Source organism: Podarcis gaigeae (genome assembly GCF_964106915.1).
Source record: "Podarcis gaigeae genome assembly, chromosome: 6".
NCBI lineage: Eukaryota > Metazoa > Chordata > Lepidosauria > Squamata > Lacertidae > Podarcis > Podarcis gaigeae.
Window position 1 is genome coordinate 31,371,652 of NC_139682.1, and position 70,775 is coordinate 31,442,426.

Below are 70,775 nucleotides of genomic sequence, written 5' to 3' on the forward strand. Positions count from 1 at the left end.
CTTTGTTTACTAAATACAAGTAAACTAAACTTACTAAATTATATCACTCTCTATGGTGGGAAACTAGGATCTGGCCAGTGGATCCCACCTGCAGAGGCCAAGTCTGACAGTCACCTTTCATACAATGGACATCACCACTTTCTGGAAAACCCAAAGCATTGCTGTTTTTGTGTTGCTACAAAAGAGAAGAAACTCTAGGAAAATGAGGGGGGAAGCAGGTTAGGTTAATAAACTGGCTGATGACTGAAAGCCTATATGATGTTGTTGCTTAGTTGTTTAGTCATGTCCGACTCTTCGTGACCCCATGGACTAAGGCATGCCAGGCACTTCTGTCTTCCACTGCCTCCCGCAGTTTGGTCAGACTTATACAGCCTATATAGGCTGTATAAATTAATGGCTTTTAAAACTAAACATCCTGGTCTGGAGTGTCACACACACACACACACACACACACAGACGACAGATTACATTTAAAACAAGTATATTCAGGCAGCTGAAATGCCACCTTCAGTTTTTAATCAGAAATGCAATCTAGCTTGCAGGCGAATAAATGTTATTGTTCAAACTGTTATCCTAAAATAGGAATCCTATAAGAGAAAGTGAAAGTATCTGACCTCTGTTTAACCATGTTCCTTCTTTTGCACAAATGAAACCTGTAAGAACAAGGATCAGGGACTTCTGTTTGACTCCTCCTGTCTTATAAAGGAAACTAGAGAGCTAGAGAGGTAAAGGATTCATGTTGCAGGAAGCTTTCGCTGGCAGATTGCTATTAGGACCACCTGTTTGCATACATGCCTCTCAAAGCCCCAAGATCTGGTAAGACCCCACTTGGGGCTAGGGGGGGGCCTCCCTTCACTTACCAAGATCCACTGAGTTAGGGAATGGAGAACAGGTCTTTTCTGTAGTAGCGGCCTGCTTGTGGAGTACCCTCCTCTTAACTCTGTATGTTAAAGAGGATTTTGGTATGTATTCTGTGGTACATGCTCTTTTCTTACAGGGTGCTGGGTAAGCCTGCTGGAATTAGCCATTTCCCCTGGCAAACTGAGTGTGTACCTAGAATACACCCAACACTCCCCAGCTGCTGTGAATTCCAATGGATTTCCTAGCAGTGATGAAAGGTCTGGTGGATGCCCACCATTACTGATCTTCTCACTGTGAAGCCTCCTGAAACTTTAAAGGAATTCCAATATTTCCCACCAACAGGGCTTGAAAATATATGAGATAACCTACTATCAGAAGACAAATAGGGAGAGTTAGGTTGGTGCCTATTGCAGCCAAAGTTGGTTGATAATTCTGATTGGTTAAGCAGAACAGCTGTGTGAGCCAATTTTGCAACAGCAGGAGGAGAGTGTGATTTGGGGAAGGATTGTAGCTCAGTGGTTAGTAGTTCAGTCTCCGGCATCAGCAGATACAGCTGGCAAACACTCTGGCCTGAAACCCTGGAGAGCAGCTGCCAGTCAGTGTAGATGGACAAATGATCTGACTGAGTATAAGGCAGCCTCCTATGTGCCTAATGCAGTCAACAGTGGCTGCCTGCCTGCAGGTGTGACCAACCACACAGTGGCCTCCTCTATGCTGCAGGAAACATTTCCTGCAGCTTAAACAATACCATTTGCTTTTAAAGCATGTGTCCTCAGTCTGATGTGGTTGGCATTGGGTTGTTAACTTCCCCTTCTATTTTTGCAATAGTTCCTGTTTGAAAGCACTATTTCAAAATGAGTCACTTACCACATGCAGCCATGGGAGGTGGCTTCAATCTTCATTAATATTCTGAGTGCAACCAAGGAAGAGGAAGAACAATAATTCAGTTTGCCTGGACTGTGTGATCTCCAACACTTGGGTAAGGTAAGCAGTTGGTAACACTAGCAAACTATCTTTCAGCAGCTACAGTTAGGATTCCCAATGTAGGGTCTGTGACACTATTCAATGCAATGAGTAGCATCAGACATAGTGCATGTATCTCTGTAACAGTGTGTTTCAGGAGTAATTGTGCTCTGCTTCACAAGCTGCTGTAAAATGTCAAATTATATTCCAAAGCAATGCTGCTTTGTCACTGCACAGAAGGGAGAGGCCCCATTAAACTAGCATTTGGACACACACAAATGTTGCTAATGCAGGAAATACCCCTTTAAAATCAATGGGACATTCTGGCGGTTTGTAAACTGAAAGTAAGTATTTGCATAAGAAGAGCAAATGTTCCTTTGCAGTATTTGTAAAATGCTCTGAGGGTTGTTTAAAAAAACCCCACACACAAACAGGCAGTGTATAAATTTTATGAAATTAATAAACTAAATACGTAACCGTGTACCAGTAATCTGACAAGTACTCTGCCTAATGCCTTAAATTATTTTTTAGTAGAAGTTGCTTATCTGTAGCCCATATTTCCACAGTGCTTGGAAATAATGAATAAAAGCTTGTATTGACAACCAGCACGAATCTCTTTCCACTGTCAGCATTATTATTATCATTATTAATTAAATTTATATACCGCCCTTCATCCAAAGATCACAGGGCAGCTCACAACATAAGAAATGAAAAATGAGAGCAAAAATATGCCATAAAGCAAACCAATAACTCCCCTCCCACAAACAATTTAAAAGGCCATAGGATGTTAATCAGCCAAAGGCCTGGCTATAGATAAACATTTTCACCTGGTGCCTAAAGATATGTAATGAAGGTTCCAGACGAGCCTCGTTCTCATGTTGCCACCCTCCAGATCTCTCATGGAGGAGGCACACAAAGAAGGGTCTCAGAGGATGATCATTTCTGCATCCTCCACCATTTAAGACACCCTCTAAAAGGATAGATGAGAATAGGACTTGCCTTGTAGCACTTTTCACAGTGCATTTGCTAGCTGTAGTGCTTTCCGATGAAATGTGCAAAAATCCATGTAAATGTGAATAAACAAATAGGAGATGTTAACTCTGATTTGTGTGAAATAATATGGAGCCTGGCCAGTGTAGGCTTTACGCTTACCTTACAGAGTGATTTAGACTAATCAAACAATGAAAGCTTCGTGTGGGAAAACAAACTCCTGCCTCCACTGAATCACCTCTTGGGGTAGTTGGCGGGGTGCAAGCAGGATTTCCTCCTCCCACACAATTCCTTCCCTAGTTTTTCCCCTCAGAAGTTGAGGACTGTCACGCAGAGCTGCCTTGGAGAGCAGTAATTGACTCTCATGGCTATGTTTTTTGCTTGAAAGATAGTAGCAACATGTCGCTTGACTTGATAAGAGACTTCAGGGACACGAGATACCGTAGCTGCAGACTTTGAAACAACAGCCTGTTCAGTCTTCGCTGCAGGTCCTTGTTTTTTGAAAACACTGTAGAGTCTGCTGAGGTCTCCTTGAACTTGTTGAAACATAACCTCAATTATGCTAAAAAGTTTGCCTGGTTAACAAAGGAGGGGAAAGAGCCAGTTTTTTCTTTAGCAGAAAGTGTCTGCATTAGTTTTTGTTTTTGAAATGCAAATACCCTTAGTGCAAGGTGGGGGGCCTAGTGATTATCTCAGCCAGGTGGGGAAGGGGACAATCTCCTGCTGAGGTCCTGAAGAAGATCCCTCCTCGGAAGCTGTTATTTGCAGTGGTGCCAAGCGCAGCAACCTCCTTTTCCAAGTGAGTCATAGTTGTGCTTGCAGCAACTTTCCACGCTGCAGCGATAAACTAGCAGGAAATGGGAAACAATTCCCTCGTTGCTGGAACCAGTGCTTCTCCCTCGATAGAGGAACTCCACTATCTCAGCTGAATTTGCAACAAAACTTCCGTTTGGGGCAGCCACCGGTGCCTGTGCGTGTTGACTCTCACAAGTAAATCCCAATGCGTTCAGTGGGGCTTGCTCTTCCCAGGTAAGTGTGCAGAGGGTTGTGTCTTTCTTTCATTTTTGTTAATGTTCCCCCCTTGCCTTCTTCCTTTCTCTTATTTGCCTGTTCATTGCTCACAAACTGGTCTTCATTCACTTCCTGCCATCCGGTTAGCATATCTTTAAAACACATTCGGAGTACATTTCCTCCCCTCAAATAATTTTGGGCACCGTAGTTTGTTCAGAGTGGCTGGGAATTGTTTGTGATGGATAAACTACAGTGCCCAGAATTCTTTGAGTAGGAAACGTGCTTCAAACGTGCATTAAAGGTGTAGCGTGTTTGCAGCTGTAATTTGTGGTATTATTCCTTCCACACACCCGTTCCCCCTTCAATTACAGCCAGATCCTAGGCACCTTTTATTCAGAATAATATATTGCTGAGTTTCATAGGACTCGCTCCTAAGCAATGTGCCTAGGATTGTGAAGTCATTAGATGAAAGTCGCAAAACATGTACAGAGTGTGTTTCCTTCAGTTCTGCATAATTGCATTTCAGATCCAACAGTGTTCTTGACTATTGACCCAGAGAAACTTATGCACTTGATTCTTTTGCTCTAACAACATATCAGTAGTTCCAAAGTATAGAGTTAAAGGGATGGGTAAGATAAAATGCCCGGGACGCAGGTGGCGCTGTGGGTTAAAGCCTCATTGCCTAGGACTTGCCGATCGAAAGGTCGGCAGTTCAAATGCCTGCGGCGGGGTGCGCTCCCGCTGCTTGGTCCCAGCGCCTGCCAACCTAGCAGTTCGAAAGCACCTCCGGGTGCAAGTAGATAAATAGGGACCGCTTACCAGCGGGAAGGTAAACGGCGTTTCCGTGTGCGGCTCTGGCTCGCCAGAGCAGCGATGTCACGCTGGCCACGTGACCCGGAAGTGTCTCCGGACAGCGCTGGCCCCTGGCCTCTTGAGTGAGATGGGCGCACAACCCCAGAGTCTGTCAAGACTGGCCCGTATGGGCAGGGGTACCTTTACCTTTACCTTTTTAAGATAAAATGCCCCTCTTTCCGGCATGGTGTGTTTCGTTTTTTTCTGGTGTCCCAGCTCAACATCTCACTTTGTGCGATGAGGCTGTGATTTAATTGTTGTAACCTGACACAAACCTTTACTCTGGAATAATCCCTACTGAGCATAGTGGGATTTATTTTGCACAGGATCAGTTTACACCATGTGAATTGTGTCCAATTAAGTTATACTCAAGAGCAGACCTACTGAAATCAATGTTAGCCATGACCATTATTTTTAATGCATCTGAGTAGGACTAACATTGCATACAACCCTGTGTAGGTGGCACAGTGCATTGTGTACCTTTGGAGGTGATGGGTACATTTTGTGTTTCTCGTTTACCATCGAAACCCTCCTCTCAAAATCATTAGGTCCAGAGTCCAAAATTATCTAGTGGCACCAGTGTGTATTTGCCTTGCAGGGATTTTTGTTAGCTTTCCATCTTCTTGATAACAGCACATATATTACTCAGAGCATTTTAAAGGAACATTTCTAGATAACCTTTCTGCATCACTATTTTAATATTTAGAAGTCGTTCCTAGAATCATAGAATCATAGAATCATAGAGTTGGAAGAGACCACAAGGGCCATCGAGTCCAACCCCCTGCCAAGCAGGAAACACCATCAGAGCACTCCTGACATATGGTTGTCAAGCCTCTGCTTAAAGACCTCCAAAGAAGGAGACTCCACCACACTCCTTGGCAGCAAATTCCACTGTCGAACAGCTCTTACTGTCAGGAAGTTCTTCCTAATGTTTAGGTGGAATCTTCTTTCTTGTAGTTTGGATCCATTGCTCCGTGTCCACTTCTCTGGAGCAGCAGAAAACAACCTTTCTCCCTCCTCTATGTGACATCCTTTTATATATTTGAACGTGGCTATCATATCACCCCTTAACCTCCTCTTCTCCAGGCTAAACATGCCCAGCTCCCTTAGCCGTTCCTCATAAGGCATCGTTTCCAGGCCTTTGACCATTTTGGTTGCCCTCATCTGGACACGTTCCAGTTTGTCAGTGTCCTTCTTGAACTGTGGTGCCCAGAACTGGACACAGTACTCCAGGTGAGGTCTGACCAGAGCAGAATACAGTGGCACTATTACTTCCCTTGATCTAGATGCTATACTCCTATTGATGCAGCCCAGAATTGCATTGGCTTTTTTAGCTGCCGCGTCACACTGTTGGCTCATGTCAAGTTTGTGGTCAACCAAGACTCCTAGATCCTTTACACATGTACTGCTCTCAAGCCAGGTGTCACCCATTTTGTATTTGTGCCTCTCATTTTTTTTTGCCCAAGTGCAATACTTTACATTTCTCCCTGTTAAAATTCATCTTGTTTGTTTTGGCCCAGTTCTCTAATCTGTCAAGGTCGTTTTGAAGTGTGATCCTGTCCTCTGGGGTGTTAGCCACCCCTCCCAGTTTGGTGTCATCTGCAAATTTGATCAGGATGCCCTTGAGTCCATCATCCAAGTTGTTGATAAAGTTGTTGAATAAGACCGGGCCCAAAACAGAACCCTGTGGCACCCCACTAGTCACTCTTCTCCAGGATGAAGAGGAACCATTGATGAGCACCCTTTGGGTTTGGTTAGTCAGCCAGTTACAAATCCACTGAGTGGTAGCATAGTCAAGACCGCATTTTACCAGCTTCTTTGCAAGAATATCATGGGGCACCTTGTCAAATGCCTTGCTGAAATCAAGGTAAGCTACATCCACTGCGTTCCCTTCATCTACCAGAGTTGTAATTCTGTCAAAAAACGAGATCAGGTTAGTCTGACATGACTTATTTTTCAGAAATCCATGCTGACTATTGGTGATCCTGAAATGAGAACATTTCACATTACTAAAGCTTTATGTTAGAATGCTTAGGGTATGTTTGCACAAGCCTGGATTTTATTTTCATGTTCTTCCAGTTTAGTTTGATTTCTCCTTTGACAGTACAGGCTGTAGCCTGTAAGCAAGCTAACCTTTAATCCTTGCTAATTTCACTGCTGCCACCAGGTGAAAATATCTCCCCATTCATGCATTTCCCCCTAACCCACCCCCATCCCCACTGAACAGCTATTTAACCACCTGGACTTCAGCTGACCCATCCCACTCTCAATACTGGGTAGTGTGTGATGGCAGTTGTGTGTGGAGTGAATAACAAGACCTCACACCAAGCTTTTCTAAAACACATTGTGTATTTACTTACAGGTTTAGCAAGGCAACACATTTTTTAGGAAATGGTTTCTTATAGGGGGAACCTCAATTTTTACATTTTTAGCAGTTGCCCATAAGAGTAGTTGATTTATCTATTTTGGTTTTTTAAATCTTTAAATACTTTATTGAAACAATACTTTAAAAACAAACAAACAATAAACAAACCACAAAACAAACCAGTCTGCTTCTCTGACCAAACCAGTACTTAAAATTTGTATCCTCAGTTCAGCTTCTGCATCCCTTTGTAGTTTTCTCTGGGCTCCTTTGCTGTGATTCCTAACTGTGGTTTCCTAACACTTCCCAGTGTTTCAGGTCTCTGAAATGGTTTCATCACTTTCTCCCTCTTGCAGCTTTTTACGTTTCTAACTCCACAACCTTTTGCTGAACTCCCATATTCTTTAGCTGGACTTGTAGACCATATTTTCACTCCCCCTTCCACCCTTTTAACTAGGCACAAAGAGAGTCTTGGTTAAGAACAAGGATTAACCTTTGACCTTCCTTTAAGGAAAAACTTTTGACCCTCCTTTGAACAACTTCCAGCACAAAACAGACCCTTCTGCTTTCTGTTAATATTTGACCCACTTACACGTGGCAGTTTCTAAAGCAAAAAAGCAAGTTTTTGACGAGTCTAGTTTTGAAACCAAAACCCCCCAAAATGACATGCTCTTTACAAGTCTTTTGCTTTATTGCTTTGGAATGGGTTATTTTTAGTCATCTCGGTTTTTAGCATGGATACACCAGTGGATACACTCCTTACTGGAGTGCTGGAGGAGAGGAATCTCCATCTAAAAATAGCTAGGGCCGTATAATATCATAAAAATCATCTGCAAACCCTGCAATAAGAGGGAAAGGAAAACACAGGTATTGATGGGAATGGGTGAATAAGTGAACAAGCTGTCTTTTTAACTGGCTGGGATGAGGGACAATACAGAAAGTATGAAGCAAATTATGGAAATGTCAGGATGTGTTTAATGAGATGCTAACTTGATTACTAACACAAATCTTGGATATGACCAGAAGTAGAAACTGGATGGGTTGCAGACAGTGCTTTACAGTTGGGTATAAATCACACTGGAAGTGGCTCACCCCGAGCCACAATTCTAGTTTCCTGGCCATGGTCTTGCTGCTGCTTACCAGAACATAGATGGGGAGGCAGGAGGGAGGTTGGGGCTGTGCAGATGCACCAGTGATTTTGGAAGTTGAGGGATAGCTCAGTCAGTAGAGCATGAGATTCTTAATCTCGGGGTTGTAGGTTTGAGCCCCATGTTGGCTAAAAGATTCCTGCATTGCAGGTGGTTGGACTAGGTGACCCTTGTGGTCCCTTCCAACTCTACAATTCTGTGATTCTGAAGCCAAACCAGCAGTTCTGTAGAGCACCTGAACAGCCTTGACCTGTTCACCAACTCAGCCCTTTTCAGTAAATGGCAGCAATGCTACTGCTGGGAAGGTAGTGTTGCAGTTCTGCCCCATCTGGTAAACTGCTACTGAATTGCATGCAGCATAACTGGAGGAAAGCTTGGGACCAACAGCATGGACATTTAGGAAAATATTACACCATTAAACTTATTAATGTACAGAACGATGTCTGAAAATAATAACTTTATCTTGCCACAAGCATTTCCCTCTGCCATCTGTAGTCCATACTAACGTCATATCACACTTTTTCTGTGCGTTTCAGCATTCGTTTGATGTGAGGCTTTAACTGGTTCACACCCACAGAACACTGGCTGGCTGAATAAATGGAGAATGAGTCGGACCTTGATTTTTCTGAGTTTTTAGCTGCTGGGCTGCGCATCTGTGTGGAGCAGTATCTACTCAAGAAGCGACCTGCCCATTATATGTGAACAGGAAACTTGCAGAGCAAAAAGTCTGACATAGGCAATAAAGTTAAACCACACTGCATGATGCTTTTGCCTCATAGAAAGTTTTTTAACTATGAAATCCAGCTGACTGAGTGAAGGATGCAGTTCAGGAAAAAGCTGTGGTGCATCCTGGCCCTCTGCCTTGCGTTTTTCCTTTGGAAGGTTTACAAGGCTGTGTATATGGACCCTTCGCCTTCCTCTGGAGAATGGCTGCTGATGGAGTCTCCCTGGGAGGGAAATATGTGCAGCCAGAACAGATGCACAGAGCATAGCAAGTTGGACTGGTTTTGTGATCACTTTGATGCCTCAGTAAACTGCCTGCTGACTCTTAGAAATCCAGAGGTCCCCTCGGAGGTTCTGCAGTGGTGGCTGGTGAGTGTTGCACCACATTAATGACAAACACGCAGAAAGGCTCCTCCCTGCTGTGTCCATTGAGCGAAATGAAACACAGAGCATCTCCTTACTTCTTTGAGTGCTCAGAGGTTCTAGCAGTGCACTGCATGCCTTTTTTTTGTTTGGTGTTTGTTTTGTTTTTAACTCCCAACTTCTCCAGGAGGTCCAGCATCAAGGCCAGCTGCTATAAATTACTTTGAGGTGGGTCCTTCTCCCGGAATGGTCCTGCAGTTCCCCTCTCATACAGGAATAGCAGCACCAAATGCAGAGCAGGAAGAGTTGGCAAATGTTTAACCTGCTCTGCATTTGTTCAGGCCACTAATCTTCACCTGTCTGTGCTGGAGGTCCAGCCCATTGAAATTAGGCAGGCTCCAACATCTACATTTCATCAGATCAGCACTGGGTTTTGGGTGGTGTGGGCAGTTCCCCCCCATAGGGCATTATGCTGAAGGGGCGCAAAATTGAGAAGATCCATAACTGAGATGATCCATTTGGGAGTGCCCAATTTTGGCCTCGCACCAGGCGTCATATTAAAAAATATTAATGAAGTCCAACCATCCAGTGGCGTAGCGTGGGTTATCAGCACCCGGGGCAAGGCAAGTAATTTGCGCCCCCTAACCCGTGGATTTCCCTAACCCTCAGATGTTGCGCCCGGTGCGGCCGGCCCCCTCTGCACCCCCCACGCTACGCCACTGCAACCATCAGATACCAAAGTCTCTCCTATTACTACAGGCTTTCTTAGAAGGACAGCACATGGCGTTTCCGTGCACTCTGGTTTCCGTCACGGTGTTCTGTTGTGACAAAAGTGGTTTAGTCCTGCTGGCCACATGACCTGGAAAGCTGTCTGTGGACAAACATCAGCTCCCTTGGCCTGAAAGTGAGATGAGCACCACAACTCCACAGTCACCTTTCACTGAACTTAACCGTCCAGGGGTCCTTTCCCTTTTACCTTAGAAGGATAAGTTGACTCATGGGTCAGTTTTTCTGGGAAACTATTTTCATTTATTGCAGTGTTGTACACTGCTATGATATTTGCTAATATTTAGCCAGGCAAACTGTCTCCCTGAGCAACTCTGGGAGGAAGGCACAGATATAAATTCAATAATTTTTTTAAATATAATTTTTATTAACAGGCCAATCAAATCACATTATTTCCAAATCACATTAGTTCCAAATTATACAGCCAGATTTTTAAATTTTTGTTGGGGGTACCCATACTTCAAGCTCCGAAAAGGGGTCCAAACATCACTTATATTGCTGCTTTAATTAGACAATTCTATCCAGTTCTATCCAGATAGTCTCTTTATTACTTTCCTCATCTTCTTGTTGTTATCATATGTTCCTTTCTTTGCGATCTCTGATAATCTTCACAAGCGGGTTGAAAACAAACATCCTCTGTGTGGGTTTTACACTCTCCAAAAATCATATCACATAAGGACAGACGCCATTTCCACACCTCCATAAATAACTTTCCCTCAGTCTGTCCGTTGATTTATCCAGGCTTGCCAAACATATCTCAGAGGGCTCTGCCAGGTCTAGATCACATTCCAATAACCATTCGCATTCCAATGACCCTGGTCCTCCTCCCCCCGTCCTTCTTAGGCAAGCCTGTCTTGGCGAGACGCCATTTGAAACTGCGTCATAAAACCTTCCTCCGTTCTCCGATGTTTACCAATCCTCTCTTTGATCAATGATTCACTCCACACAGTTCTTAAATTCCTGCTTGTGATTAATAAATTGCAATGATTCTTCTCTCTGGAGTGGAGGGTTATTAATACTCACATAAGGCCAAAAAAAAAAGAAAAGTTTTTTCCTCCACCCCCTTTCCATTTCACTCCAAACATACCAGTCTCTTAATGGTGATTCATCACTTGATTTATTTGTCCCGCCCGTCGCTCCGCTCACAGAGATCCATTAATCAGCAGTCTTTCTCCCAATCTTCGCTTGATGTATGTGCTTTAGCTTCTTTCCAATTATGTATTTCCAATTATATATTTCAAGCCAAAGCGAACCAGTGCGCTAATTGGAGACAGCATCAGGAAGAGCCGACTTCACACAAGGGCTTGTGCCAAGTATCCGCACCCCCTTCTTTCGAATCCGGGGGTGAATTATGGACACCGCTGGCAAGGCAGTCCCCCCCATCCCCTTGGGAGGGCTGGGAAGGCTGCATACTTCCCATAGGAGCCTCTTAATTACCTCATGTGGGTCGGAGAGATGTTATTGTCGGCCATCTTCCAATGCGCCCCCTGGTGGCCCCATAAAATTACTAAATAAAGTCACTATTTATTGCTTTATAACTATTTATTAAAGCAACCATTACTCATCATTTAGCCCATGGTCATAATATCCCTAACCAAAGGACGATCTGGCCAGCTGGTTTGACCAATCTTAAGCAGTCCTTCCAGCTCCATTAACTCTCTCTTGTATATATACCCAGGAGTCTCTCAATAATGAGGAAAGAGTCCTGGCTGCAGCACCAGGAAAGCCACTGGGTGGGAGATGTACAGAGGCCAACTGCTTTACCCAAAGAGAGCTCCTGTGCTTTCATAGTTGCGTGGCAGGGAGAAGCCACCCAGCAGAAACGTCTTCCATTTCTGAGATAAAAAAAGCAGCAGTAACAGCACATGAACAATGCTTTCCTGATTGACAGCACAGGAGCCACCTTTGCATGAGGCATTCTCGCTAAATATATTTGCCTTTGTTCTGTATCTCTATTCAGAATAGTTTGCAGTCAGTCAATTGTACCATCAAATATTTCTCTTTTGTGATCTGTTTAAGCAGGCAGTTCCATTTTTTATATATAAAAACGATGCTATTGGAAAGCAGGTTCTACGCCCCCTCCCTTAATGTCCTCTGTTAGTATTTATTAATAATAAAAGTAATTTTATCTCATCCTCCTCAAGGAGCCCAGGGTGGTCATAACAACATTCTGGGAGGAAATTACAATATATATATATATATATATATGCTTTCGTAGATTTTCACGGGTACAGGAATGCAGGTTTTGGTGTCCTCGGGTGTCTTCCCGTGTAAAAGTTGGGGTGTCTAGGCGACGTTTCGACGAGGTCTCACTCGTCATCTTCAGGCTGGTGCTTTCGGCTTCTTGTTACTGGAACAGAGCGGGATCTCAATGTTTGAGTTCCTATAAATACTGTAGAGGGGGTGTGGTGTCTAGCCTCCAATGTTCTGGGCAGAGAGGAAGTTCCCAGGCTAGTGTGCCTTTTCTTCTTTTGTTCCTTAATTACTTGAGAGATACCTTGAGTGATTTCTTGAGTGATATCCTGAGTATCACTTAGGTGGGTCATTAGGTGTGGATTAGTTGCTAAAGTCTTTGTGTCTTGACCTCTTGAACTTTGTGAAGAGTTTTCCTGAGAAGATGGCTGTATTGCACTTAGTTGTGCTTTGGCTTGGCTTCGTGTATAGGGGCGAGCTGTGGTTTTGTGGCTTGTGTCAGCCAGATCTGTGTAGGGATTGCAGGGGGGTGCAGCATCCGGAGGTGCCACCATGGATTGGCTACTGGATGGTGTCAGTAATTCATCTGTGGAGAGGGTCTGGGTTTGGGTCTGGTGTGGTTGATTGGTGTTGGCGTTCTGTGTGCCTCTGGATCTGGTGTCAGTTTTTGTGGGGAGGGCTAATTTCCAGATGTCTGGCAAGCGGGATGTGTCGTCACGCTTGTTCATGTTGTGAGGGTGTTTCTCTATCTCGATGGCTTCCATGATTATTCTCTTGTGGTGATGTTCCGTGTTAAAGAGCAATTTGGAATCTGCAAAATTAATTTCGTGTCCTGTTTCTTTCATGTGTTGGAAAAGAGAGGAAGTTTTTTCTTCTTTTTTGACGGCATTCTAAAAGCATGCTTTGTTCCATTAGAGGCTGCAAGGATATCAGGATGGAAGCCAACTCCAGAAGATAATAAAGCACTTGTTTGACATCCTTCACTCCCCTCCTGTTACAGCCCAGGATTTTAGCCAGTGTGGAACATGTGCTGTGGTGGGCAATTCAGGGAGGCTGAAGGGCTCTAAATATGGAAAAAAGATTGACTCTCACCACTTTGTGCTGAGGTAAGTGGAGTAAAGTATATACTGTACGCCCTACGTTGGGTTTCATAACATTAGTGTGAATAATGCTGAAAAGTATTTTTGTGTGGCTGCTATAATGTATTGTAGTATTATGGCTGATGAGAAACCATTCCTTTGCTAGGGAGATTATTTGTTAATAGGTCAGAGTGATTGGCTGATGAGAAATAATTGTTGGGGGTATGATCTCTTGATACTTTAAATCTCTCTCTCTCTCTGATGGTTAACACTGAAGACTCAGCCACAGCCACAGAATCATAGTTGGAAGAGACCATTTATCATTTACTAATTAATGTCTCTCTTAATGAAGCCATCACCTTCCATTAGGGTTAATAGGATTATTACCCAACAAAATATTGTTGAGCAGTATTTGTAATTCAAAAGGATTACTATGGTTGCTGCTATTCTAATCATCAGCATCATTTAGACCCTTCGAGTGCATAAGGCAGGGGTCAGCCGGTCCACCGTCCCTCAGACCATGTGGTGGGCTGGACTATGTTTTGGAAAAAAATAATGAATGAATTCCTATGCCCCACAAATAACCCAGAGATGCATTTTAAATAAAAGGACACATTCTACACATTCTACTGTAAAAACACGCTGATTTCTGGACCATCCACAGGCCGGATTGAGAAGGTGATTGGGCTGCATCCGGCCCCTGGGCCTTAGGTTGCCTACCCCTGGCATAAGGCATTACCATAAGCAAAGAAGAACAGTTCCTTGTGCCAGAATGGGGATTACAGTCTAAATTCTGAAATGGTGGGGAGATGCAAAGGCAGAAGCAGCTAGAGAAGTTGGGATGTGTGTAACAAAAGTTGCATATGCGAATAGTTGCTGGGAATAACAATCCCAACTCCAGATTTGAAAATAAAATCTGGTAACCTACAGTCCTGAAGAATGGCATCTGATTGATGTCCCTAGGCCTCAGCCCATCAAGTGTCAGATTCAGACTTTGACCGTTCCCATGTTTCTGGACTGGATATTTTGTGAAGCATCTGATCATGTTTCTTATGTCCTTTGAGGATGAACACAGCACAAACTGCAGGTTTTGAGGAAGATGTTGGTACAAGAACCACGCACCATTTCATGTACCCAGAGAGTGCTGTGAACCTGCATGCTGGCGTCCATCTTGTGCTCGTCCCCTTCAAACCTCTGGATCTCAAATGGCTAGCTAGTGCTTTTTCCTCAGGAGAAATTAAGCGGTGAGCACTTTGTCTAACTGGAGTACAAAACGCTAGGCAAGTACTACAGCGGGAACAAAACCTTAAGCATTCATTTATGGGGCAGGTTCCTTTGGGCACAACGTCTGCACTGTGAGAGGATATTCTGTACAGGTCTGCTTGAACCCCTTAAAAAGACAGCATTGAGCTGGAAAAGGTGCAGAAAAGAGAAATCAGAATATCAAGGGGCTGGAGCATGTCCTATGTGAGTAAATGTTACGATGTTTGTGGGGTTGCTGTTTTTTAGTTTAGAAGGGATTTACCAGTATAAGGAAGACATCATAGATAAAATATAGATGAAGTAGAGAGAGAGAGCGCTTTATTTCTTCCTCTCCCATGGTATTAGAATCTGGGGTCACCAATGAAGCGAAATGGTGGGAGTTTCAGGACAGACAAAATGAAGTACTTCTCCAAACAGTGCATGATGAGGATTTCATTCCTCACGATAAACATCCCTTGCTATGAGCAGAGTTGGTTTCTTTGCGCCTTTACATTCAGTCAGTAGGGAAATCTTGAAGTGACCCTTAAAAGCTTCAGTGAGACTACAAATTTGTCCACTATGGGCTTAGGTCAGTGCTGCAAATGTAGGGAAATATGCTTGTAATAACAGGAGCGCACCCGGTCAATCATTATTCAGGGAGTTGCGTGACTCTCCAGGAATGGGTTTTATGTATACTGAACACTGGAGGGAGAAAAATAGGAAGTTTGATGGTAAGAGTAATAAAATGATGAATGCTATTCTTCCATTTCTTTCATAGTACATACCAAAGAGTCAAGCCCTTCATTGAAGCTGACAAAAGTAAGGTAAGTTGTGAATGCAGGCAATACATTGATTCAGATCTGTCATTGCTTCTTTATTCTGTGAATTTAAGGACTGATATGTGCAACTGCAGTGTTTTGGTTGTTTTTACAAAAATTGTCAGTGTGGACCCCACAGTCTTATTCCAGGACCCTAGAATAGAGGTAGAGGAGCTTTAATCTCCTCCTGCCCCAACTATGCTCCCAATCCATATCCTCCCCTGCAATTTTATGGGGGGTGGAAGGGATAGCATTGAAGCAAATGGAAGATTTCACTGCAGTGCAAATTGAACGGAGGCCTTTTCATTATCAAGTGAGGATGGGTAGTGGGTATAAAGCCATCCAACCCCTATGCTAAAATCCTGATCCAGACTGGGGGCCCCACACTGGCAATTTCTGTAAACAAAAGAAGACAAAAAAACAAAAAACCAACTTGGCACTTAAAAGCATAACTACAGAGCTTACATAAAATGTAATTTTAATGGGCCAGCTTTTAGGGGCGAGGAAAAGGTCATGGAGTAGAACAACGGAAGTCTTGAGGTTTCCGTCTGAAAATGAACAGCTTCATTAATTTCAACAATCCAAGAGTAAAATTCTGTTTTACCTTCTGAAATAAATCGTTAGGCTAGAGGTTTTCAACCTTTTTGGGTCCATGGCTCCCTTGACCAACTGCATTCTTTCTGCGGCACCCCGTGGGGCTCAGAGGCCCAGTTATGTCACCCCTTGCCTACATAGCTGGCAGCCCCTCACCCTTTTTTGAACACCCTCCCTTGTGGAGTGTTCTCTCAGCTTCCTCTCTTCTCCTTGGGAGTCCTCTGAGCAGCTGCAGCTGCCCCCCCCCCCGGTCTCTGAGCTGCCCCCCACAAAGAGAGCGGTGCCTCCTCCCACTGCCCCACAGGGCCTGGGAAGTACCCCCTGACCAGCTCCAGAGGCACCATTTGCCTGAGCTCATAGCCGGGGCTGCTGCAACAAACGGGTGTTGCAAGCCTTTGGGAGGCAGAGACGCGACAAGGCATCAGAGGAAAAGGAGGGAAGGAAAGAGGGGCAGAGGGCAGTGTTGCCCACAACACCACTGACCATCATTCAAGGCACCCCAGGCTGCCACGGCACACTGCTTGAAAACCACTGCATTAGGCCTTTGAGTCTAATGAAACACTGTACTGGAAAACTTGTATTTGTATTATTTACATCCTTTCCTCCCTCCAAGGAGCTTCAGATGGCACATGGTTCCCCTGCTCCGCACACTGTCATCACGTGACCCCTGTGACCTCGCACACATTCTCGACCGTGTGAGGATTTGAACCCTGTTCTTCCAGGTCCTAGTTCAACACTCCTGAGCCCTACAGCACAAGTTCAGAAATGAAAAACTAATACATATTGGGTTTAGGTTACTCATGACTGGAGCGACTAATGTTTAAAAAGGCAAGGGCTGTTGTGATTGCTTTTACTTAAGTTTTAAGGAAATATTTATTGAAGGTAATTTTGTACTTTTATATGAACTGATGTTTCATGTGTTTATGTGAACTTGGGAGATTTAATTTTATCAAGCAGCATGAATTTGCTTTAAGTAAAGACCAACACCTTTGCTTTTAATATGTTGAGCATAAGAGTCACAAACCATCTCATTCTCATTAGCGATGCTTGTGGCAGGTGGGACAATTTGAGGAAGAGGAGGCTATGACCATAGGCGAGAGCTTCTCAGTCCAAATGTTTTTCTTCTCAGGTCTTAATACTGAACCCTGCCTTCCTAAAATATATTCACGATAAATGGATGAAGCGCTTTGGAAGGTATCCATCCACTGGATTCGCCGCGCTGCTTTTTGCTATCCATACTTGCAAACAGGTATGTACAGTGATCTCCAGATGTCTACAGATACAGGCTGCTGTTGCTATTGGGGTGTAGTGCATTTGATTGTGCGGCAACTTGCCTCTTTGGGCCATGTTAAAAAAGCAACTTTTCTCACAACTGATTTGGTGACAGAATGGTAGTTCAGAAAGTACATGGGCAGAGTCCCTCAGAAAACAAGATAGTCCTCTCCCATGTTTTGAAACACTGAAGTTGACTGAAGAGATTGCATGTGGCTGGTATTGAAACTGTGCTGGATGTCTTATGTCTTGATCACTAAGTTGCAATATAAGGATATATTTTTTAAAAAAACACACCCTAAAAATTACTCAAATTATACAGAAACAAGCAGGCCCTGATAATAAGCTGAATATGCTACAAGCTGGCAGTGTGACGTTCCATTTTTGTTTCATTGTCTTTGCATAAAAATCCATCTCCTCTTAAAGAATGAACTAACTAAAATTCCACAAAGCCCCAAATTAAATTAGGAGTGACGCTGGAGGAAGGGTATCTATTAAGCAGCTATTACAGTAAATTCTGTTTGTTAATGTAGTAGGGTATGTTTCACATTTAAAAATCTTAGCAGTGACGAGGTTAATTTCAGCAATCTTTATATAATGGAGTCTGCTTCCGTGAAATGTGGCCACTCCTTACAGGGTTAGATTATTGATTATTAAATTTAAGACAGCTTTATTGAGAGATAACAAAACAAGCAGGAGAAGTTAATATATTATGAAACAGAAGGGGGTGTGGAGGAAAGTCATGGGGAGCAGGGTGGGGGCACTGTATTTATCTTTTTTATTGAGACAATGTTATTGTGGATGAACAATTTTTTTTTTTTGCAAAACTTACTTTTTTTGTTGTGTTTTAAAGAATCTTTTATTATTGATGGCTGCATGTAGCTGACCACCACTCAGTGGGAAAGGTCTGTTGCACTTGTGCCCAGCCTGCAGGCTTCTGAGAAACAGAATGCTAGATTAGGTAGCAGCTTTTGGGCTACATAGGCCTCATACTTTCATTTCTTTCCCCATAATGTTTTGTGTGGCAGGTCTCTGCATTTGGTTTCGGAGCAGACAGCAGAGGGAACTGGCACCACTACTGGGAAAAGAATCGGTACGCTGGAGCTTTCCGCAGGACTGGAGTCCACAATGGCACTTTTGAACTGGCACTCATTGAGAGACTAGCAGCTGAAGGCAGAATATCATTTTATAAATAGCTTGTCACTAATCCAAGAAAGGGGAACCCAAATCCTAGGACCAATGATGGTCTTTTGAGCCACAAGAGAAACAAGGTGGATGGATTAGAGATGGAAGCACAGTTCAGCAGCCCAGCGCTACTGCACCCGGCGCAGGTATGTATGTATATACACATACATACACAATGTAACACCACTTCTGAACACTTTCTTAGCAAGAGGGTCAACTTGAAATGTTTTTCTTTAAATTCGGACAACATCGGCTATCTCCGATAGCTGACTTTGTGCTTCTCTTTCATTGCATTTTATGGACAATATAGGTTGCTTTATTCTTGGACAGAGATTTCAAAAGGCTGATATTGACAGTCCCTCCCAGGCCTACATTTGTGCTAAAGCCACTGTTATTTAAGTGGTATGCTAAGTATAAGGTATCAGAGGAGCAGGGAAGCAAGCACAGATATTCTTGGCTGCAATGCTATTTGATACAGAGTGTTGAAATGTAAGTAAAAAGAAAGCAAATATTACACGACTTTATTAAAACTTCTTTCCTGAGAATTTGGTCCAAACAAACATCCTAAGGGGTAGCACTGCGTACAAATTAAATAGAAAATATTTGTTTTACACATGTAAAAGGTCTTGTGTTCCATAGTCTTCATTTCATGATCTAGAAGTTGAGAGATAGGCCAACATAGTACAACAAGTACTGAAATCTAGGGTATACAGCACTGCCACAAAAGATGGATGTTTAAAATTAATCCCCCATTTTACTTGTGAAGAGAGACTGATGATAGTTCCAGTCTTTGTACAAGTCCAGGGATCTTCTTGGCACCCTCAAAATGACCACTGACCATTTGTTTTTAATTCCTTCAAGTTCTTCAGAGGGGATTGCACCTGATCATCTATGTTGTTTTTCCAAGTTCTATTTTCTTTTGAATGACCCGAGCTGAATGATAGATCAAAGAATCAATGAGTCCTGCCACTGGAAGAAGGAGGAAAAGGAAGGTCAGGTTATATAGGTTCCATATTGACACTGCATGTAAAGGGGAAATAAAAAAGACGCCCCTCCCTCTTTCTTCCAAAAAGTTGCTTTTAGGTGTTCGGGGGGGGGGGGGCGTTCCTAAACTTGTCAAAGCAGTGAGGAAAGAGTGCACTGCCCGAAGAGCCATATCACACAACCAAAATACGCTGCTCACTAAATACTAGTAGGAGACACTGTTTGATAAGCACCCTTCAGTTGCATTTTTGCTCATTTTATATGTATAGAAAACAGATGTACTATTCATTGTACTACTAGTGATGATTCTGCCATCTTTGTAAAAACAAGTTTTGAAAATGCCTAGGATGTATTGATCAAAACATTTGCAAGCTAAGCTTTAGATCCAAGATGGATGAGGAGAACAATTAAAATATTCAAATTACCTGTAAATACCCCTCCAATGATGGCACAGACTCCTGTGAGAAAATGTGTAAAGGACCTATATGGGGTGAGGGGGGGAAAACGTTGATTACCATGTAATGTGTACATTATGTATGAACAAGTTAAAACTTGGGGGCAGGGGGATGAAACCCATGGATTACCGTATTTACTCATCTAACGCTCACCTTTTTTGGCCAAATCACATTACAAAAATTAAGGTGTGCGATGGATTCAATGGTGCATTAGACTCAAGTAAATACAGTAATTCAACCCCACTTGACCATGTCCAATGAACACTTAGGTTCAAAAGGCAGTCAAAATGTTAACTGCTTCAAATGGAAGCTTTTTGCAACTACTTCTACAATCTATTTGTATGCATCACGTGATGAATAAATGAAACGTAATTTTATAAGCAAGTTGTAAAATGGGTTCATGTGAAAACTTCTCACCTGTGTTTCTCTGTTAGTTTCACCATCATGGGAGAAAGCTCATAGAGCACAAATACTCCAGGGAGACCCTGGTCTCCAATTAGCCCGTTAGCTACTTTCTCATGTCGTGTTACTGAAAACTGATTTGATCTCACCACCTAGTAGAACATAAGTAGAACATAATGTTACTCTTTCTAAAGACACACAATTGACCAGATAGGATTTGGAGCTGGGTTGAATTTTGCCACAATGCATTCTTCCCCAGCAGGAAGCATTAAGTATACCTTAGTTTGGCCTCTCTCTCTACCCCCTCTGCCCAACACAAAGAAACCACCTACCCAAGTCCTACAATACACTCAAGATAATTCCCCCCATGACTCATAACTGTCCTGTCGTCACACTACATTCTCTAGCCTGAGGAAACTGGGTCCACAGCAATAAAGACTTCTCTCTTTCAGAAATCCCCATGTGGTTGTCATCCACACTTTTGCAAATCTGGAGCTTTGATTGTTCAGAGGCTTATTGGTAATAAGATATAGAAAACTCTTTGCAATTTCGTTTCCTCATGTCCCAACCCCTAATTACACTGCAATAACCTGGACAGCACTGTTCTATATTAAAATATAATGCTAGGTTTTGGTGTGTTTGTTTGTTTTTAAAAGAAAATGTGGGGATCTTACCTCACCATCGACCTTCATATACACTGTGGGGACCACTTTTACGAAGTACTGGAACATCATGGATGCTAAGTGCAAAAAACGGTGTTAATAGGAGCCATTCGGGGGAGAAAGTCCCCTTATACAGAACTTAATGAAATTGATATGGGACAAGAAGGAATTTGAATAGATAATTAGTAAGCAGCAATAACTTTGAAGTGGGAAGTTAGAATTCTATTGAGGTCCAAGCTACATAGTAATAATATCTGCTATAATGACTTTAGTCTACAATCTTACCTGCAGGGTCTTATGAAAGAGCAGGTGAGGGAGGGAGAGAAAAGAAACTCGAGATTTCATTCCCAGGGAAGAAAGGCAAGGCTAGTTCCCTCTCCATATTTATTTTGCTGTGGGGTGTGGGGAGAAGAGTCTCTGTCCCTATAACTCCATCTTTCTGAGCTGGGAATGGCTTAGAAAGTAAAGAAAGAGGGGGGATGGAGAAAAGAGCAGAGACAATTCTTTCATGCATGCACCCCTGCCTGTAACTTACAGTCAGCCAGGAGGAAGAGGAAGCTTGCTGGCATCTTTCCCATTTTACTGAGCCAGAAGCTAGCCAGTTAGTTGCCCAACTTTATATTAAAATAAATGCATATATACATAACTTGTGTGGCATTACGACAAATGTGATAGTCTTCACTTAGAAGGTTTTATTCCCTTCTCATGCAAACCTAAATTTAATATTGTTAATTAAAATATTTTATTTATTACAATTATTATTTATAACATAGGCTGTTAACTCTTCAGTGCATGTGAGTAGATACACCCAAGCACTGTGTCTGTGGTGAGAGCACGACTACAGCCCAAGAAGCAATGTTCAGTATGATTTGTGGGTGGCATTAGAGGCATGCATTTTTGTTTTTAATTTTTTATTATTTTAAATCTCCTATGGCCTATTGTTTAGAAAATAGATTACCAGGATCCTGCACACTGGACCAGCAAGTAGGTTGATGAACTAAACATGAGGGTCTGCTTGCTTACCCTGGTGTAGTGAGAGGGAGATAGAAACTAAAAAGAGCTAAAAGATGGTGACTGGATTAAGTGAGACAGTCCTAAGTTAGACAGTAGCCATCATATTTTGGCCAGTTCATTGTTTAGGTTATATTATAAGGGAAGGGAATTACTACTACTACTACTACTACTACTACTACTACTACCGTACTTTTTTGTCTATAAGACACCCCCTATTTGGGGGGACTCAAATTTAAGAAAATGGGGGGAGATGGCACAGAGTTATTGAGCTTTTGTTGCGAAGGATTGCCCAGGGTGGTTGAGCTTTTTAAAGGGGGGGACTGCCAAGAATCACTCACCCGCACACGTCACAAACTCCACCTCATGGCTGTCCCGTCAATGGCAGGAGCTGCCAATTGCCCGCCCAACTTCCCCAGTGCCAGCCAATCAACACCACCCATTGACACAGCAATCAATAACACACACAATAGCCGCTGACAGCTGCAGAAGCAATCAATCAAACGTCCACCCTATGCACTATAAGAAGACCTCCACTTTTTAGCATGATTTTTAAAGAAAAAAACAGCGGTACCTCGGGTTACATACGCTTCAGGTTACAGACTCCGCTAACCCAGAAATAGTGCTTCAGGTTAAGAACTTTGCTTCAGGATGAGAACAGAAATCGTGCTCCGGCGGCGCGGCAGCAGCAAGAGACCCCAATGGCTAAAATGGTGCTTCAGGTTAAGAACAGTTTCAGGTTAAGTACGGACCTCCAGAACGAATTAAGTACTTAACCCAAGGTACCACTGTAGTATTATACACAGAAAAGTATGGTATTATTATTATTATTATTATTATTAGCTATCTTATATTGCTTTTACAGCTGACCTACTGTATTTTACTGCACCTTTCTTTTTATTAATACAGTGGTACCTCGGGTTAAGCACTTAATTCGTTCCGGAGGTACGTTCTTAACCTGAAACTGTTCTTAACCTGAAGCACTACTTTAACCAATGGGGCCTCCCGCTGCCGCCACGCTACTGGAGCACGATTTCTGTTCTCATCCTGAAGCAAAGTTCTTAACCCGAGGTACTATTTCTGGGTTAGCGGAGTCTGTAACCTGAAGCGTATGTAACCTGAAGTATATGTAACCCGAGGTACCACTGTACAGTATTCATCACTTTGGGGGCAAAAGCTGTATATAAGCAAACTATAACTAAACTTATTTTCAGACCAGTACCTTGGTGTGCTGTGACAACTGTCCCATCAAGTGGGTTCACAATGCCAGGATAATCCCTCCCAAATGAAAGGTGCTTGATAAAATGGGTCATGTTTATCTGAAACAAAAAAAGGGAAACCTGTTCAAACAGAACCAGCAAAGGGCAGAGCAGGCAGAGTACTAAGCCTATGATCAAAAGGTAAGTAGGTGTTTTTCACCAACTCTCTCCAATAAGAGCAGCAGGATTTTAGCACCTGTGCCTGCTTATGCAAGTTGAGCACAGCTAATGATGTTTTCTCTTCTGCGCAATTTTCATGCATTTACCACCTTAGGGTAGAAGCCCTGCTAGAAATACACTCCTCTCCCTGTAATTACACACCTCTTCTCCTCTGGGAACTGCAGTCACAGTGGCATGCAGGGTGAGAATAAAATAAGGCAAGGAGCTCAGGATAGATGCTTAGTGACTCACTGGATTCTGAAAGCACCAGTATACAATGAATTATGTGGTCACCTTTTGGGGGGAAACAGTTTTGTTCTAAATGTTGCTTTTTGTTCTTTTTGCCTATCATTTACACAGCTGCTGCCAAAGCTAGAGGTGCCACACCAGTAAGCACAAGGGAAAATCATGTGCACTGACACTTTACTCCCTTCTCTGCAGATGTGAATCAATATCTCAAACTCAATATGTCTCTCCCAGATACTTACATTGTCAAGTCCAAAGCTCTGCAGATCATGAACTGTAAGAGAAGCAAGACAACAAAATGTTACATAAAGGAAAAGACTTCCTAAAGTTATTTAACTGTTCTGTTCTTTTTTAAAAGAAAGAGAAAAACCTGCAAATTTTCACAATCCTATCATGTTTCCAAGTAAAGGACGCGACAAACTTCCTTGCACAACTGGAAGATATTTTATTTGTTGAACAAAATATGTATACCTTAATTGTAAACAAAACCTCAGAACAGTTTACAACTTCTCAACTCATATGCCACATTCTAAGCATATGCACATCTATTTGTTCCATCACCAGATACTGCCCACCATAATTCTCAACTGTGTTTTCAAGGTTGCAGCTCTTTATTCTTTCCCAACCTGCAAATACAGCTTATGTTAATTTCTGAATGCATTCAGAGCAGGCTTTTAACTTTGCTAAATTATCCCAGTTTAGTTGTTTAGGCGTTTTCAGATAGCAAGTTGTTAATCCCTTTAAATAGGTTCTACTAAATAAATAGAATACTTCCCGCTTTTTATGCTATTTAGCTCTATGCAAACTAACATTTTGAAATCTAAGTAAATGGAATCCATTGCAAATTATCAACCAAATCTATAATAGTAATATAATATTAAGATGACTGTAATATAAGACAGGGATTTGAGCAAGGCAATTCAGCAGTAAGTGTCAGATCCAACTGGGAATGAAGCTATTAACATTTTGAGAATTTAGGACAGAGATACTAGATGTTCCACTCTCAGGCTTACAACTTAGGGGTATCTGTGTGTATATGCATGTTCTCCTGTGTGTAGATGTGGCGGCTAAGACCAATCCCTGCTGTCTGGAGTATGTATTCCTATCAGAGGTTTAGCTGAAAAACGCAAGTTTGTCCATTTCTTTTTTAAATATGCCATGCAAGGTCTTTAGGTTTGCATTTTTAAAATGTGTGAAGCTGCCTTCAATTGTCTGCAAAGCTTCCCAAACCGGTCAGTCTGCCTAGGTCTTCGCATTTGCAAACTAAATTAAAATAGAGCAGTTTCAGAAGGCACATTCACACTTTTATGGGAAGAAAGAAATGTGCTGTTCAAGCATTACGGCAACACAGATATAGCCCTCAGGGCAAATTGCACTTGCCCTGCCTTCAATATACCCTGAACCACAAACCTGCTCCACCCCCAGTTGCAGAAGAAAGTCTCCAAGGGGCTTCTGTGCTTGGCCGAACATGTATAACCTGATATACGTCCGAAGGTCCTTGCATGCATTGGGTTTTCCCTGTCTAGGCATAATGCCTTTATAGGGTATGAAGACATTTCATTCAGTATTAAGATGAGTGCAATATAAAGCTAAGCTAAATTTTGTTTCTGACTTTTAAAACTATTATATGCTGTCCTTTTTTGCCCTACATGCTGTGAGATCCAATTGGCTGGGCAGAGGGCTTACTCCTGCACTCTCTTCCATATGTTCAATGAACATTATTTTGAAGATAAGAATGGAAATGACCTGCCATTTTTTTATACAAAAGAGACCTTCTAAAGCCACGCGAAAACCATTTGCAGTTCCTTGACTGAAAACATGCAGTGTCTACTGATACTTTAATTCTGTCAAATCTTTAGGGAACACCAAGGTTGAATTGGAGAAATTAACTGGTTTAATTACAGACAGTACAGAAATAGTAAAGAAAATAAGTCAGCAACACTTACTCTCAACAGCGTGAACTGCAAAAATGAGCAGGGTTAAGAAAAGAAAGAGAGAAACATTCAGAGCTCCATACTGAAAAGCAAGGATGTAAAAACAAAGGCAATACTTGACATTAGTTTTGATTTGAAGCAGCACTGGCTACTCTGCCAACAAAACTCTGGGCTTGGAGCAATTTGTGAAGGGGCACAAAAGCAGCACTGAATCGCGCATGTGAACCTTCACATATACCTGTGGCCTGAGGACTAAAAAGGAACACTGTGTTGCTTCCTAAAGATACAGCATTGGCTGCATTCATTCAGCATCCATTCAGATGCTGCAGGGCACCAACTACAAGCCCACAGAGGAAACCAGCATGGTATATGATGATCTGAATGCATGTGTTTATACAGCCCTCCCAAGGCTAAGCTGTCCCTGCTCTAGGTCTTTTAGGGGCTGGGGTAAGAATGGCCTTGTGGAACACAGAAGTCTATATTGCTCAGTCTTGTAGCAAAGATTAGAGGATGGGAAACATTAGGAATTGGCACTGATCACTAGTTTCAAGCAAATCTCATCCAATCTCTGTCTTTTGCCCGGCCAATGCTTCTGTGCATAGTGAAACAGTTTGCACTGGCAAAGGCCCTTCACAAGCAACACAATTAGCAAGTTGGATCTTGACACTTACAGCACAGGAATTCTACCAAGGAATTATTTTGCCTCTGGCCAACTGCCTCTCAACTGTGAAAGAAAAATGGGCATGACTTTAGCTGTCCTAGTATCACATATTTGGGAGAAATCTCAAGTCCTTCACCACATACACCACTGAGTAGCCGGAATAAGTGATGCAAATCATCCACATCAGAATTTGGTTAAACCTCCCTAACAACTCATATTTCTTCCATGACTGATTTTGTCAGCTAGTAATGCAAAGAAACAGTAATAAGCAAGGGATCAACTATTTGGGGTGATGAGACTGTGAGCCAGGGAGCTGAGCATCATGCACAACCTCTGTACCCTAATCACTGGAAAACACCTATGTTGTACATCTTCTCTCTACAGCCACAAGGGTTAATGCACATGGCTACAGTCCTTCACAAACTTAAGCTACAGAAGTTCCATCTGATATAAGTGATATTTAACAGCCTAATAATGGACCAGAATTATGACATCCATTATCCTTAACAGATGGTGGAGATGCTGAAAAGCAAAGATCAGCACCATGAATTGCAACTGAGGTCATGCGGATTGCTAGACTCCGAAACCTATTCCCTTCAGAAGGGAGCTCATGCAACTGAAACAGGTAGAACAAGGTTTATGCAGAGAAGTGACGAGCTTGGACCAGTGTAATCATGTTTAAACTAAATCAATTATTACAGGAAAAACTTAAAAAGACAGTGCACAGAAAAGAAACAGAATGCTTTGGCCCATAATATTCTTTATACCTTCATATTTTCCCAACTTAAAAAAGATAGAAGATTAATAGTTTTTTAAATGACAGTTGGTTGACCTATGTAGTTCGGCTGATAAAATATTGGCTGTGGAGCAATGCTCATATTCTGAAAAGAAGAGTCCAAACCTATGAAGCTACAATTAAAATTTAACGAAACAAATCAGTATTATCAGTAAGTGATGGTTGCTCTCAACTGTTCCAGAAGGATCTAAAGCAGAGATAATATACATTATTGCAATATCAGCAGCCTCTCAACATTAGATACTCTTATTTTTTTTCAAGCTTCCTCTAGTACAGACTATGGTTTAAGGGGAACATGAAGGCAAGAGTACAGTTATTCAATATCAATATTTTTTTATTGTATCCCATGTTATGCTGTTCTGGACTAGACTACTCTTCCACACAAACAGGAGGAAGAAGCTGGATGGTTTGTAAAGGAAGCACAATCATGTTGATCTTAAACTACTGGCAGGATATCTAAAACAAGATTCCAGAAAAAGATGAGAATTTCAGCACTGACTTCCTTTTAGCAGCAGAGACTTTTCGAGTCAGATGTATAAGAACTCATCAGTAATAAAGTGCCATTTGTGAAACTTTTGGTAAAAGACTAAGATGTCAAGACAGAAAAGGAGAAGGGGAAATTCCCTGACAAAGTTCCCATTTGAGAGGAGAGGGAGGAACAGAAAATAATAAAGCTCATCTTCCTTTGATTACGTGTTAGAGCAGAAAACATTCAACAAGTTAACAGAAGCAATAAGGAGTAATATTCTATAGCAGAGGTGGGGAACCATTTTGGCCCAGTGGGCCAGTGCCTTATCTGTCACCACCATCCCTCTGGCTAACTCTGACAAGTAGGTGGGACTACCATTATTATGTCAGACAATTTACCCACCTGTCAAAGTTTATTGCGTAGCATTTCACAGGTGTCTGAAAGTGAAAGGGTTGTTGGGCAACTGGAAAGTGCAGTGCAATAGGCTTTGCTAGCCCTGTGCTCAGCACTTGGCAAGTACCTGAAAACTAGGTAGCAGTTTGTCCTTTGGATAGCACTGCATAAAGTGCTTTGCAAAGCCAGTGCTCGGTGCTTCCCAAGTGCCAATCAAAGGGATGGCAAAGATGCTTCCTGCAGGAATTGGCTGCACAATTGAGTTCTCTCTGGAAACTCAGTTCTGCAGCTGATCCAGCCACATTTCTACCTGCCCACACCTGAGATCACATAACGGAGGTGGACATGTTCTGAGGAAAACAGTTTTACAGGCTAAAATTGGGACCCATGCCAGGCCAAAGGTTCCCCACACTCCACTGTTCTATAACACTTTTACACAGAAACTTTGGCAGGAACCATTTCTATGGTTCCAGGAGTGAAAACCAGAAATGGAGACTATTCAGTGCAAAATTGAAGAGGAAACCTTCAGACAATGATTGCAGACAGTATATTCACTATCACATACATGCGTTATGTGCATTCTGAATTTCAAACAGCTGCAGATGCCAAAGTACTTTTTTCCTGAATTGTGTTAGTCGATCTAGTCTAACATTTGTAGCAAAATCTTAATATACTGGAAGTGCACATTCAAGCCGAATTTCCGCTCGTCTTGTATGGCAATGGAATAAGCTCAGGATGCTCACAGAACTATGCTACAGCCTGCCATAAAATGTATGCTTTAAAAAATTGATGCATCAAACTACTGCATGCAATTTCAATCTTGGTCTTAAAATATCCTATTTATTTGTTTTGAAATATAATGTGTGCTGTGCATAGTAAGTATACTTGTGCTTATTTTTTGTTTCATTTTGTAAGCCGCTCTGAGTGGCATGGCTCTGAGGAGGGGATAATAATATTTTTTATTTAATTATTTAATACATTTACGTTGTCAAATAATCCTGTATAAGGCAGCAGATTATTAACAGGATTTGAATTGCTTTGAAATGCTAGTCTTACCACTGCCAGGACAGAAGTGGCTATTGATAAAAACCCATTTATAGAAGAAAGGCACTGCCTCAAAGGATCTAATGTTACAACTTTATTTCTCATGTGAATAGAAACATCACAGTTTTCCAACATACTTCTCAGAACACCCCTTCAGAAAGTTCCTCCTTAACAGTATATATTCTATATACCTACTTTAGTGCATGAGTTACAATTATTTCCTGATATTTAGTAAAAAGGGAACATTACAAAAAACCCACTCAGAAGAATGCAAACTACTTTACCATGAACATGAGATTGCTGAAAGCTTTTTCCTGGTGCAAAGTGAAAATTGCCAGCTACCTGTAAAAGACAGCTACATTTCATTAAACTGCCCTGCTCTCCATAGAAGATTGTAACAACTTTTAAAAGCGAAGCTGTAAAGCTTAAAAAGGGCACTCCACAAGGAATGTGAAGTGTTTAACCTATATACTGTACTTCAATACACTTTCACCCAAACTAGATCCAAGCAGGTGTTGCTAATGTCCAAAGCACAGCAATGTAAAAATCTTATTGCCTTTCTCTGCAAATTGGAAACAGTCAGTCTTTATTATGAGAATTGCTATATCAACATACAGTTGATATTTTAAAGTCAAGAGACACCAAATTGAGAAAGATACAAAAATGATATCCCAGGCTTTTAACCCCTCCTCCAAACTGCAAATGCAGATTGCTTGCTACACTGACCATTGAAGAGATAAGAATACTCCACTTGAACAGACACAGCCCCAACTATGCATCACCACATACTCTGGACTCACGGAAGCCTTTGGGGGGAAAACAGCACCTCTCATCAGAAGTAGCTCCCTTTCCCCATTCCAGCCTTACTGCTTTTGGACTTCACATACATTTCCTTCATGGAAGTAAATCAGCTCACATGTTCATAAACTAATCAGGTCCTCTGGATTGGAAGTAATGTTTTTATGGCACAATTGCAATCTTTGCCAAAATATGTAATATTATGTAAAATCAAAACAAAACCCAAAACCCACAAAATCCAGCATGGCTGTTTACCACTTCAGTCTGCAAGTGGTGAACCACATTTTTGAATCTTTCCCTCCATCAAAACCACACTATTTGAAAGTACCGTATTTTTCGCCCTATAGGACACACTGTCCCATAAGGCGCACCTAGTTTTTTTGGGGGGAAATAAAGGGGGGGAAATTATTTTTTCCCCCCCCAGGCGTGGGGCTGGGGCGGGGGAAGCCCGAGCTTCCCCCGACCCCAGCCCCCAGAACAGGCAACTCTCTGCAAGCCATGGGAGCCCAGCGCAGGGCTCCCGTGCCTTGCAGAGAGCTGCGTGAAGTCTGGGCGCGCTGAGCTCTCCAGGCTTCAGCGAAAGCCTGCATTCGCCCCATAGGATGCACACACATTTCCCCTTCATTTTTGGAAGGGGAAAAGTGCGTCCTATGGGGCGAAAAATACGGTAGATTAGCACAGAAGAAAACAAACAGGGCTAGATCACTTCCACCCCATATGATGAATAAAACTGGTCTGGGCACTATCCCAAATAAAAGGAAAGATTCTAGCCTGGTCTCCCTACTCTGTATGTTGGGTGGTCCTCACCCTTTCTTTTTTATATTCAGAAATGAAGTACTCCTCACCCAGAAGTCTGAAGTGGTACAAGCTATCATTTAGCGATACAACCTAGTATTTAGTAGTCTACATATGTAAATTTGGTCCGAAAAAGTCACTTCCTGCTACAGAGGTGTTAGTTACAGGAGAGAAGCTAGTGCCAAATGCTGAAGGAATAAGCAGTTTCATTAGGAACTATCTAACTTATAAGGAATCTGGAAGAGAGCTTAGAGGGAGACACTGACATTCCTCTTTGTAAGATTAAACAAAGTACAGTAAAGATTTAAGCTGCCAAAAACTTGTGGTAGACCAAAACGTATAAAAGCATACTCCACATGCAACCCGTATTCTCCATGGGGTTAAATAAAGAGTTTATGTTCTGGCTCTAAAAACTGTTGGTGAACTTTTGCTAATCACTATATTAATTTCTATTCTACATGGTATCTATCTTGTATGTTGCTCACCAGTAATATGCATGCCTGCAGAAATCTAGAGACTGACACTCAAACTATGGCAACACCACAGTGCAGATCCCATTTTTCTAGTTTTCCTTGCTTCTTGGTCACTTGTGTCACTGGGATTTCAATAGACCTTTTGGAGTAAGGAGATAAAAATTGACTCACTTACTTTGTTGACTTCTAAGAAGCCATATACTTTGCAGCCCTCATTTTTCTGCTCCTGCATTTTCTGGCTAAACCCTTCTCTCTTGCATTGTTCTATTGTGTCTGGATTCTTGAAAGCCCAGCCACGCCGCCTGTATGCTTCTCTCACATCGTCACAAGTATTACAGCATCTGTGAAAAAGAATAAACATGTAAATCAGCAAAAATGGTCACCTATGAAGCACATAGTAAGAAAATGGGGTTCTGCATAAAAGTCTATACTTCCATCTGAAATGGACTAAGCTGTGTAAACCCTGCCAGTTGCTTCCTGTGTACTTCATGGAGCTTCAGAAAACTCACAGCTGGGAAAGGGCGAAGGTTGCTGAGCAAGAAATAGCCACCCGCAGGGACACAAAAAGATGTGCCCTATAGGTCTTCCCATAAGTAAATAATGTGGAAAAAATGTATCTCCCTATCTCAGATGCAGCATGCTGAGCTGTTACCAGATTACTAGCACATGGGTGACAGACAAGTGGTAACCTCTTCATCATTCTATGGCTTCACTCACAGAAGCAACCTGCAGGACCTTTCTAATAGGTGAAACAGGCAACCCAAACCATTGCAGAGCTATGTACACAGAATAAAAATAACAAATCACCATCATCACCATCTTATGATGATTTTGTATTTATTTTAATTTTTTATCCACCCTTCAACCTAAGATCCCAGGATGGGTTACAACAATTTAAAATAAATATTAAATGCAGCTGGCCCATTGTTATCTGAAAGACAGAAGGTTAATGAAATCCACGCATTGCCTATTTATCCTCTCTTCCAACTAACTATGAGGAAACCAGCATCATCCTCAATCTGACCTCCAGAGTAAGCAGAATAGGCGAGCACTTGGTGTTTGACTAAAAGCATTCTGGAACCCACTCCTTCCTAGAAGGTTCAGGAAATGCTATGGTTATGCAGCTCCCTTCCAACTTCATCTCTTTGCCTCTAGGTAATAGTGAGGGAATTAAGGCATACCTGATGTCCTCAGATTCTGCCCCGTAACAACTTTCACATCGATCCGGGTCTAAAGAGTTTGGATCAAACAGTATTTCCTCTTCTTTTCCCAACTCTGAAACAAAGACAGACAAGGTCCTTGTACTAGCAACCCCCAGATTCCCAGCACACCCAACCATTGTTAACAGTGGTGCACCTCCATGAGAAGCAGCAAATGTCTGGCCCTACAGTAGACAAGAGTGTGAGCTTGTCACTTTAGCTGCCTTTAAATCAGATGCCACAGTGTTAGCATCTTGTCTGCAATACTGTTCCCACACGGGGGGAGCAGTGTATTCTACCATGTCTTTCTGCCTCTGGAGTCACATGCTTGCCATCTTTATCCAAGCGCTGCTTGTAGAGGTTGTGTTCAACGTCTAGCTGTTGCTCTCCAGCTACGTCCATTGCATCAATGCTCAAATCTGAAAAACAACAATGGACAGGCGAAGGCAGATTTCTTGAGACATGAGATGATTCCTTTACTTCATGATAAACCAGGGGTGCAGATCTGGCTCTGGGAGAAAAGCCACATCCTTCTCTTCCCCACTTCCAAGAGCCAAGGGCAACAGGTGCGGGGGGACACCTACCTGCCATTCACCTGTCAAACCACATGGTTTGAAATTATACCATGCAGGTAAAAGCACAGCAGGCACTGCTAATCAGCAGCACTTGGAAAGCACTGTTCACAGGGCTTTCGTGACACCGTCAATCAGCTGATTGTCAGTGCCTGCAAACCTCCCTTCAGTTCAGCCACATCTTTCCTTGCACCACACCTGATACCATAAGCGATGGCAAGTGGGCATTGCTTGGCCAAAATGGCCTTGCAGGCCGAATGAGGAGGCCAGGAAGCCTAATCAGGCCTGTGGGCCAAAGTCCCCCACCACTGTGATATACCCACTGAGCTATCAAATATCAAAATGGTACAAAATGCAAAGGTTTTCTGAGAGGACCTTTCTAAGAATTAGGCCGATTCACTGAAGAGGATTTGATGAGAGGACTTAGTGTCCAAAAACAGCAATGTAGACCCCTTATATCCACATTAGCTGGGCATAGGGAAGGACCAATAATTCACTAGAGCAGGCTTCCTCAACCTCGGCCCTCCAGATGTTTTGAGACTACAATTCCTATCACCCCTGACCACTGGTCCTGCTAGCTAGGGATCATGGGAGTTGTAGGCCAAAAACATTTGGAGGGCCGAGGCTGAGGAAGCCTGCACTAGAGAAACAGAAAATGCCATCCTGTGTAAGGGACGAGGTTCAACCCCTGGTCTCTCACTCATTTTCTCTGTGGGGGCGTTTATGACTGACTCCAGTGAAGTTCACGTAAGTTATATAATGTGCTATGAGATTCCAAGCCATACCATATTGTCATGGTTTAATATAATTAAAAGCCAAGTGTTAAAGAAGATACTCACAAGCACATGGCATATGTGGAAAGGAAACATCTATGTTTATCCGTAGTTTGTCTCCCCTTGATTTGTCAACATATAATTCTGGGTGAATCTAAAAATGAAGAAAATGAAAAATCACCTAATTGCAAAATAAAAAATAAAAAAATCAGTTTTATTCTCATCTGTCCAGATTTGTAAATATTTGTTTTATAAGCATTCCACATTCAGAGAACTAAAAAGGGAGGGAAATTTCCAGGAACGTTAAGAGAAACAGTGTCAGAGGTCGACATGAATAAGAATTAGAATAACCAGGCTAACAGAATTATTGACTTTAGTTTAAGGCACAATCATGACCAAATCCCAGAACATGGGCTAGATCTCTGTTTTGCTCCTCTTTCTGAAACTGTATGTAGTGAAGAAAGAGAAAATCCCCTTGAGGCACAACAATCATTGGTAGGACGTCTTCAGAGCGGAAAAAAGAGTAACAGTATTGATTTCCTCCTTTGATTAAGGAAGTGTGAAAGACGCCTAGATGGAGGATCTTAAATGAGCAAGCAAGTAAAAGATTGTGTGTATAGGGACAGAATTGTTTGTTTAGTCGTGTCTGACTCTTCGTGACCCCATGGACCAGAGCACGCCAGGCACTCCTATCTTCCACTTCCTCCCGCAGTTTGGTCAGACTCATGTTGGTAGCTTCGAGAACGCTGTCTAAGCATCTTGTCCTCTGTCATCCCCTTCTCCTTGTGCCCTCCATCTTTCCCAGCATCAGGGTCTTTTCCAGGGAGTCTTCTCTTCTCACGAGGTGGCCAAAGTATTGAAGCCTCAGCTTCACGATCTGTCCTTCCAGTGAGCACTCAGGGCTGATTTCCTTAAGAATGGATACATTTGATCTTCTTGCAGTCCATGGGACTCTCAAGAGTCTCCTCCAGCACCATAATTCAAAAGCATCAATTCTTCAGCGATCAGCCTTCTTTATGGTCCAGCTCTCACTTCCATACATCACTACTGGGAAAACCATGGCTTTAACTACACGGACCTTTGTTGGTAAGGTGATGTCTCTGCTTTTAATGATCCTGTCTACGTTTGCCATCGCCTTTCTCCCAAGGAGCAGGCGTCTTTTAATTTCGTGGCTGCTGTCACCATCTGCAGTGATCACGGAGCCCAAGAAAGTAAAATCTCTCACTGCCTCAATTTCTTCCCCTTCTATTTGCCAGGAGGTGATGGGACCAGTGGCCATGATCTTAGTTTTTTTGATGTTGAGCTTCAGAGGGACAGAACAGCATCTTACAATTCCAATTGCATTAATCTACCAAAGCTTTGACACTAAGCATGCAGGCTGAGGCAGGAGATTTTCTAAGTCTATTTTATCCCATTATAGAATAAAAGTCTATTCAAAAATAGGAAACCTAAGCTAAAGCATGAATGAAAATTCTGGTTGATTTTTACATAAACTGTACACTAAAGCTGTGGCTAGTATTTGACTATTATTCTACCGTCCTCAAGTAATTCAAGGAGACATCTAACGAAGTAATTGCACAAGTAAAGCAACTTTCATTCATGCAATGAAACTTCTCCATCTCTTCCTTCAATCTGCTTGAGGTTCTTCCAACCCTCTGGAGCAGATGGCACGGGTGCAGGGGGAGGAGGGGAAGGTGAACTTCCACTGCGTGAATGGAAGCTGCTCTGCTCACCCAACGACTTTGCTGGATTCCCCTTTATCTTCCCAACCATTCTGTGAGGTAAGTAAGTTTGGCTAAAAGATGGTGGCTGGCCCATCAATGACCTGACTTGGTAGAAAGCAGCTTCCTATGTTCCAAATAACTCCATGAGCATCATGGCTGGATCGCTTCAGCCTTAGTCTAGCACACTATCCACAATTATCAAAATCTCTAGCATAAAAAAAACAGAGACAAAGCAAAATCTGTATTTGGGAGTGTATGTACAGGGGATGAGAAAAACAGACTTATTTACCTCCTTTGTGAGATAGTACTGGAGCTCCGAGAAGAACAGTAAGAGCATGACAAGTCCACTGACTACAGTTACTGCAGAGAGAGAAAAAGGAAAACACAAGTAACATATTGTCATATCTTGCAACTTCTACTACACATGATCTTATCAATATTTTAGGGAACATAGGAAGCTGACTTATACCAAGTCACACTATTGGTTCCTCTAGCTTGATATTGTCTTTACTGAATAACAGTGGCTCTCCTGGGTTCCAAATGGGTCTTTTCCTGGAGATAGCAGGAACTGACCTGATATCTTCTAAATAATGAACTCATGAAGATCAACAGTCAGATAAGCTTTCTCAAAAATCTGATGCCCATCACCTCTAATCTTTCCATGAAACACACAGCAAACAAGAGAGCTCTGCATGTGTTCTTTTGCAGGTACACTCTCAGCACATTTAGTTTGATTGCAAGGCTCAACAGACCTGGTCAGCACCCCCACATGAATTGTTCAGCAGGCTGAAAAATATCCCTGAACCCTTTGCAAAATGCTGCACTCTTCTCCAGCCCAGAAAGGTGGGGAGGAAGACGCAGCCGAGATACTTTTCAGACAGCTATATTTAGCTGTTGTTAGATCATGATGCTGAAAACCAGATATCACCCAGCCTTAACAGATATGTACTTGAGTGGCCTAAGTTAGATTAAGTGATCACTTTCTACTTTAGTGGTCATTACGTCTTCAATCCACCCACTAAAAATCTCTTCTCTTTATGAATTTGTAAAAGTATTTGTATACTCATAAAATATCAGTGTACAATAATATGAATACAATAAAACAAAAACCATTAAGAACAGAATGAAGCATCTTGGTAGAATCAGTTTTAATTCTTTTCCTGCTTAACTACTTCAAAGGAAGTGGAATTACACCAAAGTAAAAAATAGTAGGAAGAAAATCCTACTTCCTTGTTTCCTGTGTTCAATAAAAGAGGTGTGCTCTCAAAACAAGCACCAATTAGAATACAACACTTGGCAAATAAGCCCCAAGGTTCTCTAAAAAATAATCTACTTGTGCAGTAGAAAGCCGCTAGAAAGCACAGCAAGCAGGTTGTTGGCTTAGGCATTGTTTCCTGGAACAAACTGATTACATACTAAACAGGGGTGGATTTTTAAAAAAATACACAGTAGGTATTTTGTCCTTTGGTTGGAAGTTGCGGCTTCACTATTGTTATTGTTCTTATTTATTCAATTTGTATACTGCCCTTAGTCTGAAGATCCCAGGGTGGTTTACAACAACAAAAATGATTAAGAACACAAAATAAATAATAAAACAAAAACAAACCAATAACACCCATAACACATTTAAAGGGACATAGAATGTTAATTAGCCCAAGGCCTGTTTAAAGAGAAATGTTTTCACTTGGTGTTTAAAGATATGGAGTGAAGGTGCCAGGCAAGGGTTCCAGTTCTGTTACTATTAGAAGATGGGTGTTAATCCAACAGTTTAATTTAAGTCAAAGGCATACTAGGTCTTATGAGTAATTTACCCTCATCTATAGGGCATTACCGCATTTTTTGCTCTATAGGGCGCACTGGCCCATAGGGCGCACCTAGGTGTGTTTTTTTGGGGGGGGGATAAAGAAAAAAATCTTATCCCCCCCCCCAGAACAGGCTGCTATCCACAAGCCTTGGGAGCCCGGCGGGAGTTCCCGCTGGGCTCCCAAGGCTTGCGGATAGCTTCTTGAAGCCTGGAGCGCACCGACCCCTCTCGCTCTCCAGGCTTCAGCAAAAGCCTGCATTCGCTCCATAGGACGCACACACATTTCCCCTTCATTTTTGGAGGGGGGAAAGTGTGTCCTATAGAGCGAAAAATACAGTAACTTTCTTATAAAGGAAGATACATGCAATAGGCTTTTCTGAATAGTATAGCACAGAGGTTTTCAACCTTTTCAAGTCCACGGCTCCCTTGACCCAACTACATCCTTTCTGTACCACCCCTGTGGGACTTAGGATCCCAGTTATGTCAACTTTTGCCTGCAGAGCCAGCAGCCCCTCAGCCCTTTTTGAACACCCGCCTTTCTGGAGTGTTCCCTCAGCCTCTTCTCCTCTCCTCTCAAGAGGCACAATTTGCCTGGGGAGCTTGAAGCCAGGGCTGCTGCAACAAACAGCTGTGTAAGTCTTGGGGAGGCAAAGACGTGAGAGGGCATCAGAGGAGGGAGGGAAGGAAAGAAGGGCAGAGGCCAGTGCTGCCTGCAACACCCCTGACCACCATTCAAGGCAACCCACGGCACCATGGCACACTGGCTGAAAACCCCTGGTATAGCCATATCAACATGCAAAGAAATACTACAAAAAGTGTTGTATAAAGCTTCCCATGTGCTTATTTATAAATATAAACTATGCTGGTTCAGTGTTGGTATCTACCAGGAAAATAGCAAAAATAGATGGAAAATCCAGCCTTGCAGGGAAATCCTATGCATATTTACTCATGTCCCTCTACCCAGCCTGCCTGACTCTATCTGTGACTCCACCTCAAATGGCAGATGGATATTATTGAAGGTAGTAGCCATGGGGAAACCCATGAAACAGAGCATTCGAGGGCTGAAACTAGGCTGGCAAAAGACCCACTGGATTCTGAGCTAGCCTTGCTGCCACAAGAGATAGTACAGTGCTATCTCAGGTTACATATGCTTCAGGTTACAGACGCTTCTGCTAACCCAGAAATAGTACCTCGGGTTAAGAACTTTGCTTCAGGATGAGAACAGAAATTGTGCTCCGGCACCGCAAGGCTCCATTAGCTAAAGTGGTGCTTCAGGTTAAGAACAGTTTCAGCTTAAGAACGGATCTCCGGAAGAAATTAAGTTCTTAACTCGAGGTACCACTGAACAGGAAAGGGGCTTCCCCAGCACAAGCTGTGGTACTGTGGTAGCAATGGTAGCTATACTGCTCCATCAAAACTTGCTAGGGGTTTGATTTACCCTCTTACTCCTTTCCCTGTAGGTGTTTACAGAACTAAGGTTTTATTAATAAGAGAAAGTGAGGTAGGGGGAGAGCATAGTGGGCTAGTAGAGAAGCAATGGATTTCTCTGCTTGGTTTTTATGTTGGATGAGCATAAAGGGAAGATGGTTCCCTTAAGCTCTTTTCTTCCTCTGCCAGCACACTTGATAGATTTCTAACTAGTTGCTAAGGACTAGTCTCTTGCGTCTTCATAATGGGCACACAAAAATGGAAGATACCCATCCTCTGCAGCCAGCATGGAAATATTGGAGACTCTTAGCAAGCCAGGCTAGCAAAATACATCTGCTGGAGAGTAAGTTTACTAAACTGAAGGAGTGTTACCCAAGACATTTCCTGATTAAATACTAAAATCTCTTTAAACCAGTCGCTGTCTTGAGTTGACTAAGGGCACCTCTTGAGAATTAGTCCTCTTCCCACTCCTGCCTGATCGTGAAGAGGCTCTGCACAACAACCAAACCGACCACACACCTGCTATGCCGCTCGGAGCAGTATAGTAAAAGGACGCCGCTTCCTATATGTTTTGCATCTCTTCCAGAGCTGGTTCTTTCGCACCCACATGCCCAGCCTTCCTGATGCTGCTGCCGCTGCCATCGAGGAGACTTACACGTGCGAGTAAACCAGCGTGGATTAAAAACACCGCAGACAGAAGGGCCACGTCTCAAACACTAGAGGCTTTCCGGGAAGGAAAGCTCAGCTGCAAGTCGCTAAAGTGATGAAACATCACGTGAGAACCAAGCCCGTCACCTGAACACGCGAACACGCGACTGCACGTAACAGACTCGCACACGGGACACGCAAATGAAAGCAGAACATCGTGAGTGAAGTCGCGTCTGAATCCCGCGAGCCGCAAGACCGCTCCCGCCGTAAGGAAGGCGCTCCTCGCCAGAGCACAATTTAGGCCGCCCCCCCGCAAGCGACGCCTCTCACCGAGCGCCCCGCCGCAGGTCTTAACCCGAAAATCCTCCAGCGTCTTGGGAAACGCATCGAACCGCTTCAGCCTCCCGAGCGACTCCATGACGGGCACTCCCACCCCGCCCTCCCCGTGACCCGGAAAAACAACCTGCTTCCGGTTGGGGGCTCTGCCGCTCCGCCCCCCGTTGCTATGGCAGCCACGGTAGAGATGAGTGGGATGCCATACAAGCCACCTAAGACGACATGCGGTCCCGCTTTTTTTAGACGGTTAGGATTTTTAGTGCCCTGACCGGACAGCGTATTTCCCTCCTCATCAAGGAATTTAAAAGTAGCAACGGGGTTTTTCCCTCACCCCAACTCGGGCTGTGAACCGCAAACCTAAAGAGACAACTGAAAATGGAAGTACCATTGAAAGAAAGGGGTTTGCTTCCATGTGGAGAGGAATGAATGCAGTGATTTTGCGAGGGGTGTGTATATATATTCTGCATTCTGCGGAATGGAAAAGGGGGGGGGGTTGGAAAGGGCTTTGGGGAATCAATTTAAGAAGACTGACTTTTGTTGGCAACACGAACATTTTGTAGGAGAGGTTTTCGGCTGGACATCCAGACCAGCTTTAGCCTGCACCTCTCATTAAACATGCTGGTGACATCCAGTTCTGTTTTTCTCTTTCTTGCCTAAGTAGGAAAAGTGGTACCAGGACTACAGCAGAATAAAGGTTCCCCACCCCTGTGCTAGAGGAACTAGTCACTCTGTATTTAAAACAATAAATTGGAGAAATTATCTATTTCTTGATGGATTACTTGTCTTAAACGAACCCTAGCCTGAGATCAATTTGATATAGGGCAAGTTAAATTTTTATAGATAAACAGTATGCTTCAGATGATATGTTACCTGGCTTCTGAGTGTGTAACCCGAAAATAGAATGTAAAAGCAACTTTCTACCAAACTCTGCTCTCCCAGCCAGCAAAATGGGGATCATGGGCAGTTACTGGAATTTTCAAACTTAAAAAGAGAAGTTTCACATAAGAGTGCAATCTTAACTCTTCTTACCTATAAGTTCTTGCCATGCTGATGAAGCTGTGAAGAAAGGACACTGTGCATTACAAAAACAACCAGTGACAGGATCTGAGGAAAAATCTCAAAAAAGGAGTGTATGAGACAAGCATATGCTTATTTCAGAGGTGTGTGTGAGTGTGTTTCTTTTTGCAGTTGCAGGTCTAGCAGCACAAGCTTCTACCCTTATACAGTACTGACATTAAGGACTAAAATCAGCATAGAAAGTACAGCTTCCTAACAAATAGAAACAAACAAGATAGGAACTGAAGTGATCAAGTAGACATATTTAATGTGGAAGGGTATTTGAGTTAAAAAAATTAAAGTGAATATATTTATAAATATTAAGAAAATATTTAGTACAAAAATACTGAACAACTTTAAAGATATTTTACAATGAGCTGCTGCTGCATTCAGAACACGGTAAGACATCAATTCTGAAAAAAATCTCATTACCCAATAAAATTATTAAGGAATTCAGGTAATGCTGCTTTGGTTAGAATCCCTCCCCGACATACAGTTCTGACCTGACTTCTATGTAAAATCTGGCTGGAACTTTTTTTAGTGAACTCCCATCTCCCTCAGGACTCAATTTCAGCAATTCACTTCTACTCTCCCCACCAGAAATTCAGTTCTCTTTTTTTGTTTGATTCTCATCCTTAGCTCAGAGTTCTGTTCTATGACACAATCTCCACAATACATATCTTCAGCTACTTAATATGCAGCCCACCAGCTATTCTTGTTATTTCACAGCTTGTTTTAACATGATTGACTCCAAACAATGAACAGACAAATTGCCAGCATGGGTCCTAGAGTCCAGGCCTAGTTGAGTGAGGTGAAGCCCCCTGCATATTAATGATTATAAGCAGTTCAATATGGGTTGAAGCTCATGTTGATGAAAGAGTCTTTCCAGATTGTTCTGATGAGCTTCTGCAGAGCTTCTGGCTCCTGCCATTTCCTTCATGCTATCTTGAGGTCTTCTGGACTGTTTTGGGTGTTGAGTTTATTGGTTGTTTTCCAGAAAAGAAACCATCCCAGCCTACTGCCAAGCTGTGGTTCAGGGTTTCATCCAACTTGCGAGTCTCCAGTTCCAGGACAGCAGCCTCGGGCTCCTTAGCCACAGCAGCTAAAGAATCAGAAAGCTCTTGGTGTAGGCAGGAAAGCTCCTGGCTTGTTTTGGCACAGCAGTCGACATAATCCTGCTTCTGCTTCCGCTCCAATGACAGCTGTTTTTGTAGAACAGAAACCTAAAAACGAAAAAGATAGTATCAGGAACTACTAGATGGTTTGATTCTGAGTATCTTGCTTTCAACAGTTCTGCATCTCAGCAAGGAACACCTTCAGTCCCATTTTTTATCATCCAGGTTTATTATTATTAATCATTTCTAACATTTTTCAGTGTTTGCATAGTAAGCTGTGTAAGTAAACATTTTATACAAGAACAAGAGCAAAGTGACATGATCGGTAATAAACAGCTATGTTAAAGGAGGGACTAAGATTTCAACAGATTAAGGTGGGGAGGAAGCATACATCCTCTCTCCCTTAAAAGATTTGTCCAGATGCCACTGATGGTAAAGTGCTTCAATGAATCTCCATTAGCTCCAATTATTATTACCTTTAAAGGACGGCTTGTAGGGGCAGATGCTACAGGTTAGCCATCTCTACTATAGGGGCTCATCTACAGTGGAGATGCAAAACGGAAGAAGAGGTAGAGAAAGAGGCACACCGTTCTGAAAGCCTCAGGGTGCTATAGAAATGAACTGCTCACCTGCTTTTGTAACTCTTCCAGTTGCTTATGGAGAACCTGAATTTCTTCCTAGAGAGAGAAAAGTGACAAGATTCAGCCACTTGCTTATTTTCAAGACACCTACAACATGGGAGAAAAGTACTAAAGAGGAAATTTATTTTTTTCTTCCATTTATCCAAGGACAACTGAAGACAACAATAGCACTGAAAAAGAGTTTAGAGACCAGCATGCTAATATCCAGAAGAAAAGATATTACAGGATATTACAGAACAAAAATAATGGATGGGATGCAAGTATTCAGACCTTTGCTAGAGATGGAACCTTTTGGGTGCCAGAATCAGCCTGGGAGAGGCCAGAGCTCAGAGAAAGGTCTCCATGACTTCTTTTCAGTCTCCTACGTTCACGTTCTACCTGAAGACAAGAGAAAAAGCAGGCAAGGGCATTCACAAAAGAGATTATGACAATGATCATCAGGACAAACAGGGATAAGCAGAAGAAGGTTGTGAAAATGGACGACCTGAAGAACGGGAGCTGAGCAGGCTAGGTCGCGCAGGACATTGGTATTCTAGAAAGCACCGAATCTCTGAACACAGAATATGAGAGAAAAGAACAAAAAGATCACCGGCCCATTAAATCAGTAAAGCAGTACAAGTCTGCACTGGAAAAATCAGGAGCAGGCACTGTTACAGTATCTTAAGGGGTGGGCAATGAGTGATAAGGTAGGTTTAAATTTCACCGGGAAATAGGGAGGAGGCACATGAACTAAGTCTGATTCTTCTTCTTTTTGTAATCTCACCTGCTCTAGTGCACCTCTAAGCTGCATATTATGCTGCTTTAGGCCATGTTTATCATTCTCCAGCCTGGCAACAGCTTGCTGCAGAAGCTGCAGGCGTTTGCATAAGAGTCTCCTTTCAGCTATCCATGTCAGCTCTCCCTCCTTTCTCACATCCTGCATGATGAAGAAAACAGGGTGGGGTAAAGAAGGGACCATAAAAGATACTGGAATTGATATATATGCAGAACAGACACTTTACTCCATGGATAGGGCACAGTCTTTTCCTTCTCTTGGAAAGAACCTCGTCTCAGCACTGTTGTTACTGGAAATTTTAGAATCAGGCAATTAGCCCCTTAAACTAGACATGTGCCATAAATTGGGAAACTCAGCAACTGCCCCTTCTACATCAGAATTCAAGTGTTCTTCTCTATTTTGGTATCCTTCCCACCTGTTCCTTTATCTTACCTTTCCAGCCTCCTTTTGCCTTACTTCTGGCATGTCATTTTCTTTGAGTAGCAGACTTGCATCTCCTGCCAGAGCTTTAGTAACTAGTTTCTCTTCCTCCAGAGCTCTGAAAGCTGTATCTAACTGCTCCTGCAGAACAAACCATATTATTCACTTACCAAATACCCAAGTAGTTACACAGACTTTTTAAAAATGTTATTACTGTGTCCCTAGAGTATTATGCACAAGTGAACTGTATCTAAATGCGGATGTGTCTGTCAGGGTTCAACCCACAGCTACTTGGGTTCTTTTTCTCTCCTACTTCATCTTATGAGTTACTCACATCCTGCTAATTACATCCCAGAGCAGGGGTAACTAAGGTGGTGCCCACCCATTGTTGCGGGACTACAACTCCCATCACCCCTGGCCACTAGCTATAATAACTAGGCCTGATGGGAGTTGTAGTCCAGCAAAATCTGGAGAGCAACACAGAGGTACCTCACTAAAATCCCATTTTTATAATGCTATCCAGCCAAAACAGTCTCCTACTACAAAGTACAAAATAAACTGAAGGACAGATACAACCATACCACGAAATATAATCTTACTTTATTTTTATAGAGTGTGTAAGAAGAGCCCTGTTGAATGAGGCCCAAGGTCCATCTACTCCAGCATTCTGCTGTCATAGCAGCCAAACAGATGTCTGTGGGAAGTTCACAAACAGGACACAAGTGCAACCATACCCTCTCTACTGGTGATTTCCTGCTATTCAGGGACATGCTGCCTCCATTAGTGGGGCTAGAACATAGCCATCATTCCAGTAGTCATTCACAGCCTTATCCTCTGTGAATTTGTCTAATCCCCTTTGTTATAACATCAACTTGCAGAGTTTTTAAATAGCACCACTAAAATCCTTACTTGAAGATGAAGCCTGTCCTTATCCCTTTCCAAAACCATGCTCTGTACAATAGCCATTTCTTCTCTCAGGGCTCTCAAGGCCTCTTCATTCTGGGCCAGGGACAAACCCAGCTTCTGTGCTCTCTCTCGCCATTCTATCTCTTCACTTTCTGTCTGTTTCAGAATAGCGGTCAGACGATCAAATTCCTGTCTCTTTACTCTTTTCTCGTCTTCCAAGTGTTGAATTTTTTCAGTTTGCCATTGCAACTGCTGGTTCTTTTCCTGAAGAGACTTGTTCTTGGCTGCCTCCTCTTCCTTCCACATAAGAATATTTTGGATATAGCTCTGTAAACTGCAGTCTCCCTTCTCTTCTGATTTCAGAGGAGAAACAATTTCCTTCAGCTGTTCACTGCAGGTTAACAATTCCTTCTCTTTAACACTAACTCTCTCTTCCAGCCGCTTAATATTCTCTCTCTGCCACTCAGCTTCCTCATCTTTTTTCTTCAGTGCATGTTGAAGATGCTGTATGTTCTCAAGAAGTTCCTTCATCTCATCTTTCATTAGCCTTTGTACTCTCTCATCTTGAGTTCTCTTCTCTTTCTCCCCTTCTTCTAAAAAGTCTTCTTTTTCATCCTCTTTTAACTGCTTGTATTGGTGCTGAAGCTTTTGGTGGCCTCTCTCACATTCTTCTTCTCTCTGTTTAATTACTTCCTCCAGATGACTTGCCCGATTCTGGCATACCTGTAATTCTGCAAGAGTGACGTCTACTTTAATCTGGTATGTGCTAATTTGCTCAGCCTGCTTGTGAAGCTCATCTTCCTTTTCTGACATTAATTGCTTCATTTTATCTAGCTCCTGCTTTAGGCTCGCTATACTTTTCTGTTCCAATTCTTTCTGCCTCAAGAGTTCCTTTATGTGCCCTTGTAAAGATTCTATCTCCTTGTCTCTGTCTTGAAGAGAAGATCTGTTCAACTCCAGTTTCTCCAATAGAGATTGAGTGTGTGCTGCTGCTTTTTGCGCTTGTTGCTTAAGCTGGCAATTCTCCTCCTTGAAGGACTCCAGTTGCCTCTCACCATTTCTCTGAGCATGCTCTGCTAATTCAAGATTTGTCTGCATTTCTCTCACAAGCCTTTCTTTCTCCTCGTGTTCTTCTTGCTGCTCTTTCAGGGACTCAATTTCTTGCATTCTCTCCTTTAGCAACACCCTGAGTTGCTCCAACAAATCAATAGTTGTTTCTTGCAGCTCTTCTTGCTTCAGCTGCTGCATTTGCTCTTTCTGAAACTCTGCACTACCATCTCTCTCCTTTAATACTGCTGCACTGTGCTGGACATCTCCAAGCAGAACTCCTAACTGCCTTTTCAGTTCTTCTTCATGTTTCATTTGAAACACCAACTCCGTGTTCTTTTCCTTCAAGGATGCCTCCGTCTTACCCAAAAGTTCACGAAGAGCCTTTAGTTCTGTTTCCATTTCTCCTTCCAGCTCTTTTATCTGCTGCTTTTGTGACTCAAGCTCTTGATCTTTCTGGGTCAACATGAATGTCATCTGTTTTACTTTCTCTTGCAGTTCATGGAGATGGTTCTCACGCTGAGCCTCGCACTGCTGGAATCTTGTTATCTGTCCCCTCTGGGATTCTACCTCCCTTTCTTTGTTCCTGAGAATGGCCTTCATGTGTTCTAGGCTGGTGTGAAGAGACTTTTCCCGCTTCCCCCCCTGTTCTTCCCGTTCCTGAAGTAGCTGCTTTTGAGATGCGAGTTCCCAATCTTTCTCACTCAACCTTATTTTCAAGTCACCCAACTCTTTCAGCAGAGCACCAATTTGTGCTGACTCATTCTCTTCAGCAATACGGATTTTTTCCTCCATGATTTTCATTTCTTTGACTCTTTGCTCCAGATTCAAATTCAGGCTTTCCATTATAGTGCTTTGGTTTTGTAACAGGTCTTCTAGTATTTGGATCTTGTCCTGTTGAGATTTCACATTCTGGAGTGTCTCTTCTAGATCTATATTCAGTCTCTCTAGAGCAGCCTCCTGTGTTTTATTCTGCTTTCCCAAGTCTTTAATCCGTTTGTTTTGAGATTCAATTTCTCGCTCTCTCTTTTCTAGATCTTTAGTGAGATGTTCCACAGCTGATTTTTGCACTTCTCTGTGCTTCTCCAGTTCTCTGTTTTGCTGTAGCAGGGATTTTATTTCTTCATCTCTTTTTCCTAGAGTAACAGTTAGGCAATCCAGATTTTCTTGCAAACCTTTTCGCACTTCTGCATCTTGCTGCAAAGTCATAAATCTCTTTTGTTGAGTCTCTGCTTCCTCCTGTTTAATTTTGAGAGTGGAGAGAGTTGCCTGAAGCTCTTGTTCTAGGGACTGATTCATCTTCTCCATGGCATTTGCTCGAATTTCACAGGCTGTGACAGATTCCCGAAGAAGATCCAGTTCCCATGTCAGCTTTTCTTTGGCCATTTGTAACATGTCTCGTTCATTCTGAAACAGAAATATAATTACTCAAAATGCAGAAGCAAACTGCAACTCTTTGCTTTCTTTATGCAGAGTGCTAAGCTGGCCATGATGTTAGCTGAACCATCCTGGTTTTTTATTGTTAACTATATATATTAACAGGAAATAGGTTGGTTTTCAACATAAGCTTTACATAAAAACCCAACTGATTACCTCTCTTTTTAACCAAATGTCTTCTGAAGTGGCATCACTTCACATAATAGACAAGTTATTTGAGAATAACTTTCTGAAATGTTCACAAGAGAGCATGCAATATTTCTTCCAGATGGAGAGAATCTTTAAGCCATAACAGAATAACACAAGGAGCAAACAACTATTTGATTTATCAAAACACTAATTAAAAATCAGACTCTGAATAATAGAAGACTACAGCACTATGACACTTCACTGAATTTTATTATTTTTATTATTATTTCTTCTGGGTTTTCTTCGTTTGTGTTAGTGATAGTTCAGTCCCTGCAGTTAAACGCAAAAGAATTAGCTGGAAGCATTAAACAGGCTGTGGGAGATAAGTATAGCATTATCAAAAAGTAGAGGATGCTGTAGGTTCAGTGGGCATGGTTCTGCAAAAGCTGTAAGAGAAGGAAAGTAAATCCCTAATAGATGCTGTCTCACATCAAGAACAGTAACACTCCTCATCAGATATTCATGAGCCTGTCCAATTTCATAACTGGACCTCTGCTAGCCTTACCATTACATCCTTTCTTTGCTTCTCTGTACTCTCAAGAGTCTTCTCCAAAGCAGTCACCTTCCCATGCAAAGTCACATTCTCTTCTTTGAAGGCAATGACCTCTGCCTTCAAGGCAGACTCTAGGGAGCCTCGTCTGCCTTCTTTCACATTTTTTTCTGAAATGGAGAATGTAAGAAGAAAAGTTTTTTTTTGTTTTTGGCACCAGTGAAAGATCTACCTCTTCCTCCAGATTTTGGGTGAAGATAGAGGTCAATATTTTGAGACTTACAGATTCTTATATGACAATGAATAGATTTAAGTGAGCATACTTGAATACTTTGAATGCTGGTTAATGTTTTATTGGTTCAATTTTATTGTGTGCACCTGCTTTTTGCTTTTTACCCTGAAAGCACCTGGCAATGAAGTGTGGGATAGAAATGGCATAACTAGACAAAAAACATAACAAGCTGCAGCTATTTTGAACAGTGACCCCGCCCCCTGCAAGGGGAACTATTTTGGAACCATTTCACTAAAAAAACACTGTAGATGTCTGGTCTGGAAAACTTAATGTCCCGCAGCTGCTAGATACCTCCCTTTATTCCTTCTTATATTACACCCAAAACTTTCTGCATAAAAAGGGTATCTTTTTGTCTCCAACCCCTGCTATGCATGACACAGCACGTTTTATTGACATCTAATGTTTTTCATATTGTGGATTTCCCCCAGCTTCCACTTTTTGAGCAGACAGCTCTACTTCTGGGAGATTTATGACACTTCTGAGGCACCATAGTGAAAATGAGGAGTCTATACCTTCTTGGCTTTGATCTAGCCACTTTTGAAGCTCTTCGGCTTTGGCACTGACGCGGTCTCTTTCTGCTTCCTTTTCACTGAGGTCTTGCTTTAGCTTTTCTGAATTCTTTCTCATCTCATCCTGCAAGAAAAGCAAGGGGTATTATAATAATAATAATAATAATAATAATAATAATAATAATAATAATAATATATTTATATTTATATCCTGCCTTCCCCAGCCGAAGCTGGGCTCAGGGCAGCTAACAACAATAAAATAATACAACATTCTAAAATCATTCCATTATAAAATTAATTCAAATCAAATTGATGGCAACCATTGGGCTAGAGTTCTGTGAAGATTGCCAAAGGAGGGAGTCAGGCTGTGCCCTGGCCAAAGGCCTGGTGGAACAGCTCTGTCTTGCAGGCCCTGCGGAAATATATGCATGTCCAAAGAAGAGCACAGTAAAACAAGGAGAAAGACCAGGAACCCCCAAAGACTATGAACAAAACCCCCTTTTCAGGGCCAAACTATATGTCACACAGAATTCTGTATAAAGTATACTGTAAACCTTTTCTTCGCCAACTAGTTTTTATCTCAAAAAATTGCCCCATTTGAACCACTTTTCCTTTTGCAGGAAAAGGTAGAGGTTCCAAAATCTTTTTCTCCTGTGAGAAGAAATTTTGAGATGAAAACTGCCTACTAAGAAAAACACTGTTCTACCTCCCCACCCACCAAATCTCTACTCTAGGCTACAGGGTCTACCAACTACTTTTCTTAAAAAATTAAACATAAAAAGCATCTGGGGAAAGTTACATAAAACTGTGTATTATATAGTTTGGCCCGCAGTAGCATCTTAGGGCCAACTCAGCAGTAAAAAGTTGTGTAGAACTTGGAATTTTCTCCATATGAAACCCTGGAGAGCTCCTGATAGTCAATGTAGACAATACTGAACTGGATAGACCTATGGTCTGACTCAGCATATGACAGCTTCCTATGTTGCTAAAATTATCTTCTCTCCACAGCAAATGGCACTATGGCAAAATCCCAATACATTGAGGCCTAGGCAGTTGCCTTAGTTGCTTTAGAAGACAGAGTCGTCAGTCTTTGTTGGACACAGCTTTGTCACTTTGATAGGAAAATGCATTGTGAGTTCCTGCATATCCAGCTGTTAACTAGTTGTACTAAAAGAAAGCAAAGTTTATTGAAAAGACAGATGTTAGCTGAATCACAGAGCAACAAGTTTTGCTAAGCTCAGAATTTTTTAGTAGAAGCAGCAGCGGAAAATTCAGATGGACAGAACCAACTATAATATTTTAAAGGCATATATTTATCTCCATTCCTAGTGAGCTACATAGAACCATTAGTATGACAGAGAACAGATATGGCATATATTATTGTATTAAGCAAGCTAGAGATTCATTTGCTAAACACAACAAGTGAAAAAGTAAATTCAATACAATGGTACATCTTGATAATTATTACTATAGTGCTTAGTGCAGCCTTGGGTAACCTAGTGTTCTCCATATGTTTTGGATGACAACATCAGCTGGTTGAGACTGATGGGAGTTGTAACCAAAACATCTGGAGAGCACCAGATTGACCAAGGCTGACTTAATGTATACTAGGCACCACATGGAGGATTAATAGTAAGGCTGAAACTACATGCTTTTTATTTTAATCCATGGGAAATGTATTTATGTTTCAAAAGTTTACTATATCATTTTAAGCTTGGATGCCAAGAAAGGACAGTGATATGATTTATTTATTTTTAAGAAAGTGAAACAATTACCCGTTCTAGGCGAGTCTGCCAGAGTTCTTGCCGCAGGTCCTGAATAGCTTCTGCCACTCTCTCCACTGTAAGCTCAGCAGAAAGGTCCTTCAGCTGAGATAAAGACAGTCCCGTCCCATTATCCTGTTCTGAAGAAATAAACCTCCTCTGTAACAGTGTCTAGCTGAAGGGTTGTTAGACAAGATATAGAAAATTCTAGGATTATTTTTCATTGAAGGCAGAACTAGATGCTGCAAGAGATATGGAGCTGCTGCTACTGTCCACTTTTTCTTGTAATGCAAGAACTCTTCAGTGCATATTCCAATAAAAATATAGCAAAAAGACACAGAGGATTCCTATTTACCGCATATTTGTAGTGTCCCCGAGCACACTTCTGGGGTGGGGAGATCCACATGACCGTGTGCTTGAATTGTATGCATTCCAGTCCATCTGCCCCCTACCCTGCCACCCTTGTTAAAGCAGTTTCTCCCTGGAAGAATCTAAGTATTACTGTTAAGTCCAGTATAAATGCAAAAACTCTGAAGATGCGGCTGTTTCAGAGCAAAGCTATTCCATTTTTGAATGTAGTTTCTGACACATCATATGGCATTTATTGAGGTGAGCTCTATAGCCACTTCTGCCTGGTTCCAGTTTGGCACATCTGAACCATTTTATTTCCAGAACAGCAACATCTGTTGCTTTTACTTTGAAAGGAAGGAGAAAGAGATGGCAATTCTGCTGTGCATAAGCTGGGCTTGTTGGCAAGGTGCAAGTCCCATCTAGTTATTATTTAAAAAAACCAACTCTGCAGGTGCAGCAAGAAAGATGTACTACGAAATGTATGGGCAATTGTACAACTGTATGTCAAACATTTCCTGTGGCTGGACAATTACAAAAATCAGACCCTGCTTCATACTTTCTGTGCATGCTCAGTGAGGTGTAATAGTGGGCAAGGATCACCAAGAACAAGATAGGCACTTTCAGATATGCACCACCTACTGATGCGGATGGAATACCATAGGTGTAAAAACAAAAAAATTGGAAAGGTGGAGATGATGCCACGCTACCCTGTATACTGACAAAAGTGGAATGAGAAGGGAAAGAAATCAACAGAGGGGTTCCATGTGGAAGTACCCACAAAGCAACAGCTTCATAGCTCTTGAAACGTTTGACCTCACAGGGTAACCATCATACCCAGTGCATTATCTACACAGTCCACAAGATGTCACTGCTGTCACACAAACAAGAATCCAAGGTATCACTGTAATTTGTAGCTAGGCCCAAGACTTGTCACTATGACTTATTTTCAGCAGTATTCCACAGAAAAATGATAGTGTTGCCATCCCATCTAATCTACACACCTTGGCCAGTCTCCACCACCCCAATCTTCTGTGTCTGATTCAAATCTCAGGACACAGTTGACACTCCTCCGTTATTTGATGGTTCTTAACTGTTTGGCACAGTTGAGTTTTCCTTCTACACAAAACCTTGTACCATCCCTACAAGGAAGTGGCCTCAAGACTTTTGGTGCTATCAGTCAGCTCTGCCTCCAACAGTAGCCTGTTCTTTCCTCTGGGCTATCCCAACTAATCTCAGGAAAGATCAATTCCATCCTGTATACCTGAGAAAGCCAATGGCTTGACATGTGCTGCATGTTGGCAGGGGCTGCTTAAATAAGTAATTTATACCACTGCTATTGAAAGGAGCAAGGTGTCACTCACTATCTAAGCTCTAGGCAAAGATGGCAATATTAGGGCATTTTGCCACTCCTTAGCAAATCCATTTGAGGTTGAATCAACGTGAAAGGGTGTGCCATTTCAAGACATCATATTAGAAAATAAGTAAGTACCAAAGCACACACAAAAAGGTACCTTCCCCTATTGCAGAGTTCTGGCTCTGTCACCTGTTCAACAATTTACTTGCAAAGGACATAATACTAGTCCACTTATTAGACTCACCTCTTGCACTGAACAATGAGCTTCGAATAGCTTTGTCTCCTCTCCCTCCATACTCCAGCTTTGTCTCGGGGCTTTTGCACAGCATGTACTGCAGAACCGAGTGTAGCTTAGTCAAGTGAGACTGTGCCTCCCAGCGGGCAGAACAAGCACGCTGACATTCTGATGCCAATGCCACTGCCCGACTCTCTGTGCTGCTCAGGCTCAGGCGAAGCTGAGATACTTCACCTTCCAGCATTTTCACGGAGTCCTTCAAAGACTGCTCACTAGCACGGGACTCTTCCAGGTTCCGGGCGAGCTGCTCCTTATGAGCTACCAAGGCAGCCTCCTTCTCTAGCACAATTTCCTTGAGGGATTGTATCTGGGGGAAGCAACACAGCTTGCAATGATTTTGGAATGGTGGATTGGAATGCAAAGAAGTTAGCACCGGGTGAATAATCAACCAAAGAAGAGAAGCTGGATATAATTTGCATAGAAAGGAGATAAGGATATAATTTGCTTGTGAAAAGGACCAGGTATCAGGTATTAATATGAGTTCTACACACACACACACACACACACACGTATATTTGGAAGCCAGTGTGTTATGGAAAAGAAGCCATGTTTGGGAGGGGGGCTGTATAACAGAAGCACCATGTGAAGCAGATGGGGGCTGGCAGTAGGGCAGAAAAATAAAAAGCAGTATTGCACCCTGTATTGAGTTTTTTTCAGGTAATACCTGTCTAGTGAGCTCCTGCTCTTCTCGGCTATGCTCAGCAAGCAGCTGCTCTGCTTGCTGTAGTGCAGTATTCAGTTTGGTGACTTCACCCTGTTGAGCACTATCACTGTCTTGCAGTCTCTTGAGCCTGAGTTCCTTCTCCTCCAAGGATGCAGCCAAACTGAAACCGGGGAAAAAAGCAGGACTTCTATTACAGATTGGAAAAAAACAACCCTATGCAAGCAAGTACAAGACTTGGCTTTTCACCTTGGTTCTCTTCCATGACACACTTATGAAAGACTATGGCAAACAAACAGTGTGCCAACGTATGTGCACAAGACCCTGAAATTATGCAAAAATAAACAAATGATAATCTCAAGTGCAGACTATATATCTTGTATATATAATTTCTATGCAACTGGACAAAAAGGGGAATTTAAGTGAAAAGGAGGCATTCCAGTTGCAAACTTCATAAATGGGGTGGGGAGCTGGGGCATAGTGTTGGAGGAGGGGCTGGGTGCATTTTTCTGGGGGGTGCTGCTCACACCACCCTGTCAGCCCTGCACTCCTTTGTGAGGCTGGGATATGATTCACTAGGCAAATCATTCAGATCAGATCCCAGCATCGCAAAGCAGCTCAGAGCTGGCAGGGCGGTGTGAGAAGGACACAACCGCCGTGCACTATTTGATCCCAGCCAAGGCTGGGATTTTAGGAGGACCCCTTTTTGCTAAAAGTTCCAGATCAGGTAATCTGAAGTAGACAATTAATGCCCTGTATTTCTCCAAGAGAAGCTTTGAAAAGTGCAGTTTCTGAAAAATTATGTATACAGTGGTACCTCGGGTTAAGTACTTAATTCGTTCCAGAGGTCCGTACTTAACCTGAAACTGTTCTTAACCTGAAGCAACACTTTAGCTAATGGGGCCTCCTGCTGCCACCGCACCACTGGAGTACGATTTCTGTTCTCATCCTGAAGCAAAGTTCTTAACCTGAGGTAATATTTCTGGGTTAGCGGAGTCTGTAACCTGAAGCGTATGTAACCTGAGGTACCACTGTACATACCTAACTATTTAGACACCGGGTGTGTGGAGGTGAGATAGCTATATGAGACAATTAGTCCAGCCACAAATTATGAAAGTTGGGCTCACCTGGTGTGTTTCTGCTCCAAAGCATGCAATGCTACTTTAAGATCTGAATTCTGACGTTCAACTTCCTCCCACTGAGTCCGTTCTTTCTTCATCTTCTGTAGAGCAGTGCTCTGCTGTTCCATCTCCTTCTGCTTTGCCTGCAGCTCCTTGGTCCGACATTGCAACTCCTCTTGCTGGGTATGGAGAAGGGCCTGCAAATCTGAATTCTGATGTTCAACTTTCTCTTTCCAACCCTGCAACTCTAAATAACGTTGTTCTGCCTCCTCCCAACGGTTTTGACGCACCGCACTCTCATGTTCCGCTTCCTCCTGCTGTCTCTGGAGCACAGCCTTCAGCTGTGCATTCTGACGTTCTACCTCCTCTTTTTGGTGCCGCAGCTCTATGTTCTGATTTTGCAGTTGCTTATTTTGACATTTTGCCTCCTCCCACTGCCTCTGGAGTGCAGAATGCTGCTCTGAACTCTGGCGCTTTGCCTCCTCCCACTGGCTCTGCTCCCTTTCCAGGGCCTGAACTGTGGCACGTTGGTGCTCAATTTCTTCCTGCCTGCTTTGCAGCTCTCTGTTCAGATGCTGTTCTTCCTCCCATTGACTTTGCAGCATATTATGCAGTTCTGTGTTTCTGTGCTCCATCTCTTCTTTCTGATTCTGCAACTCCATGTTTTGATGTTCTCTCTCTTCTCGAAGTTTTCTTTCTGCTTCCATCTTCTTCTGGAGGTGTGCAACTTCCAATGCTTTCTGTCTGGACAACTCTTGTATGTCACGTAAATGCTGCTGAGCCTCCTGGCTAATCAAATGGCAAGAATCTTTTTCTGTCAGTAGTTGTGACTGCAACTCTTGTACCTAGAAATAGACAGGAGAACAGTAAAGATGCAGCCGTTACAGTATGCACTTATTTTAGTACACATGAGGAGATAATATAGATACAAGCATCTTATTTCAAGAAGCAAAGTTTCTTGTCAATTCAAACATCCACTTTAACAGAATGCAGTTTTTTATTTGCTTCAGAAACCAAGCCAGACTTTTTTATAAGCATGATAGAGACATCGCCCCATTTGAGTAACATGAAAGAACTCTGGTGAAACAGAATACATTTTTAGCATGCCTATGACTTCTTATACAGAACCAAACATATGGCTTTTCTTGGAGTATTGCATCAAAATTTTTCCAAAACTATTTCAAATAATGGCTTTTTGGTTTCCCTAGTACTTCAAGTAATTTTCCACGATGGTTTGGGAAAGATTCCCATAACTTAGTTTTACCCCACAAAGAGATTTCCATTTCTACTTGTTGAAGCAGCTTGTGAAAAACCACACATTTGGCACTGAACGAAGTGCTTAGCACATAGTTTTAAGTAAAATCACCTGACTTTGCAAAGAGTCTCGTTGTTTACGGAGAAAGTTGACTTCTTCTTTGAGAGACTTGAGCTCCTCCTTGTACTTCTTTTCTAGTGCTTCTATAGTACTTTGGGCCTCCTTCAGCTTAGCTTCCAAATCTTGCAAAGTATCCTGCACTCCCCACCCAGCCAAAAAAGTTGAGTTATTTTCCAAGGTTCAGGTTTGGTCAAATTAGAGAACTATTTTATAATGTGCAATTATAATACATGTACAGCAACTGCTGCACAAGATAAAATGATCTACATCTCACAAGAGTCAGGCCACAAATCTTGTGGGATGAAGACTTAGTACTTCAGTCAAAAATCAATAAATGACAATAAGATGAACAATTATGAAACAGACATAAAATGCAAATTTCAATATAGCATATTAACAATCATAGCAAGTATCTAAGGGAAATGTAGGGCATAATTAAGGATTATACTCTACAAAGAGAAATGGGGTTCATGAGGAGCATGCAATGAAAGATAAAATCTTTGCACTGGCATCAAAATGAACTCTAAAAAAAGAACAAGGTGGCAGCTTTTGGATATAACTTACTCAAATTATAGTGGAAAAATGGAGGGCAGAACAAGAAAAAGCTGCAAGTAGCTTCATTGGGTAAACTTTTGTGTAAGGATTTCATATATGCCTTAGTTACCAAATGTAAGCCAAAATTTGATAGGTGCTAATAAGATGCAATTTTGCATTAGAATTAGAACCCATCTTCTTGCTTTTGGTTCTATCACACGTCACAACTTTGGAAAAATGCAGGAACTGTCTGAACCTTAATTAACAGACATTCAACAAGCAGTTCTTCAAATATGAAGCAACTGAATTATCAAATGTGGTTGGGTTGGGCAAGAGTTCTGAAATCAGTCATGTGCACATAATCCTAGGAAAAACTTTCATACACCATGTAATTGGTCCAAACTATCCATTTATTGAGCCAACTTTCTATCATGTTAATATACTTTATTTCATATTTGCTCCATAGCTTTCTGCTGGATTCTTGGTAGATTTCATAAGCTTTTCTGCTCTGGTCTACTCCTACCTGCTCCCTCTCTTTATTCTTCTTTATTTCCAGACGGAGATGATCAAGCTGCTGGCAAGTACTAGTGAGTTCCTGTTTTGTTTGAAGGTGAAGCTCTTGTAATGATTTCTTCTCATTCTCTTTTTCTAGCAGCACCTAGATATTAGCAAGCAGAGAATTTAAAACATTCCAGATGAACTCCTAACTGATCAAAAGATTGGAGCAGGTCCCCTGGGAGGAAAGAGTACAGAAAATGGGGGCTTTTTAGTTAGAGAAAAGGTGAATAATGATGACATGCTATAGATGCATAAAATTATGCATGGTGCAGTATAAGTGGATAGAAAAAAGCTTTTTTCCTTCTCACATAATACCTAAAATACATCATTTCTCATACAACACCTAATCAATCCTCATATAATACCTTTAGGCATGGACATAGCTAAGGGGAGCAGTCGCCTCCCTCTAACAAGTAAATCAATAAAAAATACTTAACTATCTGAGGTTATCCCCCAACATAAAGCCTGCCTCCCCAACATAAAACCTGATGACACCCATGCTTTTAGGATACCTAAAAGATCGTCTCATCCCTTATATACAAAATCCAATCACTATGCTCTGCGGGAGACAGCTTCCTGCAGACACCATTTCATCACAAGGTTCCAAAAGAGAAAGGCAGGAGTGGGGGTTTGTCTCTAGGTCAAAAGCACCTATCAAACTTTACCTCTTGCTTGGCATTTTCAGCCTTAATGAGCTCGTCTTCCATATGTGTTTTTACAGCAACAACCTCCTGTTGTAGTTCCAGCAGCTTCCTCTCATAGACACTTTCACTCTCTTCCTTTTCCTTGACTATGCGCTCCAACACCTGCTCCAGTTCTAAACGGTGGCGTTCTCGTTCACCTTCCTGGAAGCATTTCAGCCAATTCCAATAAATGAACAAAAAGAAAGGAAAATACAGTCTCACTTCTAGCCACTGATGTAACGTTTACTACTTACCTTAGTAGATGCTGTGTATAGTGTTATGAGTTTTGCTTCTGGGAAGGATATTTATCACACTTTGCTCTGAGAGTAATAATTATCACCTATGGGTACTAAATGAAGGTTTCCTATTAGTCACTGGCCTATGGAACTGGCAGACTGTTCAACTGGAATGCCAGTCCTCCTTTCTCTGTGCGGCCATGCCAAAAGGGTGACTGTTTACAAACAGGATCTGCTTGAGCTCCTAGGGGTTTCAAAGACTGGGAAATTTGGTGCTTGTGGCTGCAGACATCAGCTGCTGTTCTCCTAACCACTGGATGTGGCATAAGCTATGCCAGAGGCACTGTGAGCTCTTCTTGGCAGCATTTTGTGCCTTTTATGTGTGTGTATGAGGTGGGGAAGATGGAATGGATTAAGTAATATCATGCTTTTTCCAGTTTCCAAATGTTACTTGGTGCTTTCCAAGCCTAGCTAATATGAAAGAGTCATGAGTAACATTGCAATAGATGGGTGTGGAGAGATGTTAGGGACTTTGTTGCAACAGAATATTTTCTCCATTTTCTGCTGCTGTTATATGTTTGGTGTTGAGGAAAGCTAGAATATAAAATAGCTAGGCACCTGTGTAAGGTTGGATGTAGCGGAAGCCAAATTAGTTGTACCACAAGGTTGCCAGGCATAGATTTTTCCTGAACTGATCAATGCCAGAAGACTGGGAGATTTTAGACTAAAGTAAAAATTATATGCAACAATAATACAAACACCTCATGAATTTGTTTTATATTGAAAAACGCACTAGAAGTAAAAAACAACAACAAAGAGTAAAAATTTTGGGCAACGTTTTAGACGTGACACATCATGCAACTGGAGGCACAAATGCACACTCACAACTACTCCAGATCCATTTAACAAGGCAGCATACTATTATAGCCATAACACTAACTACGATGTAGTGGATAGTATAAGGAAGCTATCCACCCCACCCCTCCATTCACTACAACATGGCCTATGTGCATGTCAGGTATTCAGAGCTCTTCACACACTTTAATAGCATTATATCACTAATATTTTATCAGCTAAGGCAGAGAGAGCATCCTGATGCAGATGTATAAGAGAACCAGAGTTTAGAAATCAAGACACTGGACCATTATGTGTACAAAACACCTCTCTGCGCCCTCTGCTAAGGTTTGCTGCAACGGGAAATTCCTGGCAATCTAAGGTAAGATTCTTATTTCTGTGTCCATCAAAACCTGGCTTCCCCACCTTTCTTCCCCCTGCATCTGTCCCACACCAATTCTACTCCAGAGTGTTGGGGGTTCACAGAACAGATTTAGAGAGTGCACAGGGGGAGGAGAGGGGGGAGCACTTAATTGTGCACAGAGAAATCCTTGAGCTGACAAACAAGTCACTTTAGCATTATGCTGAAAACAACCCATCCGAAGCAAGGTAGTTTAAAAGACTAATAGTTTAATTAGTACAAGGCATAACAATTGAATGGAAAAGTAAGTCTTGGTAATCATCTGACATTTTGAGCCACTTTATTAATTCTATCTTCTGCTCAATTTCCCACTCCCCCAAAATATATATATATCATGAATTAAAGAGCTAACCATATGGTTGCTTACCAACTCTTGACGTAGTGTATTAACTTCCTCCTTATGTACAATTTGACAGTGGTCAAGCATTTCTTGGTACTTCTGCTCGGCCTGCAAGAGCTGTTGTGCTTTTTCTTCATTTTCTTGCTTAAATTTTGACTTTTCAGCTTCCAGTTCAGTGCAAAGGCATCTCACCTCTCCTGTAAGAATAAACAAAGAGCAGGAGTCACAATGTATGAGGCATAACAGCTTGTTTGACCACTGGCCTTTTATCACATGAAGGGAGGGTGCTCTGTTGATACTACCTTTTGCTGGAAGCCTTTGAAAACATCTTACCCTGTATCACTTCTTTGGCCTGGTTGATTGCCTGGATTTTCATTTCCAGTTGACCCTTGGTAACTTCCAGGTCAGACACCTGCAACTGAGCTTGAAGGAGGCTTGATTCCAGAAGATCCTTCGTTGATCTACAAATTACATATACAGAATTTGTGGGACTTTAATCTCTTGCTCATGACATGATAAATGTAATCCCAGCAAAGCCAGTTTGAGTACCCTGGAAACACTATGAACAAAAGGAGGTCATTCATTTGTAGCAGTGCACCAGCCTCTAAATATACAGACAATAAGGACAACAATCACAGGCCATTTGTCATGCTGATACAAGAAACAATGTCTGGAAGAACAGAAATACTATTAAGTGTAAGTTTTGCAGCTTTATGGAAAACAGACCTGTCAAACTGTGTACAGGATTTCAAACTTGGGCTTGACTTAAAACATTTTTCCTGTTGTGCATTTGTTGAATTTCTTTCTGCAGATGTGGAACTACTTCTGCCATATGGTTGAACAGCCAAGACACAAAAAGCTGCATAGTCCTCTGATGGAAAGTCATTGATTGCATTAAATAATTATTCAAATAGGCAAGGTTCTTCTATTCGTCAGCCTCTTACCTGTACTCTGCCACTTGCTCTGAAAAACTCCACCTCTCTCGTTCAACAGCCCCTAGTCGTACTTCCAATGCAGCTTTCTCACGCATTAATGATTCCTTTTCTTTGGACGTCTTGGCCAGCATCTCTCCAAGACGACTTGACTCCTGATGTGCATGCTCCAAATCAGTACTAGATGTCTCATGCTGGTGATGAGCCTATGAAGGAGAAAGAAAAGCAATTTATAGCAAAAGGCAAAGCTCTGTCACTTTAAGCAATAATGCACTGTAAAAAGAAATAGATCTATAGCTTCTTTTAAAGGATAGAAAATTGTTATCACAGAATAGATGGACCTGCCTAACTGCACATTACAAAGAAAAATGGATCTGTTACAGATGGACTGCTATGGAGAAGTTTGATTATCTATACTCAGGAGAGAACCAAAGTACAAAATATATAATTGCCTGAAGGCCACCGCACTTAATGTTTTACTGTGACACTTCACAGATTTTAGAAAGAATGTGTATTGGAAAAGAAGAAAATCTAGATGAGTGTTACAATGGCTGCAAAACATACTTTATCCAGAAACACTTATGGAGTACAAATAAGATTGAAAAGATTGTCTTATGCAAGAATAGTAAATTGAACTTTGTGATGAGCAGCACTAGCTATTGAAAAGATTCCTAGAATCCTAGAATTGTAGCGTTGGAATCATCTAGTCCAACCCCCTGCAATGCAGGAATATGCAGCTGTCACTTATGGAGATTAAACCTGCAACCTTGGTGTTATCAGCACCACCTTCAAACTAACTGAGCTATTCACTATTCAAGCAGAATTCCATAATCTAACTGAACCCAACTTCAGAAGCACAACACTGCTGCTGCCCAATGTCCATGCAGGATAACTCAAGTCTGCTGCTAACACTCACCTGGCTCAGCTTCTCACAAGTCTCTTTCTGTTCATCTCTCAGTACTCTTAACTCTTCCTGTAAACTTTCCTGCATTCCCTCAGCCTTGTGTAGCAACTGCTGTAAACGAGTCTTGTCTGCACTTAGTTCCTCATTTGTTCTCTCCATCTGGTTGAGCTGTTTCTGTGAAGAGGTCCTTAGTCTTTCCAGGTGATCAACTTTGTCCAAAAGTGCCTGTTTTTCCTGCTCCATCTACATTCAAGGAAATGGAAGGAACTGATAAAAGAGCAGCCTTCAATGGGCTTATTCTGGCTTAAAGACCAGAGGTACCCCTTTGTCTGGAAAAGCTATACAACAAACTTCTCCCACAATTGGATGGTAAGCACTCAAGTCATTCACTTCATCAGTATCACAGAAATTTGCAAACAAAGGACAAATTCATTAACCTTGTTTTAAAATGTTTTATAGCTTATAAATCTATTGTTAATTTTTAAACATCAAAATCCTCCAATTTGAAAACTAGATGGGAAAGACTTAGAAGAAATTGATTATGTTTTATGGGAAAGAATATGAGAAAATATTTCCTTTTTGAGCTAATTCTGCTCGTGTATGAGAAAACACCTTAAAGCTAACCCACAGATGGTACCAGCACGCCACGTTACTAAGTAAAATAGGCAAAAATACCTTTCTACAATGTTGGAGAAATTGTGGGGATAAAGGAACATTTATACACATGTGGTGAGAATGCCACAGATTTAAAACTTCTAGTTAAGGGTATTTTAGGAAATGGAACAAATTACTTCTAAATTGATTAGTTTAGATGGGAAAATCGCACTATTTCAATATCTGCAGCTGAAGCAAATTATCTTTGATACAGAGACTTAATTATGCATCTTCTAACTGCAGCACTTCTTGCTCTTGCAAGGCACTGGAGGATATGGAATGCAAACATATGAAATTTGGTATGCTTATTGTTTGGGCCTTTATCTTGATGGGAAAGTTGACAGATAAAGTACAAGAAAGAAGACAACATAAGAATCTACAAAACTTTTACAAAATGTGGTCCACTTTTATTTCATTTGCAATGAAGAAAAAACGTTTGTATAGGCCATGGGAACCTGTGGAACAACATTTTTTAAATTGACAGCTATTGAATTTATGTTTCAGTTTATTACTAATACAGCTGGACATAGTTGGGGTTGTTATGGGGGGAACTGTAATTGATTGTATGATTGTTTCTATATTCAAAATTAATTTTTTTTTTTTTAAAACAGCAGCCTTCCTTTCCCCCGTTCTGAATAAAATGCAACCTACATATTAGCAAATTCCTTACATATATTTTGTAGGCTGCCCAGAATAAGAATAGTTCAGCTGCAACAATCTTCTTACCTTCAAGAGAAGTTGATTCAAACTCACTTTGTCCAATGCTAGAGCTTCATTAAGGGCACTCATCTTTGCAACTGCATCATGAAGGTGAGCAGTTTCTGCTTTTAGCTTATTGTGTGCACCAGTTAACTTTGCAAAGGACAGCTCAGCCTTGTGGACCCAAAAACACAAAACAAAGAAATACCAGTCAATAAAAGCAAAATAAGACTTGCCCCTAACTTTGTTAACTTACAATAAACCATATTTTATCATGCTGTCCAAATGGACTTTCCTGCAGCAACTTCTTGCACTCCCTAAAAGGTTGTCCCTGAAGGTGAGGAGACCCCCCCCCCCCCGAATAGTATGTAGGGCTTACAGCTGGATATTTCAGATTCCCCATTTAGGAAGGTCAAATGCCTCCCACTCACCAAAGATCCCTCACCAAAGATTCACTCTCTGAAGCCATTCAAGGCAATGTGTTGTGTCTTGTATTAGTCACAGTCAGAATACAGCCTTTGAAATTAGTGGACATAGCTAACTTAGAACAATTAATTTCAATGGCAGCAGTCTTGAGTAAAACTTAAGATACATACATATTTTTTAAGAAAACTTCTATCCTCAATGCCTCCCTGTGGCATGGAACCTTCACTGAAGGTTCTAATGGGGAAACGACTAGATTAATATCTGTTGGATTATTTAGAATATATCCTCTCATTCTTCCATTATGTCACTGGTTTTCTATCAGTATGTCTCATTTTCTTCCTTAAATAGAAACCCAACTATTTTACTAATGTATGAGTATGTAGCTTAAATGCCATGGGGAAAAAACCCTATTCTGATTGTTCATGAAAAAACCAATCCAAATCTGTGTTGTTGTTTTTAAAAAACATCTGGGCCAGTCACAAGGATCACTGCTTTAATGTCAGAAACATGTTCCAATTGCCAGATATATATATATATATATATATATATATATATATATATATATTCTTTTTTTAGTACAACACTTCTGAATAGAAATCTTTAGCACTGTTTTACTTAGACTGGAACTAGACATTACACACTATTATTGAACTTTCTCCTTTTTTCTTTTCTTTTCTTTTCAAAATCAAATGCAGTCCAAGAAGTTCTGACTTTCAGTGGAAGAATGGCTGCAATGGACCCAGGCAGGAGAGAAGAAGGAAAGTTGCAGCTGTTCCTGTTTTTAGCCTCCCAAAACTAATCAAGGGTAAGTTATAAAGAACTGCCTCATATGCATATATTTAAGCCATATAGCCAATATATGTGCACTAATGTCAAATGCTGCTACAATGTTGTTTCTCCATAACTGTCCTTCACAGGCTTTACTAAACCATGGGGAAAGGGATGGGAGCATGTGGTGGCCAGGAAACATGGAAACTTGCTGTGGGAACTGGATTTGCAACTCAGCCTCTTGCCCAGAACAGGACAATACCAGAATTTTGATTTTTTTTTGTAAACTCTACTGTTATGCTCACTGACCACCACTTTACAGCAGTTTAATGAACATGCCAGTGTCTGTCTACAGTGAGTGTCTATGGAGTTTCCTGTTTAAATTCAAGAGTGTGTTTGGCTATTACTAGGAAAAGAAAATAACTGTACCTGCTCCAGCGCTGTAGCAAGTTCATGTTTTTCTTGTTTCACCAGTTCTCCATCAAGGTGAGCTTTTTCCAGTGCTTCTTTCATGGCTACCAGCTCACTCTTTAACAATGAATGCTTTCCTTCAAGAGCATTTCGGTCTTCCTGACTGAATGAACACATACACTTATTTATTTTAAGTAGTGAAGTACATGAGAGCTCCAAAGCTTAACCGGGGCTGCAAATTTCGTTTTCTAACATAAAAATCCTCATACAGCACCATATTTTTTGTTTGCAAATTTCACAAATGCTATCCAGAGGGGCTCATTTTTAAAAGTGAAATTGGCAGAGCCCATACACAATCCTGACAAGAGGGTGAAGAAAGTGCAAAGATTCCAAATTTCCACAACCTTCATAAAATGGAGAGGGATTGTTGTAAGAACTGTGAATGCTCTTGCCAGCTTCTCTTTTTCCTGTATTTCCCTAGCAACAAACTTACTGCCCTTTGGGGGGGGGGGGAGACAAAAGGCTCACATATATTCTCTCTCCCGCAGCATCCTTTCCAATTGATGCTGCTGTTCTTCTTTTTGGCCATCCACCATGTCTCCTTTTAGCTGTAGCTCAGTATTGCTTCGGCGCAAGTGCTGGACTTCCTGTTCCAAGACTTCCAGCTGTTGCTGTAATTCTATCTTGGATTTATCCAGGGTGACATGGTCACTGAGAAGAAAAAGTCTTCAGTTAGAGAAAAACAAAAAACAGAGATACACTGCAGTTTCATTGCACTTGTTTAGCTACTACTGACTGAGCATCCTCTTTTCCTATCTGGGCTACTGGAGAATAGAGGGAAATGAGGACACCATCACATCTGAAAGGCAGAGTGACTTCTTGAGTACTGTCTCTCTCCAACCTGTGGATGCAAACTGCCCCAGGCAAACTTTGAAGAGCCCAGACCACACATGAAGGTTTATTCACAATTTAAGTAGGTGCTTCAAATCCAGAGAGATATTGGGCTGCATCCAGCTAACTGCTACTCAGAGTAGATCCATTGGAAAAGCCACTTTCATCCATTCATTACAATGGGTCTACTCTGAGTAGGACTAGCACTGGAGACAACCTACTGACTTGACAAGAGGAAAGCACACTGCAAGCCAAGAGAAGCATATGGATCTATTTTACAATATAAGTCTTTAAAGATGGGGAAAGCATTACATGTCTGACCTGCGGTAAGTCTCCACCATGGACTGCAGATGCTGAAGTTGGCTAATGAGTGTGTCTTGCTCTCCTTCTAGCTGCTCAAGTTTTTGTCTTAGGAACTTACAGTGGTCTTTTTGCTGCTCTTGTTGCTTCTCCAAGGAGCTGACAGAATTTTGACTAGACAAGAGTTGCTGTCTCAGGTGCTGCAGAAGAAGGCAAAATATAATGATTAGGGAGAAAGTGAGAGACTGAAGGGGTATTATATACAGGCAGAGGTGGTTAAGCATTAGTTCACAGAGAAGCAGCAGCTGCAGACTGAAGGAATGTTATGTACAGGCAGAGAAAGTTGTACGGTTGGGGTCCCCATAAATAGAATTCTGGTGACAGCAGTAGTTCCAGCTTCATGGAAAGATGCATTCATTACCCAGATCCCAAACCAAGACAGTGACTTAACAAAGACTAAAATTTACAGACCAATTTCATTATTGAACTGTGATTATATATATATATTTTTTTATAATAATTTTTATTAAGGTTTTCCAAATTAGAACAAATCAAAGCAAATTAAATCCAATCTATTGCCAATAACTAGGACTTCCCCTCCCTACCCCCTCTTGTGTTCCAAATCTTCCAAATAAGCAATTAAATTCAACAAATTCTTATCCCCAAATTACACTCTTCGTCAATAACCCAATTTATCCAAATTCTCGTCCCCTAAGATCGATCTTTACCCTTCCACGGGTTTCCCCCTTTCAAACATAGTACAGATGAAAATAAGATAAATATAAATAATAATTTTACAGCCTTTGGATTCCAATTTTCCCTCCCCTCTTTCCCCTTTGCGTTTCACCTATCCCTCCACTTCTAATATCTTCCTGGAGTTCCCACATTATACTATATCCCTCCGATTCTTTGCCAGTCTTTAATTACGGATGTCCAATCGTAGAAGGAGTCTATCAAATAAGGGCCCATTTCTTCTATCCAGGTTTTTATATCCAGGAGTGAAAACTCCAATTTTGTATCCATAAGCTTGTCGAACCTGAATATCCCAAATGTTCCCCCAGTTCTGTCCAGTTCTTGTTGTTTCCTTGTTCTTATCAATCATTCTCCTCCTTTTTATTTCTCTGTTCTCCCACAGAAATGTTCTTTTTCCAAAAGTTTCTAGTGTCTCTGCAGAGGTTTGTTATTCTTGAAGCAAAGCATTACATCATGTTCCTTTCATTTTCCAACAAATAGTTCCATTGTTTCCTGTAGTATGTAGACCTCTGTAGACAGACAAAATAGTGTTCCATTCCTGCAGTTTCCCAGGAGATTGAAAGTTCCATTCAACTGTTCACATTTCCTGTGAAAAACACATGCAATGTCCCTCGGCTCCTCTAGGTGGATTGCAGTAACAAAGTTCCCTTCCAGAATCACATCCACCAGACCAAGTAGCTTGTTGACCGATATTTAAAACAGTTTGTATTCAATTTGTAACAAATATAACCGGCAAAGTCCTCATAACAAAGTCTCTATTTTAATCTTCCTTTTTGACAGCTCTTTGACAGCTGTCAAAACCTCCATCACTTTTCTCCAGGCAGTTTCACGAATCGCTCCAGGGATTCCGGGGGGGTTGCTTTTTTTTTAAAACAATTCCACTTTTCTCCTCCAGCTCAATCTTATAATTTTCCCTCGCGAAGTTGCTGATTCGGCAAGATAAGGTTACACTCGATCTTAGTTGTCCAGTCCTTTGTTTTGGCTCTTCTACAATTTAGGGGTAGGCTGACTTCCTTTTTTCCACCTCCCCCGTTCGCTCCGAATTTTAAAAATTTATCCCCTTTTTTTTTTAGTCCATATTCCAATTACTCACGGGTTCTTCTTTAGAGCCGAATTTTCAATAGAAGAAGTCAGCGCTCTCCGCCGGATGGCATGCGGCTGCGCTCGGCAGGGATAGCAGAGAACTCAAAGCACCACGCTTCTCCCCGGCACCCGATCCGTAGCCTTTAAAAAGGCTCCTTCACGAGTCGGGAGGGCGCTAACGGTGCCAGCCGAGTCTCCATGTCCACGGCCTCAATCTGGCCGTGGTTTTTAAGGGTCCCCGCATCGCCGGTGCGGTAGGACCCAGCCCCTGCCAAGCCGGCTCCCTCCGGAGCTCGGAGGGAGCCCGCCATTCGGCGATGGCGCCGACCCGGAAGTCCATTATTGAACTGTGATTATAAACTATTTGCTACAATCTTGGCTAGTAGACACTGAGTCAGTTCACAGAGACCAGGCCGACAAATGAAAGACAATATAAGAAATGCAATCAATTTACCTGGAAGTAAGAAATGAAAAACAGGCTGCCCTAATCTTTCTAGATGTGGAGAAAGCTTTTGACAATATTTCATGGTCATTTGTGATTAAGGTTCTGGAGAAAATGGAAATAGGTAATGCTTTCCTAGCAGGAATTAAAGCAATCTACACTGATCAATCTTCAAATATATTAGTAAACAATATTCTTTCAGATAAATGCCAACTAGAAAAATAAACGAGACAAGGCTGTCCCCTATTTCCACTGTTGTTTATTATGACACTAGAAATACTGCTTCAGAATGTAAGGAGAAATTGAGAAATTAAAAGTACTGAGGTGGAATGTAGAGACTGTAAATTAAGGGCATTTGCTGATGATGTGGAGTTGACACAAGAACAACCTTTGGAGAATGTTCCCAAAACATTAGAAGAAATTAAAAGGTTTGGAGAAGTGGTGGGCTTCAAGATATATCCATATAAAACCAATATGTTGGTCAAAAACATGGATGAGCAGTTGATTATTGTTTTAGAAAGGATGTTGGATTTAAAAATAAGCAAAAAAAAATAAGTGTTTGGAAATTTGGCTGACAAATTCCCAAATTCAACCTATTTGAAAATAATTATATTTAATTGTGGAAAGAGGTTAAGAAAGAGTTGGAGATAGGGAAAGTTTCATTCTCCCCCATGTTAGGTAGAGTTTCAGCCATTAAAATGAATATATTTCCTAGGATCCTGTTTTTATTCTGATCTAATCTGATTGTAAATAATCCAAGCTGCTTCAAAGAATGGAAAAAAAGATATTTCTAAATTCATATGGCAGGGGGGGGAAAGCCAAGAATTAAACAAAAAATTCTGATAGATGCAAAAGAAAAAGGAAGCTTTGCCCTGCCAGACCTGCAATTGTATTATGAGGCAGCTTGTTTGAGTTGGTTAAAAGAATGAATAGTACTGGGCAATGCAGACATTTTAGATTTAGTAGGCCATGATGTAGAATTTAGCTGGCATGCATGTCTTTGGTATGGGAAGGCTAAAGTTTATAAGTTTCATGAACCACATTCTTAGAAAGAATCTGTATAGAGTCTGGGAGAAATACAAAAATCTGCTGGAAATAAAAAACCCTTTATGGCTAACTCCCATTGAAGCAATTACAATTAAGAGAATTAATATGGATAGACAATGGGCGACTTACAGGGAACTGCTGAATTTTACAGGGAGGGAACCCAAACTGAAACCAATGGAAAACTTAAGGAGCCAAGTTACGGATTGGCTACAATATCAACAGACACGCAATATGTTTAAATTAGATTAAAAGAATGGATTTCTGGACCAAAGCTCACAATTAGAAAAAGAACTTTTACAAAATAAGGGTAAACTTCTGTCTAAAATGTGTAATTTTTATTAGAATGGGAAACAAAGGAGCTTATTAAAATTTCAATGACACAATGGGCAATAGATATAGGACACAATATAGATTTCAACCTCTGGGAGAAACTTTGGGGAAATTATCTGAAATTTATGGCATGTTACTCACTAAAAGAGAAGTATTTATAAATGATCCAAAGATAGTGTTTAATTCCAGATAGGTTGGCTAAGATCAGATATGTATTGGAAATGTAAAGAAGCGGAGGGAACCTTTTTTCATATGTGGTGGACACGTAAAAAGGTAAAAAGTTTATTGGGAAATGATTTCTAATGAGTTGAAAAAAATGTTTAAAATTATTCCCCCCCCCCAAAAAAAAACCAGAGTCCTTTTTATTGGGAATAACCCAGACAGAAATTCCAAGGTGTCATAAAAGGTTATTTATGTACGCAACAACTGCGGCCCATCTTCTGTTAGCCCAAAAATAGCAACTGAGCAAGATCCTAACAAAAGAAGATTGGCAACTTAAGTTGATCGAATATGCAGACTTTGCAGATTTAACACACAGAATAAGAAAGCAAGAAGAACATATATTTAAATAAGAGTAGAAAACATTTATTGAATAAATGGAAAATAACTGTACACAGCTGAAAAAGATGGCATCTTTAAGATAAATTCAACAGTGTAAATAATATTTGATTGATGTAAAGTAAGAAAACTGATCTGAATAGTAAAATATGCAGGAATGTATGACATGTAAAATGAACCATGGAAGGAGAAGGAGGGAAATCATTGGGTATTTTAAAGTTTGCAAAATGCTTATTTTGAAATGTAAAACTGAAAACTTAATTTAAAAAAAGAGAGAGAGAGAAAGTCGTAAGATTGGACATAAGCAGAATGCTCATGTGGAAAGGGAATGATTAGAAAAGTGGAAAGAACAAATCACCAATGCAAGACCTGTCTGGGAAAGAAATGACTGTCAAAACCAGCTTGAGGGAACTAGGAATACTTATTAGCAGGAAGAGGAAGAGGCTGAAATTTATAAGGCAGAGCATCAAAGGCAGAGAAAAGTGCTATACGAGGTGTGGAGTTTTACTACTGGTGATGTGAAAGTCTTACTGGCAAGGGAGCCTCTGAAGTTCTCACCTGCACTTCATTGCTTCTCCTAGTCAGCACCTCACGCACCAGCAGGACAGCCCTCTCTGGGTCACCAGGGTTCAATTGCAAGAAGCTACAAGGCTCAGCATAGTTCTCATCCTGTGGGGTGCCAATCGTTGCATCACTCTCATTGATTACTGCCTGAAATCCAAGACCAACATTACTTTCTCAGTTCTGTACAATCAAAACACTGCACCTCGCTACCTATTTGTCTTTCACTTCTGCTGGAAAATAGTGATCCACTGAATTTTCAAGGATGGGAAATTATGATGATGGGGCAGAATACAACCCAGCAAAATGGCAGCAGCAAAATCTAGGATTACATAATCAGCCAAGGGAAATCAACTAATAATAGTAGTAGTAGTAGTAGTAGTATCAGGGCTTAATTTGTGTCAGTCCTTAGCAGCGCTTAGTCCTCACAAAAGTCTTGAAATCAGTGTTTTTAAACACTGAAATACATGAACAAATGGAAGTGCCCCGAGTAAGTGCAAAATATGTAAAACCTGTGTTTAAAGTTTAGATCATATGTTTATACCACATCTGCTCTCATTAATTTTGTTTTTAAATACAGACATGGGAAATTCTACAGAAGCAACATGAAGACAGATTCCAGTTAGGTCCACCTCAGTTATTTCTTTTATCACATGCTGAAGGGAAAGTATCTCTTCATGTGTATTATTGCTCAGTGATTGTTCATATTCTTTCTGCAAGCGATCAGCCTCCTAGAAAAAGAATAAGGGAGATTAAGAGGGAGCTACTACCCACCTAGCAGTTCAAAAGCATGTCAAAGTGCAAGTAGATAAATAGGTACCGCTCCAGCAGGAAGGTAAACAGCGTTTCCATGCACTGCTCTGGTTTGCCAGAAGTGGCTTAGTCATGCTGGCCACATGACCCAGCAGCTGTACGCCGGCTCCCTCGGCCAGTAAAGCGAGATGAGCACCGCAACCCCAGAGTCGTCCGAGACTGGACCTAATGGTCAGGGGTCCCTTTACCTTTACCTTTACATCTTCTTCCAGAGGTGCAATTCCCTCAGACATAGCTCATATTTTAGAGTGCAGGTTTAAGAAGAGTACTGAATGACAGCATCATATCAGTGGAGTGTCTCCAAATGCCTGCTACGTCACTAACCAGACACCT

The 70,775-nt window shown here is 41.6% G+C and overlaps 3 protein-coding genes and 1 long non-coding RNA gene across 10 annotated transcripts in view; 1 reads left to right on the top strand and 3 right to left on the bottom strand.

Annotated features, from left to right (window-relative positions):
• Positions 1-1,693: 1,693 nt before the first annotated feature.
• On the top strand, positions 1,694-20,261 carry LOC310848068 (CMP-N-acetylneuraminate-beta-galactosamide-alpha-2,3-sialyltransferase 2-like). 4 transcript variants are annotated; one of them, XM_083746658.1, is made up of 7 exons: positions 1,694-1,845; positions 8,724-9,279; positions 13,168-13,358; positions 14,396-14,575; positions 15,352-15,397; positions 17,115-17,234; positions 18,286-20,261. In XM_083746658.1, exons 2-7 carry the CDS (start codon positions 9,007-9,009, stop codon positions 18,451-18,453), a joined length of 978 nt encoding a protein of 325 aa, XP_083602784.1. In that variant the 5' UTR covers positions 1,694-1,845; positions 8,724-9,006; the 3' UTR covers positions 18,454-20,261. The 4 variants fall into 4 exon arrangements, with proteins under 4 accessions (XP_083602784.1, XP_083602783.1, XP_083602782.1 ...); XM_083746657.1 differs by lacking the exon at positions 1,694-1,845 and adding an exon at positions 3,138-3,843; XM_083746656.1 differs by lacking the exon at positions 1,694-1,845 and adding an exon at positions 3,418-3,849 and having other exon boundaries at positions 8,741-9,279.
• On the bottom strand, positions 18,947-39,595 carry ERGIC3 (ERGIC and golgi 3). Of its 4 annotated transcripts, none has more exons than XM_083746647.1 (14): positions 39,462-39,595; positions 35,541-35,611; positions 33,594-33,681; positions 32,482-32,601; positions 32,165-32,258; positions 31,159-31,324; positions 29,202-29,259; positions 25,567-25,581; positions 23,863-23,894; positions 23,179-23,275; positions 20,958-21,022; positions 20,299-20,435; positions 19,852-19,907; positions 18,947-19,411 (listed from the first exon to the last, which is right to left on the bottom strand). In XM_083746647.1, the coding sequence occupies exons 1-14, from the start codon at positions 39,547-39,549 to the stop codon at positions 19,332-19,334; spliced, it is 1,167 nt and encodes a 388-aa protein (XP_083602773.1). In that variant the 5' UTR covers positions 39,550-39,595; the 3' UTR covers positions 18,947-19,331. The 4 variants fall into 4 exon arrangements, with proteins under 4 accessions (XP_083602773.1, XP_083602771.1, XP_083602772.1 ...); XM_083746645.1 differs by having other exon boundaries at positions 32,515-32,601; positions 39,462-39,575; XM_083746646.1 differs by lacking the exon at positions 25,567-25,581 and having other exon boundaries at positions 32,515-32,601.
• Positions 21,876-22,860, bottom strand: LOC310848096. The gene is made up of 2 exons (XR_014566159.1): positions 22,167-22,860; positions 21,876-22,134 (listed from the first exon to the last, which is right to left on the bottom strand). It is a non-coding gene; the product is annotated as an uncharacterized lncRNA (long non-coding RNA).
• Positions 39,596-40,766: 1,171 nt separating the features above from the next.
• The window catches only part of CEP250 (centrosomal protein 250), a 36,252-nt gene continuing 6,243 nt past the window's right edge, over positions 40,767-70,775 (bottom strand). The window contains 25 exon segments of the mRNA XM_083746418.1: positions 40,767-41,746; positions 42,268-42,315; positions 42,550-42,657; positions 43,043-43,195; positions 43,487-43,615; positions 44,384-46,834; positions 47,559-47,713; positions 48,348-48,468; positions 50,120-50,247; positions 52,057-52,414; positions 52,772-52,931; positions 53,896-54,734; positions 55,256-55,399; positions 56,322-56,456; positions 57,022-57,201; positions 58,898-59,067; positions 59,204-59,331; positions 59,815-60,008; positions 60,719-60,949; positions 62,087-62,233; positions 63,683-63,827; positions 64,193-64,375; positions 64,877-65,055; positions 69,627-69,779; positions 70,262-70,360. Coding sequence (XP_083602544.1) covers positions 41,465-41,746; positions 42,268-42,315; positions 42,550-42,657; positions 43,043-43,195; positions 43,487-43,615; positions 44,384-46,834; positions 47,559-47,713; positions 48,348-48,468; positions 50,120-50,247; positions 52,057-52,414; positions 52,772-52,931; positions 53,896-54,734; positions 55,256-55,399; positions 56,322-56,456; positions 57,022-57,201; positions 58,898-59,067; positions 59,204-59,331; positions 59,815-60,008; positions 60,719-60,949; positions 62,087-62,233; positions 63,683-63,827; positions 64,193-64,375; positions 64,877-65,055; positions 69,627-69,779; positions 70,262-70,360 — 7,020 coding nt within the window. The 3' untranslated portion in view covers positions 40,767-41,464.

Coding starts and splice junctions, on each gene's coding strand:
- LOC310848068 (XM_083746658.1), top strand. CDS start 9,007: ATGCAGTTCAGGAAAAAGCTGTGGTGCATCCTGGCCCTCTGCCTTGCG. Junction 13,359..14,395: donor TCTCACCACTTTGTGCTGAG/GTAAGTGGAGTA, acceptor ATGTCCTTTGAG/GATGAACACAGCACAAACTG. Junction 17,235..18,285: donor CTATCCATACTTGCAAACAG/GTATGTACAGTG, acceptor TTTGTGTGGCAG/GTCTCTGCATTTGGTTTCGG.
- ERGIC3 (XM_083746647.1), bottom strand. CDS start 39,549: ATGGAGTCGCTCGGGAGGCTGAAGCGGTTCGATGCGTTTCCCAAGACG. Junction 23,276..23,862: donor AGAGCTTTGGACTTGACAAT/GTAAGTATCTGG, acceptor TTTTTGTTTCAG/ATAAACATGACCCATTTTAT. Junction 21,023..23,178: donor AGTTGTCACAGCACACCAAG/GTACTGGTCTGA, acceptor TTTTGCACTTAG/CATCCATGATGTTCCAGTAC.